This window comes from Solea solea, chromosome 12 (assembly GCF_958295425.1).
Source record: "Solea solea chromosome 12, fSolSol10.1, whole genome shotgun sequence".
Taxonomy (NCBI): Eukaryota; Metazoa; Chordata; class Actinopteri; order Pleuronectiformes; family Soleidae; genus Solea; species Solea solea.
The window spans coordinates 21,769,523-21,841,075 of NC_081145.1; the positions used below are offsets into that span (position 1 = coordinate 21,769,523).

At 39.7% G+C, this 71,553-nt stretch overlaps 3 protein-coding genes across 8 annotated transcripts in view; 2 read left to right on the forward strand and 1 right to left on the reverse strand.

The window, feature by feature from the left end:
* Window positions 1-17,054: 17,054 nt before the first annotated feature.
* dnajc24 (DnaJ (Hsp40) homolog, subfamily C, member 24) lies at window positions 17,055-19,446 on the forward strand. 2 transcript variants are annotated; one of them, XM_058645774.1, is made up of 5 exons: window positions 17,055-17,133; window positions 17,244-17,447; window positions 18,057-18,192; window positions 18,484-18,552; window positions 18,854-19,446. In XM_058645774.1, the coding sequence occupies exons 2-5, from the start codon at window positions 17,346-17,348 to the stop codon at window positions 19,063-19,065; spliced, it is 519 nt and encodes a 172-aa protein (XP_058501757.1). In that variant the 5' UTR covers window positions 17,055-17,133; window positions 17,244-17,345; the 3' UTR covers window positions 19,066-19,446. The 2 variants fall into 2 exon arrangements, with proteins under 2 accessions (XP_058501757.1, XP_058501756.1); XM_058645773.1 differs by having other exon boundaries at window positions 17,076-17,447.
* Window positions 19,447-36,332: 16,886 nt separating this feature from the next.
* On the reverse strand, window positions 36,333-53,846 carry LOC131470144 (paired box protein Pax-6-like). Of its 2 annotated transcripts, XM_058645757.1 has the most exons (12): window positions 53,682-53,846; window positions 48,656-48,709; window positions 47,611-47,634; window positions 43,371-43,501; window positions 41,694-41,909; window positions 41,167-41,329; window positions 39,714-39,866; window positions 39,501-39,583; window positions 39,130-39,280; window positions 38,355-38,464; window positions 37,436-37,577; window positions 36,333-37,345 (listed from the first exon to the last, which is right to left on the reverse strand). In XM_058645757.1, the coding sequence occupies exons 1-12, from the start codon at window positions 53,692-53,694 to the stop codon at window positions 37,263-37,265; spliced, it is 1,323 nt and encodes a 440-aa protein (XP_058501740.1). In that variant the 5' UTR covers window positions 53,695-53,846; the 3' UTR covers window positions 36,333-37,262. The 2 variants fall into 2 exon arrangements, with proteins under 2 accessions (XP_058501740.1, XP_058501741.1); XM_058645758.1 differs by lacking the exon at window positions 47,611-47,634.
* A 16,816-nt stretch (window positions 53,847-70,662) lies between these two features.
* The window catches only part of LOC131470118 (zinc finger protein 232-like), a 2,292-nt gene continuing 1,401 nt past the window's right edge, over window positions 70,663-71,553 (forward strand). For 2 of the 4 annotated variants that reach the window (XM_058645686.1, XM_058645687.1), the window contains exon 1: window positions 70,663-70,921. In XM_058645686.1, coding sequence (XP_058501669.1) covers window positions 70,759-70,921 — 163 coding nt within the window. In that variant the 5' untranslated portion in view covers window positions 70,663-70,758. The other 2 variants (XM_058645689.1, XM_058645688.1) reach the window with 2 other exon arrangements.

The window sequence follows — 71,553 nt, forward strand, 5'->3', positions numbered from 1 at the left end:
CTGGTTGTAGTTGCATGGGGACAGCAGGGGGCGCACACAGCTCAGGCAATACTCAAGTGTCAGGACCACTATCCCTTAATGACTAAAACATATCTATTTTCTACTTTGTTTGTTTTTACACATGTGTTTTGTATCAGTCTCCATCAGTTGTGTGATAAACGTCTGAAATAATCACGACAACTTTGTTGTTATAACAATGTGTCATCAATTAAAATAATATTGTATAATTTAATTAACAGAGACCTTGGTCTAGAGCACATTTAAAAGCAACCAAGGCTGACCAAAGTGCAAAGGCACATTAACTTAAAAGGTAAAAAACCCAAACATAAAATCAATAAAAATAGAAGTAAAACAGTAAAATAGTAAAAACTACATAGATGTGTAGTGAAGTGACTATTTTTATCCTGAAGTGAAGGCCATGGAGAAGAGGTAATATATTCATATAAACATATTTATGATGCAAAATTAATCTTTAAAACATAAAAAAACAGCCATTTAAGTGTCCAGGAGTTTGAATCCCCTGCTTTAAGCTGACCCTGTCTAAATTTTGGCCCAGTAATAGACTAATGGCCTGTCCAGGCCATATGTGGTCTTGGACTTGGACTCCTCTAGTCTAACTGCTGATGCAGTGATTAGACGAGACACTTACTTGTCCCCAAATTCGTCCCTGAGGTTGTGCCGACAGCAGAAGAATAGGTGTAAATGGTGGTGGTGTACGATATAAATAAGTGTGACATATAATGAATCTGTAGGGTGAAGCACTTGGAGTGGTGGCACTTTGAGGGGGGTGGAGGGGTAGGCAGGGTACACTCCGGACAGTTCGCCAGTTTTCATATGTCATATTGTACTTTATACACATATTAAAATATGCATTAAAGAACCACTTCACCCCAAAAACATAGAGTTTTATACAGGGATAAAATAACAGGCAGCTGCTCTGCGATACATGTCTCATTCCCAGGACAACGGAGGAAGTTGGGATTAAAAAGTCTAAGTAAAATAGTCACTACACCTTAAGTGCAAAAATAAAATGAGCGAGTGAAAGTGTAAAGAGTGCGAAAAATTAAACATTGCAGCACTATCATAAGGATTTTAGGACCTTTTTTTCTTGATTTGACCAACTGGAAAAATGGGTGAAACAGCCCTTTAAGTCACACATATATTTCTCACCGCTGTGAAGTTAAATCATCACCTCTGAAACAGTTCCAACGCAAAATGAACAGTGAGACTGTCTTACTTAAATATGTTATTAATAAACTGACAGTGTGTGTGTGTGTGTGTGTGTGAGAGCAGGAGGGAAGATATCACCTCAGTGTCACTGTATGTCAGTTGAGATTCTTGTGTGTAATTATACTGTATATCAGAATACAGACACCCACACTGTTCAGTTCTCACTCTATGTAATTAACAAAGACATTTCCTCACCTGGGGAATTTGTTTCAGGAAGAAAAAAATGTCATCGGTACATTTCAACTCACTCAAACACAGTGGAACGGACTGCTCGTATACAGACCAGTGACCAGGGTTTCATGACATGATGCATTTCCATGTGTGTGTCCTTCAGTAACATTACTGCAGTGCTGCCAGCAGGTGGCGCTATGCCATTGACTTAGTTTTTAATTCTGATGGCCACGACCTTTTGAATCTCTGAAACCTTTTAAAAACTATGTTTATATGATAATCACGCTTAAATGTTGATGGATGCCAAATTTCAAAATAGTCGACTTCCTGTTGAGTTGAGGCCATGGAATTTGGTGCAATTTAGTTTCACTTCTAGGGGGCGCTACTGAGCCATTTTAAACTTTGACATATTTCCCCTTATTTTATAAAGCATTTTCACCCCAATTTTCATCCGTTTTCACCAATGTTTAGTGCCTCAAAAAGGCGATCATTTGGGAAGAAAAAAGGTACATTTCAGGAAATCCAGTAGGTCTGAGATTAAAGTCATTCTGATTTAAATCCCAGAATTCTGACTTTAATTCTGACTTTAATCTCAGAATTCTGACTCTCTTCGCAGAATTCATGCTGTTTTTTTAACTTTCTTTTAGGGCTGACACAATTACTCGATTATGAATCAGTTACTAAATTAATCGTCAACTATTTGGAGTGTTTAGCTTCTTAATGTGAATATTTTCTGGTTTATTTGCACCATATGACAAAGAAATCATCAAAACTGAATAATTTTTGGTTTTTGGACAAAACAAGACATTTGAGAACATCATCCTGATCAATGTTTTCTGACATTTTATGCACCAAACGATTACTTGAATTAATCGAGAAAATAATCGACAGATGAATCGATTCCGAAAATGATCATTAGTTGCAGCCCTACTTTCTTTCAAACATTTTTTTTTTACACGTGGCCCTAATACGCTTTGGCCCTTTAATCAGATTATAGAAGCTTGTTGTGTTGACTGATGCTCTTCTGGGTTTTTTTAACGTGGTCATTCATGCTCCCTGCTTTATTAACTCAGTCGGAGGAAGTCAGTCAGAAGGAGAAATCTAAACCGAGAACCAGCCCATGTTTGCTGAGTGGACAACTGTGACGTCCTGAGAAAAAAAAGAAAAAAAAAAACACACTCAAGATTGCTGACAAGCCCTTCAAATAAAATGATATCTCTTTAAATCCATCTCCCACTGCAAGACAGCCTCTGTCACACAATGAAAAGCCGAGACATCTTCTGGGGCAATTACGGTCTAACATCCCATAAGGCATCTAATACAACAGCTATGGCAGCAACATCTTGACTGAAGAGTGATGAGCATCTTAAAGAGATAGTTCAGGTTCAAGTAAAGCTGTATGAGGTTAGTTCTGACTGCACCGTGTATGTTCCCTGTGAGTTCACTTCAAAAGTGGGAAAAAAAGAGCTAAATAAATAAATGTGTGTCCACTTTGGCAACTTACAGCACATTTGTGACATCAAACATGAAACTTCCAATTTACTTGGTGCACCTGTGAATATTGGTGGAATAGAAATGACACGTTACACACCGGTAGAATTCTGCCTCAAATACTATGACACAATTAACAAGGTTTGCAGAAAAGAAAAGTAGCAGCATTTTCTTTAAGGGAGACTTTTGCACTTGCACTCACACACTCACTGAAAGACTGTCCACTGAGAAAAAGGAGTGAAGTCTTTTTTTAAATCTGGCACAAGGCCTTCATCTCTCTCTGCGTCTGTCACAGTATTGATCGTGTGCTGAGGGCTTTTACCCTGTGATTTCTGCTCATTACTGTGACCACACATTGTTCTCCAGACAGCGATCTGATTATAGCGTTGGTCTGTGCGCCGCCTCGTCGCCGAGAGCTGCTTCAAAACACCTTTTCAACTTTATGAAAAGCTGCAATCTGCCCCTGGCAAATAAAAACATGTATTGACAGAGTAATCTGTCAGTGCTCTCGGAGTGACACACACCCGCACACACACACACACACAAAAACATCACTTTCCCCGAGCATAGAGAGAGAGGTCAGAGTTCAGTTGGGAGTCATAAGGTCTATGATTGGATGTTTTCAGAAAAGTGGGCGTCACCATTTGCCACCATACTAAATATCGACCCAAGGAGACACCTCCACTAATGGAGAGACATAGACAGATGGACAGATGGACACAGGTAGCTGAGAGACGAGGTGAACGAAATGAGACTTGTCCTCATCATTTAATAGCTGCTGTCATGTCTGGTGATCCACACACACACATTATGTATATAATGTGTACAATTACTGGCGTGTATGTGAGTTGAACAGCTGAACCGTCGCACAAAAACTTTTCTGTTTTTAGTAAAAAAAAAGAACAATGAAAACCCACCGCACTCTGACATGACTTAACTTAGATTTATTCTTAAGTGAAAGCTGCGTTTCACTCGTGGCTTCCTCACATTCCCTCAGATCACATCACAAACATAAACAACATGCATTAAGATCACGATCACACGCAATTTGTATGTTCTGTACAAAAACCTTTTGAATTTAAAGCTACAGTGTATAACTCTGAATTTCTGTTTTTGTTGACGTTGTTATTCTGCGCCTGGTCCCTGTTCTTCATCTAAAAACAGGCTCTGTCAAGCAATACTATCAGACCTGACTGAGGAAGCATTTGTGTATTTACCCCGGCAGTGCTGGGGTGGGTGGGGACAAGGGACATCAAACTGCTGAGTGACTGGATTTTGCCTCTGTTTGTCTGACATGAAACGATTCACTTCCTGTGTGCAGCATGGCAATGTGTCAGTGCCGTCACAGGAAGAGCCGTGAGCAAGAATCAAGCCGAATCAAGCCGAACTATAGGTAGTGGAAAACCAACCTAAACCGTGCCATGCTGAGGTGAGTCGAGGGGAACTGGAACCATAAGTGGAAAAGGGGCTATATAGTTACTAAGCCTTGAGAGTATCCGGTACAGATGCCTGGCGCCTTGGTATCTAGGGAAATAACCTTGAAAGGCACCTAGTTTGAGTCTTATCCTAAGTTAGGGCTGTTTATATTGAACACCAGGTCTGGTTATAAGAATATACGAGTCATTAAACTTAAAGATGGCTGAAGATTCGCATTTTCTCTCAAAACTACAGTTGTAACATTGTTGTAAAATGATGTAGTCTTGCTGCTATGAAATGGGGGGATGAAAAGGGTGAATCTGCAAAGACAACAGACCGCACAGTTCAAGACCAAATGCTGTGGCACAGAGGCTGTGTGATTATATTAGTCAGTGCAGTTGTCGCACACAACACATGCATCCAAACAAAAATGTAAAAGGCCTGGTTGGCTTCATTTAGACCACTAAAGATTCCTTGGCATGTCTTTTTTTAAAAAGTAAAAGAAATGTAACTTTAGTTTTAGATATTTTATGAAATATCTTTCCTCTGAGATAAAGTTCTCAGTGGCCGGACGATGACCGATCACGGCTGCCGTGATGCGCGTGTGATGGGTTGATGATGTGGAGACGGGGAATTAGTTTTCGATTAGCCACAGTATCAGGTCACGGTGTCACGTCCCACCTCTCTGCCTGTGTGACTGATCAATACCAACATCACACACACTATTAGCGGCTCCACCTCTCCCTTTTCCCTCCCTCTGTCAGAAACACAATTATCAGCTCCCCCCACCTCTAGCACTCTGTCCGGCGCTCTGTGTCACGTCTTGAGTCCTCACTTTTTTCTATCACTATATCATCTCATTTCAGACCATGTGACCTGTCCCAAAGTTTTGGACTTGTGCTAAATTCTGTCCAGCGGTAACGTGCACTCACAATATCAAAAGCAGCATATATAGGGCTGGAGGGAGTGGCAAATTAAGCTTTATTCAGTTATACTGATAATTAAAAAACAACAACCACAGGAGCGTCCTGTGTATAAAACATTTGGTGACTACAAAACTCTGATAAAGCAAGTCACATTTAGAGATAACTGTCCATATGCATGGTCTTTTTCCCGGTTTCAATAAGCCAGCGCCATTATTTCCGGTCATTTTTCAGCCGACGATGCAGAGATGCTCTACAGTTGCTGTCTGCAGAAGAGTGTTTTAGCGATGAATGATCAAATAAAGCATGAGGCTGTGCACAGAAAATTATATTTATATTATTTTGAACATAAAACAGAACATGCACAGTGCTATAACAAATGTATTATACAAATGTATTATAGACCACCATCCAAAGCCACAAGTATAATTATCACAATCACTTTTTATGTTTCTGTAATGGTTAATACACCTGTATGTAGAAGCTCTTCAACTGAAAATGATATCTTTAATGCCAAAATATAATTATTATTGTTATCCATTTTCTAATTTACTTTTTTAATTATTTCTTGATTGATCATTATTTTTTACAAGGCAATTTCATTTTATATATTATATATATACACCTCGATTAAACATATTAACATTGTCATTATTTAGACATATTAAAATGATCGATATCACAATATATACATTAATAACAATAGCAATACTAAATTATAATGTTCACTATAAATATTGGTAATATTATCATTATCATTATCATACATAAAAAATATAATACTCATGAAACAGTGTTCCACTTTTGTCCCCTGAGTGCTCATTCATTTTAAGCCATTTTAAAATCCGTCAGGGCTAGACACGAACAAACTACTAAAAGAGATTGTGAATATTGCTTATATCGGAAATTTTAATTGCTAACATTACCTTAAAAAGTCCTGCTCCCAGTTGGCTTCATGTAGATCCCCCTCATATTTTCTTAAAATGTCCCTGGTTGCATTGCCCTTTTGAGTTTTTATTTTCTGTGGTCCCTGAATGCATTTTGTGTGAAAGCAAAACAGAACTCTATGTGGACCTCAATGTGATTCACTTGTCATTGCCGAGTGTGTGAAGAGTTTTGACAGTGTGACTTCAGTTTTGACCAAATCTTGTTAGCACTGGAAATAAAAAAAATAAAAAGTTTGGCTTCCGCATTCTTCTTCGTCTTCCTCCCTGTCAGCTCCTGTGTGTTTGCTGTAGACGTGTCAGCTATGCTGCAGAGTGATATACAGTGATTGTTGTTGAGACGTTGTGCACATACTGTACCTGCTCAGGAGACAATGGGACAGAGAAATGTAAACAAAAGAAGAGTGACTGAGAAGAGATTAAATACACATCTGTAGAGAGAGTGAAAGAACACGAGGGATGATAAAAGCTCATTAGCTAAAAGGTTGCTCTCTCACCTCATGCTGCAATGTGTGTGTCTGTGTGTGTCTGTGTGTGCGTGTGTGTGTGTCCACTGGCTTTCATTCAAAAAGGACAAAGAGCCTTGTCAAGTCAACATGCAGCCAGTCAAGCAGACGATACAGGGCACACACACACACGCACGCACGCATGCACACACGTGCACACACACACAGTTATAGTATATGTTTGGACATGAGTATTGTTTGAGGACACCGATGCTGTTTCCAAGTCATTTAGCTTTAGATGGTATTTAAGCTGTCCAATGATTATCATTCTGTCTGAAACACAAACAAACATGGACAGACAGACATACAGGCAGGCAGACAGACAGGCAGACAGACAGACAGATGAGATTATGACACATTTAGCAAAAATAATCACTCATTCACTCTTTGCACCATCAGAAAGTAAACACAAACATAAAATGAAATTGCCAAATTACATAAGCTATGTTTTTTTTCCTCCGGTGTCATAATATGAGCCATAAACCAGAAGGATGAACTGTTGATCAACTACTTTGTCTTTTATTTATTATTTATTTATTTTTAATAATAATTGCTGCTTGAGCCTTTGACTTGAATTTATATTAATTATATATATTAAATGAATTAATTTTTTTAACTAAACTGAATGAACCGAGTCTCATTTCTGTTGCAATCACACACTCAATCACACACTCTCTCTCTCACACACACGTGCGCGCACACACACACACACACACACATGCGCGCGCACACACACACACACGTGCCTGCTGTTCCTTGTATGACCAGGAGGTGATAGTATGAGTCCAGCAATGATCTTTAATTTTCACTTAATCTATTGAGCACTGATCTGAAAGAAACGGAGTATAATTCTTTCTTTCTTTCTTTCTTTCTTTCTTTCTGACAATGGCTCATCCCTGTTTTCTGGGAGCTGTCAGTGTGAATATTCACCTTGGCTACTGAAGCGGACAAATGACACCTTTTAAAGCTGCGAGGTGTCTGTGTGTGTGTGTGTGTGTGACACACGTAGCGACAGTTTCATAAAGTGCAAATTCCATTCTTGTAGCAACAGTCTGTAGAGAATATTGTTTACACTTCATTAGCTTCATGTATGTGTGCGTGTGTGTGTGTGTGTGTGTGTGTGTACATCAGCCTGTGAGTGTGTCAGAGAGCATAAAGCAGTCAAAAAGTTTGCGTGTGTGATTGAAAACTCTGCTTTGGGAAGAAGCAGTCACATCGTTTGTCTTTGCCTGCAATTAAAATTGTAGAGGCAGGCACTGTTTCCATCATTTTATGAACATTTGAAGGTTTGTTTTGTGTCTGTTTCTGGGTCATAAGAGGATAAAATGTAGCATAGAGTGCAGATTATATTGATTGAGCCTTTTATTACGTGGTTAAAAGCTGTTCTTCTTGGTCGACTTGCAGTAAAAATATCCTTAAGATTCTCATCTTGGTGATTTTCCAGGCGAATTTCACCACAGTAATTATTAACACTTTCAGAGAGGGGTGAACAATGTAGTTAGGTTGAACTTGAGTTCATTACTCATACTAAAATAGAACTAACGAAGTCCTCACAGAAGCATTTCTGATCCACTTCACAGCACAAAGTGATTAAACATCACACTGACATTTTCCACAACCGCGTCTTTATGACATGCAGGTCTTTCGCTCAGAGCGACAACACCGAAGTCGCGTCAACAATTAGAAAGTTGGACACAAACTTTTATTTACTGCAATTCAGAGACACATTAGTAATTAGAGAGAGAAAGAGACTTTGACGTGAGCGAGGCAATGAGAAAAGTGAGCAGAAAATTGCCACTTTCAGGAGATAGACGCAATAATTTGCGATTTATTAGATGGTATGGAGTCCAACAGTCACTTTTAAAAAAAGCTAGTGTTGAGCTGAACCATCATGTTTTTATTTAATGTGAGACTGGGGAGTCGTGACATTTCTTAGATCATCTCTAAAGCTTGAGTCCATAATTAAGGCCAGAGCATCGACTATTGCATCCACTTTTTTCTCCTGACTCAGTTTCAGAGTGATCCTATACATTTTGCAGGAATTATAGTTAAAATCACAGTTTGTGTTCCCACTAGCCCAGACAGATGCCAACCTCACCTTCTTTTTAATCTGGTTAATGCAGCAAACCCTGGTAGTGGTCAAAAGTATGTTTTCTGGCAACAGGAAGAAGCCTTCAGTAACATATCATGCTTTTGTTATGGTCTACATTTACCAGTATTGTGGTGAAACAAATACTTTGTTACTGTACTTAAGTACACAATTCATGTATCTGTACTTTGTTATGTGTATTTGTAGCCACTTTTACTTTTACTCCACTACATTTCCTCTAACTATCTTTGTTACTAGTAGTTACTACCAAATAAAATCAGAAGAAGTAGAATTAGTGGTCTGTATTTATATAGAGCTTTTCTAGTCTTGAGCTGCTTTAAACTACAGTTTTGCCAATCACATGCTTCATCATGGGGTTAAGTGTCTTGCTCAAGGACACATATAGACTAGCAGAGCCAGGAATTTAACCCACAACCATCCAGTTGAAAGACAACTCGCCCTACCACTGAGCTACTATGGCACACTCCTTACTCCTCACTTTTTGAATACTTTTACTTTTACTTCTAAAACTTAAGTACATTTTATATCAGAAAATTACCTTTGATACAAGTAAGTACAGTAAATGTTAAGTAAAGTAATATTCTAAAACAAGTGACTTCAACTTCTACCAAAGTAATGTTCTGGTAAAATACTAGTACTTTTACTCAAGTATCCCTTTAAGGTACTTTATACAAGACTGCATTTGCTATATAACTTGATATAAGTATTGGTGGGGGCCCTGGTTTGTATTTAAAATACTTCTCATCTCATTACTTATTATTTTATCAGTGGACATCAAGCACTTAGTGATGTGACTGCACTATGACTGTTACTGTGACTATTTGTGATTACATGTCTGTGTCTGCAATTATTTACACTATGAGCACCTGGAGTCATGATTTCTTTATGATATCGAGGAAAGAAACTGGAAAATATTCACATTTAAGAAGCTGAAGAATCAGATAACCTAAATGGAAAAGCCCTCAAAATACTGTAATAAATGTGTAACGGTTCATTGTAATGATATGAAGTGTTTACTTACAGGTGATTTGGACACTGTCATCACCACTTGGCTTCTAGCTGATGTCAGGCAGAGCATGTTCATGTGTTTCAGGTTGTATGATGTGGTTCAGTGTAGCCACAGTGAACAACCTGTGGTTAGGTTTAAAAAAAACACAACAACACTTAGTTAGAGCAAGGAAAAGATCATGGTTTCCCCTGATATCATTAATAAAAGAGGAAGTCCTGTTTTCAGTTCATTTATAAAGACAATTAGACCTTTAGGAAACATTTCTCACCAAGAATTTCCATGACAAATAACATCCTCTCAAATGTTTACGCACTGCCGCCACCTCTCGCTCCTCCACATCTTTGATGAAAACTTTGCCTGAAACACAAAATAAATACATGACACATTTGGCAATTATGGTGAAATTCAAACGTTTTCCCCATGGTTATAGAAAAGTGAAATAGCAACATTCTGTCTGTCCAGTCGATATTTAAGTTTATTTTTTATAGGATTATTCATACACAGGGCAGGAAAATCACAGAATAAGAACAAGACTTTCAAATTACATTACATTAGATAAGCGTCAAAGGTGTGATTTGCCAATAAAAGTGCATTTAAAAGACTAAAAGAATGAATTGATACCTAAGATGGTTATTTGAGGATTTAGGGAAAAGCAACAGTAAACAGTAATGTTTTCAGGGCCTGATTTAAATGAGCTGACAGAGCTGAGATTTATTTAGGAAGATTGTTCCACAGGTGAGGAGCAGTTTGGTTCTGCTTCTGGGAAACACACAGTAATCCTGTCCCTGATGATCTGGGGGCTGTGGATGCTTCATAGGGAACTAATAAGTCTAGGATGGATTTTGGTCCAGGACCATTCAGTGCTTTGAAGACCAAGATTTTAAAAATCTCTAAACTTCTATAAAGACTCAATGACGTCGTCGGACTTGAGAACTTTTTTTTCTCCTTTTTGTTTGAGTTGGTATGAACTTGAGCTGCACCTGAATTCACACATACTTTAAATGAAAACAGTGCACGCTTCAACACACACACACTTGGAATTAATTCACTGTATGCATGAATACATACACATGCCCCACACTTATGCCTGAACACACACACTGACACGTTCATGACACCCGGTCTGTATGCACATGCTCACACACACACACACACACACACACACACACACACACTGGGTGATAGTGCAGGGTAAAATAAAAATACATTAAGGCTTCATTTGCAGAGATCACATCCTAATGTGTGGTGATGATCTGTGTTAGAGATCTATTTTTTGAAACAGGTCATATAGTTATTTTTTTGTGTCACCTGAAACACTGCAACAAAGGAAATGTTACCTCTACATCTAATGTCACAGATATTATATTTAAATCTGTAATTTCTTTTTAATTATTAAAGCGTGGTTTTATACCGTATTTATGCGTACATCTCCAGTGCCTAGAAAACATGGCTAAGAACAACACATTTTTGACAACATAACAAAAATGTTCAGACTTCTGCTGTGACCATTAAGTTCAATTCCGTTATTTTTCTGAACTTCTTTTTCTTTATGCCTCATCCTGAGCTCTGAGGCCTAACAACAGGTTGTTTGATGCCAAAATCCCGACTAAAAGCCCAGGCCCTTTCTGGAGCTGACCCTAAACTTTGAAACCATTTACCCATGGAAATTAAATCTGCCCCCACCATTGGTCATTTCAAATCACTTTTAAAGACCCTCTTCTTCTCGTTGGCCTTCACTTCAGGATAAGAATAGTCATCCCGGACACTAGTATTTTATTATTTTACTGTTTTATTTTTATGTTTTTATTGATTTTTATGTTTTATACCTTTTAAGTTGCTGCACCTTGGTCAAGCTTGTTTTTTTTAACCCTCAGAACACAGCACATTTCAGTTGTTTTTTTCTCATTACTATGTTACAACATTCAGTATATACAGAGGGTATAATAATGTGTTATATAGTGTCTTATATCCTCTTCTGAACAAAAAGTGTTTAAAATCGGATTGAATTTGTGAAATTTTGGAAATATGCCACAGTTCAAAGTACACTTGGCTCGTTTTTTATGAACTAAAAGAAGAGAAAAATTGTCTAATTTTGTGACTTCTGCAGAATTATTGCTACTTTATATCACTACTAAAAATGTGATATAAAATTAATCATAACTTTGACTCTTTAACAACAACACATAAGAACACAAAATCCCACATTTTTTAAAGCCTGAATATGTGCCCCCCCAGGATGTCCATATAAGGAGTTGTGTATTATTCCCACGGCAATTTGCCATGGGTGCACCTGAGGCGCAGATCTGTGCCATGGAGCTCTAAAGTGAGCAATTTACAAACTTTCATTCTGTTACTGTAATCTGGACCGGACTGTCTAATGGTAAGATTAAGTAGTAAACATTTTCCTCATCACATTTCAGTTGTCACTTAAGGCATTTCTTCAAGGTGAGCCTTTTGTTAAGTGGTTAAATGCTGGTTCTCTGCACACAGTGTACACATCACACCTCAAAAAGCCCTCCAAACTGTCCCTTTAAAGTTATATCAATTGTAAACGCCTTGCACGCAGGCTTGTTGCTTTTTGCTGAGCAGCAGAGCACTGCAAACTGGCACGTGAACAATGAGCTGAATAAGTGTAAAAACCTGCTAAAATAGTTGGCAGGCACTCTGTGGGTTTTTTTTTTTTTGAAGCGGGCTGACACTTTATTTAGGAAGCAGCTGCCTGGGAACTTCTGTTGACCAGCTGTGTTTCTCTGGCTCTGATTCACTGTGACACACACAAGCAAGCAAGCAAGCAAGCAGCCTCTTGCTGGTTCAGCAATTTAAAGCAGCGAAGTGTTTCAGAGCACAGCAAGATGCGACCCTTCATCAATCACACACACAGGGACACAGAGAGCGAGAGAAGCAGGTGGTGGACAGTGAGTGTGTGTCTGAGGTGAGGATGAGATGAGGTCTTGTTCCACTCGAGTGTGTTTCCACGCACTGGTACTTTGCAGTCACCTGCCGTCACAGTCAGTGTGTGGCTGACTTTGAGGAAATGCCAACATTCTGCTCACATATAAACTCACCGGGAACATCATAATCACTTTTACAAACAACACTAAGTAAAAGTGGTCGCAGCCAATACATTGATTTTCTCCTCCGCATGCGTACTCGGACTCTGCAAGTTGTCCAATTGCATCTCTTAGTCAGACTAAGGCCTTAACTCGATTAAACTGTGGTACTCAGGTGAGCCTGTGGGATACCTCCTTCACCTATAACCAAAATCAGATCTGTAAAGATAGATAGATAGATGGATGGATGGATAGATAGATAGATAGATAGATAGATAGATAGATAGATAGATAGATAGATAGATAGATAGATAGATAGATAGATGTGTGTAAAGATACTTTACAATTATAATAAACTTAACTTAAAATAACTGTCCACTCCAGGCTTCACAGTCATGTGTAATTATTTTGGTATAAGAATTGTGCATCTAAAAATAGAAAAGGAGTGACATTAAATCGTTTTTTTTTTTTACTGTGTGTTGACTTAAAGTTCTGTGCAAGTGAAAAAAAATCAAATCAAATCACTGAAGCGACAAAAGCTTGGTATTTATTTATTTGGATATGGGCGTTAAGTGTCTGGTTAGTGAGCGCTTGTCAATTAAAGACAATAACAGCAGAGGCAGATTAATAAACTAAGATAGTTGTTTTTTCTTAATGTCGATGATTATTATTTTAGTTAACACCTTTCTAATGAGCAGCTGTTCCCCATTTTCTGTGTGTGTGTGTGTGTGTGTGGAGTCAGACTGCAGGCTGCAGAGAAAGAATCGGATGTTTGGGTCAGTGGTTCTGTCTGACTGACATGTTGTAGCTGCCTGTATTATGCTGCTTGTTTTTCATGTTTTTTTATTGTCTTGTAATTAACAACAGCTCGATGTGTGATGATGATCACAAGCAGGGCCTCTGTGTGTGTGTGCGTGTGTGTGTGTGTGTGTTGACACTATCACATTATGGGGACTTGTCTTCCTTATGGGGACAACAAGCACCGCAATGATCATATTTTAAGGTGAAGACATTTTTTATGGCTAGGATGAGGTTAGGGTTAGATTAATGTAGGATTATGGTGACAGTGAGTCTACCAGGAAGTAATGCAAGTCAATGTCATGTCCCCTGAAATCATGGAAACCAGACTATGTGTGTGTGTGCGCGCACATGTATGTTGTCTCTTCCTGGTTGTTCTTTTCTGTCTTTAATGAGGCAGAGATTGCTGTTATTATCGTCTGTGTTGTTTCTTCAGCTCACACGTTTCTAATGAACAGCTGCTCTGTCTGAATGTGCTAGCCAGAGCGCGCGCACACACACACACATACACGTGTCGCACAATACAAGTTTGAAAAGGCTTTGTGTTGCCCCCCTGAGCACTGCTGAGATTCTTTTTGGACTATTACTTTATTATTACATTGTAGTTACGACAAAAACACATTCCGCATATGTGTGCACGCCACACAGTTCTTTTGATCTTTGAAAGTTACACATTTATTCAATCTAATTATTCATCATTTTAAGTGTCGGGGATTAAGGCGACAACTCAACGTCGTTGCTACCTGTGCACCCTCGAAGCAAACTTCATGCATCTCAGTTTAACTGTTTATCTCGCCTCCAAAACTCTTTCACACCAACACAACACATCATGTCTCAAAATCACCTCATTCATCCACAACACTGACAACACACATAAGATAAATATCAGTCTTTTATTATAAAATACAATATTTGTATTTGATTTGTCTTAAAACATGTTTTTCTTTGGATGTAATAGACTGTTGTATATTATTTGTAATAAACATAGTGATTTTCAGTTTACTGTACAAAAATAACTTACAAAATGAAAGGGTAGAATGGCAAGAAACTAAAAAAAACAACCATCTATAACATCTTTTTTATATGCACACTTATATGCACACTGCACTCAGATGTGTTTGGAATTATTATTATTATTTCATTATATTGTCAAACTTTTCATTAAATAATCATATTTCAATGTGGCTGCAGCAGAAATTATACTTTTGTGTGTTCGCATATGAAAAATGTGCTGTATAAAATCAAAGTGAATTTCATTTCTGAGGTAATAACCAGTAACCAACAGAACATGCAACATGCAGCCAGTTAACCCTTAGTGGGAATAATACACAACTCCTTACATGGGCGTACTGGGTGTGTGTGTGTGTTTATTTTATATATGTTTATATTACAAAATGCATTTTTCCATCTTTTTATGTGTTGCTGAGTCAAAGCTATGAGTAATTTTATATTGTATATTTAAAAAAAAAAACAAATAAAAAAATGTTCCTTCAAATTTCAGCAGAAGTCACAAAATAGCCATTTTTATATTTTATTTTTGTTCATAAAAACGAGCCAAACAAACTTTGAAGTGTGACATATTTCCAAATTTCACAAATTCAATCCGATTTTAAAAATTTTGAGTACTCAGTTGTGTCTATATAGTTGGTGAAGATTTAAAAAAAAAAAAAAAAAAAAAAGCTGAAAAAAAGGATACAAGACACTCTTTATAAATGCCTCTGTATATATGTTTTAACATAGCAATGGGGAAAAAAGCAGCCTAATTGCTGCGTTCTAAGTGAGTTTACACAGGCCCAATGTATCAATGGCTGCTAGTGTGGACACACGTGAAGACAGACTTATAGCCACTTAACAATAAGCTCACTTACTTAGATCCATGCCCACCAAAGTCTACAACATCTTCAGAACATGTTCTCTGCTTTAGTTTTGGTCTTTTTCAAATGGAAACAAAAGTTTGTAAACCTCTCACGCTCCTGCACCAAAGTCCAAAGAGGAATTCTGCATCTATTGTTGCATCATTTGTGTCATTTTGAAGTCACAAAACAATATATTTGGACTTCCTGATGGAGGCAGCAGCTTCTCCGTGCCATGATGCAAAATCACAGACTTCTCCATGTACTCAGGTGAGGGGAATGATCGGTTTAATGGCAAGACAAAGAGAATACTTCATACAACCTTGCTTAAAACTTAAACTCCTAATAGTCAAATATTAAAAGCATCTTAACACATTTTTATCATTGATACAAAAGTCTGGAATACTTTGTTCGATACAGGAAGGAAGGAGTGCGACACATCGCTTAATAAACCATCTTCTAATATAAATTCACCAATATCTACAGTCTGTAAATGAGCAAAGAACTAGATCAACACCTCTGACACAGTGTCAGTAAAAACCCTCACCAAGACGGGGTTTATATCATGTGCTGAAATTCATCAGATGATACAACTGTATAAAAGTGGCAACTTCACCCCTCCATTGTGACAGTGAATATTTTGTCACTTGACTAATTGAGCCTTAATTCACCCAAAATGAAGAAATAATTAACTGCACAACAATGTCATTCACCCAGGGTCTTTCTTCCACTCTCCCCTTCTTCTTCTTCTAGGGTCTCGTTAAAGAGCTGTGAGTGAGTGAGTGACAGACAGGAAGTCAGATCATAAAGGTGTCAATGTTTCACCTCAGGTCTTGTGTTCCCATTTCAATTAACAGATTGCTCCCGATCTGTATTGTCGGACCGATATCCCAGCGTGTGGTCCTGCACTGCTCTTTCCTGGCTGCCTGGTGGTTTTGGCAGTACATTTCAACACTATAGTCAAATCTTTAAAAGGTAATATCAAGGCCAAGATCATTGTGATAATGTATTTAGTTTTCCATCAAGTTATTTTTCAGTCTGGATTGAATATCCATGGCATATCGGTGGCACAGTTGTGTTTTTGCCATGGTTTGGTGTTGGACCACTTTGATACATGTGAACCTTTAATTTCTTAGATATGTTTATGTACATCAACAGTGTCCAGTCACAAAATATTTAAGCATATTTAGTTTATAGTCTGGTCAGGGCTGCAAAGAGCCACTATTTCAATAATGTTTCTGATTCATATACATTTTGTCTAGTCTAGTCTAGTCTACATAAAGAGGTTAAAAATAGCGTTATCAGTAAACTCTTAATTCTTTGTTTTCATTTATTGTAATTGGTCGAAGGCTAAATGACTCTCCTTTCATACAAAAAACAACAGTCCAGTTTGTTTTGTTTATTTTTACCGAGTAAAAGCACATTTTCACAAGGAATAGTGATTAGGAGAGTAGATTATTTTTTTTGATTTCGTTATTTGGTTAGTTACTTTAGTTAGTAGATAGATTAACTAGGAAGTCTCCATCGGCGGAACCATGATTTTACAGGCGGAACCAAGCAAGAAACACCGTTTGTTTTCAAGGGGACCGATAACATCGACGTACACTATGTCTGCCGCGTTACAGCTGTTTAGTAAGTCAAGTTCAGTTTAATGTAGAACGAACTGCCTTGTACGTCTCTATTTCTCCGTACATTAATAACGCTATCTCCTAATTCATTCATGTTTAATCGTACGTTCACAGCTCCTCTCTGTTCACTCGCGGTTTGTTCAACGTACAACATGAGCGCCCAGTGAACAGTTGTTAATCTTATCCAACTGCCGCAAAACTCACGTAAAAGCAGACATGTGTGAAGCAGAGAAGAAGGACCTGTATGTTGTTCTGGGAGCCACTTCCTCAGACTCAGTGCAGCAGCTCAGACGCAGATACCAGCAGCTGGCCCTGCAGGTAAACACACCACACTACCACCACCAAACACTCACCAGATAACAGGTCCTTCCATTTCCCCTGCCGTAAACCGGTGTGTGCCAGACTGATTGTGTGGTGTTTATATCTAGTTGTCTGTATTTCATAATAATTTACGTATTTATTTTTGATAATGTTCAAATTTGCTCAATGTACTTTACTGCAGATGCTTTTAAAAAAGTAGTTGGTATTAACTAACTCACTGGTTTTTATAAATTTAATATGATGTACTGTTTCAGTTTCAGAAAACTTTATTTATCCTGTAATGGGCGGTTTGGTTTAACGGTTCCCAGAGTTTGAGGAACGGTTTGTTTTCCTCAGGGGTGCGTGGTATTGTCAGCCTGAGGGCATTAAAGCTAATTCACTGGAAAGAACATGGTTAGGTTAGTTAATGATACTTTTTGCTTTCCGTACTGCCTGAGTGGTCTCAGGTTCCTGAGTGAACTCAGGTCCTTCAACTGGACTCCAATTTTAGAGCAGACCTTGACGATGCACATACATAAAATTATTGTAGAAACACTAAAAGAGTTCTGTTCAGATTAACATTGTGACAATGCTCGTCGAAACTTGCATTTGTGTGTTTGTGCTCAGTACCATCCAGACCGTCTCAGGGGAGAGTGTTCTTTAGAAGCAGAGTCTGGTGTGAAGAAGTTCCTGGAAATTGATGCAGCCTGGAAGATCCTGAGCGACCAGGAGAGCAGGAGACAGTACGACCTGCAGAGGAGAGGTAGAACAAAACCTTTCACCTTTCTTCCGTCTTACCCCCTTCATCATGTTGTATGTCTGTGATCATGCCACTACAAGTTATTATGCCCAGTGCAACACATGTCGACAACTGGTCGTGGTGCCAGAGAGTGGCGGGAGAGAAACAGGGCCTACCCCAAAAACTAAAAACCAAAAATATAAATGTGATACCAGGTGCTGATGGTTCTGCACCTTGTATCGTTAACATGTTGATAGTATATGTTATAATTGCATCATACTACTGCTGTAATAATGTCTTTTTATGTTTTTTCAGCACAGGAACTCAAACAGGATTGGCCTGTAGATTCTATGGTGAATCTGGAGGACATGATCTGGGACCAGGGTAACCTCTCGCACACACACACACACACACACACACAAAGCCCATAACTGTATTTGAACTGTGTTTGAAGATAAATGATATGCACACAACACATCTGAGAAAACAAAAGGATGGAATTGTAACTATTTCCATCTTTGACAAAAGCGAGATATTAGTATGTATAAGTGGGTTTTTTGACCAAATGAAACAGCGGTCAGCATTTACTGTCACACTGTATCAGTGTTAGCTTCAGTATATAGAGCTTTTTTACTCAGATTTTTGTGGCCATAATACTTACTAATTGTGTTTTTTTCTTTCTTAGATGACTGTGTGTACACATACTGCTGTCGCTGTGGAGGAGGATTCAGTGTCTCCGAGGAGGAGGTGGAGGAGGAGACGCAGAGGAGGCAGCAGGACGGTGAAGAGGATGGAGCAGTGGAAGGACAGCATGGAGGAGTGGTTGTGTGCTGCGACACATGTTCCCTCAGTGTGTACGTCACATGGTCGACGCATAGAAAGACTCCAAGGTTATAACGCGCTACATAACGACACCAACATTTCCTCTCTTAGAAGTGGACAGTAATCATGTGTCCACACCATCCACAAAGATGATCACAGGAAGATTTGTGTTTACAGGAACATGAGTAACACAGTGTCAAATGCCGGCGCAAACTATGTTTATAGTCAAAGGCGACAGCCAGGATCAAGTAGAAGACACATACTTGCAGAAGAGGCGGTCCAGTGTCCCAGATCACTGTTGCTCTCGCTCGCTCAGGGTGGACACATTCAGCTACAGTGATGTAACATCAGGATGTTGACAGGCTGTCAATGACGGGAGCTTTTGTGAGATCGTACCCCGTGGATATTTATCCTAGGAGTGTGAGAAGTAAAGTTTTAATAAAACAAATTACAATATGAATGGGAAAGTTTCATTCATTCATCTTCTACCACTTTAGCCTCCACATGAGGGTCGCGGGAGGCGCTGGTGCCAACGCCAGATAACATAGGGCGAAAGGTGGGGTACACTCACACCTATGGTCTTTAGATTGTCCAATTGGCCTTATCCTCAAATCTGCATGTGTTGGACTGTGGGAGGAAACCGGAGAACCCGGGGAACACCCACTCACACGTGGGGAGAACATGCAAACTTCACGCAGAAATGGGAAAGTTTCTTTTTATTTAATAAGAATGTGTGAGCATGTTGATGCGGGTCATATACAGTAGGTACTGGCACTATGGTTACTACGGCTACATAACACATTCATCCATGTTATAAAATGTTTCATAAAGCAGTGGTTTTGATTTTTGTTGTTCTGAATTTCAGATTACATAATAAAAATCAATTTACTATATAGCTATACAAATATAGGTGTATATACAATGTATATATATCATGATCAATTTAATAGGTGAATCTGGATTTGAATCGTCTCACAGACCCTGTGGCGCTGTGCCACGGACCCTCAGGAGGCTCTAAGTACCTTCTTATTCATCATTTGGCCTCACACCAACATGTTCCCACAGTGGTGGGCTTTGCAATTGACTTATCTGAGATGCTCCAGTCTCTCTGAGAAGTCCAGCACCTTGAGATGAAGTAGTACTGCAGTTTTTGTGCAGGGCTAATGGCGTGTGTAGGGGTGAATGAAACCTTGAAAGGTTTGATACCATGCTGACGTTTGTTGACCTGCTTGTTCAGATGTGGATTTATGTTGCAGGAGGAGGAACAGAGATACCTTTGTGGTGAATGTTGTTCTTTCTGAGGTAATGTGATGCCAAAGCTGTAGTGGGTGATGGTCTATCCTGTGAGGTTAGGCAGCATGAGGGGCATCTGGAGACTCTGGGGTCCTCACTGCATGTTGGAACCTGCCTGCAAGCTGCCACGATGCGACTTAATCGTACCTTTATTCCTACGTGAGCTCATCAAAAACACTTTTAAAATGCACACAAAATGCTTGTTCACAAAAAAGTCACGTCATTTTCGTTCAGAGAATTTGTTCCATATGAAACCTAACTGAGAATGTGGTTAAGTTTCGTGGGATTATAAATGTTTTTAACAGGATATTACAATATTTACATATTACATTGGAAAGTGCATTCTCTATCATGATGGTATATCACTGAAGTATCATTCATGGCGTTTAAGTGCAGACAATTCTGCTTTCAGGGGGAAAAACTATATTCATCTGAATAAATTGCACTTCATCAAATCTGGACCTTTTTTTTCCCCTCAAAGTGATTGAGAGTAATATTTACCGTGGACATCAGTTCAATCAAGGATGAGTCCCCCTTTTTTTTTTTTTCTTGAGGACTAATTATCACAGAGGGGGTAGAAGGAAAAGCAGCAAGAAACAAAAGCAAAAACATGAATATCCTATGACCCTGAAAAATTATCCTGTGACTGCCTGGGGTCCTGAACCTCGGGTTTAGCACCGGTGCCCTAAATGACAGCGCTATTCTCCTCTCAGCGGGGCTGCGACAGACACACAAAGGGATAAAAGCTGGTAATGACTCTGCTCTCTCTCTGGTCACTCAGCCTGCAAAGGTCACAGCTGACAGAAGCTCCGAGGGATGATCATCTCCATCTATTATCCATCCATCCATCCATCCATCCCATCCATCCCATCCAGCCACGTCTTCTTCACAGAGAGGTGATGAAGAAGAGTGGAGGACAGAGAAAGTTGAGATGTGATGGGAAAAGGAGAGGACGCAGGAGTGGGTGGGGGGGGGGGGGTCCCTCCACTAATTATCGACAGCATCAGCGACGGTGGTCAGCAGTGTAGACTTTCTTCTACTGACGCACTGCGAGACGAGTGGGGGTGGAGGAGGTGACAGCTGATGCTTAAATGAGGGGTTGGTAGAATATTGATGTGACAGTCACAAAGACGTGCGGGGATGTGCTGGGATACAAAATCACTTTCACCAACACACCACCTACAATTACAGCCCTTTAGATCACTTTCTACCAACCAACCCCTAATCACCCCATCCCCCAGAACTACCACCGCTACCCTGTTTACACACTGTAAAATCGCTTGATCTCACTAATAAAGCAACTCATCTTTTAGCAGCAATTGTAATTAACCGTTTTAGTTTTCTTTCTGGAAATAGAAGCGAATGCTCCATTCCCAACCCAAATTAATCCATCTTTTTTTTTTTAAATCTAAATCTATTTAACTATACCTTCTAGTGCAGGGGTGTCAAAGCACAATTTGATCTCACGTGTGCCGGACCAGTAAAATAGAGCATTTCTTGAGAAAAACAAGTGCAATTTCAACAATATTATGCCTAATTTTACCTTTTACACATGTGCATTACAATTTATAGATCACAGTGGATCTACAGTTATGGATTAGATTGTAATCATAATGTGAAATTTTCACAAATCCATCCTGCGGGCAGAATTGGACTCTCTGGAGAGCCGGTTATCCCCGCTGGCCATATGTTTGACACCCCTGTTCTAGTGGCTACACAGAGCGCCGCCCCCCCCCCCCCCCCCCCCCATGTGTAACTTCTCTTCATTTGTTTTTGTTTCATCCCAAAAACCTGAATGAAGTGAAGTGAATGCGGCCCTGACCTCTGGGGCAACGACGGTTCCATCCGTGTTTGTGCATACATGGAGCGCCCGACTTCTTTCATCTATTATGATGTAAACTTGCACATAAAAGTGACCCGAGAACCCGAGAACCTTTTCCTCTCCCTCTCCTATCTGCTCAGTCACCGTATGACGTGAATCCGTTAGGTGCCAGCTCCCTGAGGACATCAGAATGTATTAGACAGTCTGAAAAAACAGACTGTGTTTGAAGCACACAGAGGTTGTCATCAGCACATCTGTGTACAGGTAGAGGGAGAACAGATAGGCTTTAAAATAGTAGTACTACACTTCTTTGGTATTTAAATGACACATCATGTAACATAAAAATATTGAAAGTTTTGATATTTAAACTGTGGGAGGTTTACATGAGGAAAAAGTGGTTTAAGCAGCCTGGTCACAAATTTGTATTATCTTTTTTTTTTTTTACAGTGTATCCTGCCCTGTCTCTCAAAGCCCCAATTCTGCAATTAGAGCTCTTAGATCACTTTCTGTGTCTATCTATTCTTCCTCACTCTGAGTGCCTGCAAATAGATCCCCTCCCTCTCTCTCTCTCTCTCTCTCTCTCTCTCTCTCTCTGCTGCCACAGAGTCGATGTCTCTCCACCTCTGTCTGTGTTTCTGTTTGGGTGGCTGACGGTTGTGTTAGGTTGATAGAGTAGGTGGGGTGGAGGTGTTGATGGATGTGCTGAATAACTGGCAGGATAATAACTGCGAAATGGTGGCATTGCCCTTTAATAACTGTCCCCCTGAAGTAAATGGGGGATTATATTATACTGTGATGATACACATTCATCATAATACCTTGCAAAAAAAAGAAAAAAAAAAAGCTACTAAGATTTTTTTTTTTGTTTTAATTATTGAATAACTTTTTTGTGTTTTCAAGTCCTTTCAAAATTTAAATGTTGGCCCTGATGACATTAATGTAAAAAGCTGCTTGACATGAACGGGAAATGAAAGGATGAACGACACACAAGTTGCACACCAATATTTTAGGATGTCGTCTTGCCAATTTTTACATGTAAAACGTGACAAAATGACAAAAGAATATACACTGGAATTTATATATTTCCTTTTTAAACTTTACAAGTACATACTTTACAAAACACAAGTGCTTGACGATCTAGTTATGGAATGGAATGGTCAAAGTATTCATGATTTCTGTCGTGTCAACTCATGCAATGTGTGTAACAGATACACAAAAAAAACATTCCACCTTTAAAACCTGCTGTTTGCCACTGCTGCTGTTTAAGTGACGTGGTGATGTAAATTAACCAAATGAAAAGACAGAAAAACATCCTTCTATTTAGCGTTCTGAGAGAAAAGGACTTTAAAACAACCACAGCGAACCAAAGTGCTGTACAGAGTAATAAATAAAATACACAATAAATGAACAACTCAAATAAATTAAAAGACATAAAAATGTGGATACAAGTGTAGTGTACTTTCATTTCTTTAGCCCTTTACAACAAGCCACAGGTAAACAAAGTGCTTTACAAAATAAAAGCATTACAGGACACACAGCATTAAAAACACATTAGTATAAATACAAATTCATCAAAAAGATTTAAAAAAGGGTCACCGCATGATTGGGTGTTTAACATAACCAAATTTCCTTACACTGAAATTAATGGAACTGAAAATTGATTTATTCGAAAGTGCAATCTTAGTATAAGAATTGACACTTTTAATTATTTATCCCTCAACCTTTTAAACTTAAATTCCTCCAATACTTAATAGTCGCTATTAAAAAAAAAAAAACATGTTAATTAACAATTTAATGGCAATCAAGTGCCGAGAAACCAGATCTGTGAGTCCCTGTCATATTGTTCATATCGTGTAAATCTATTCAGAGGCACCTGACGGGGGGGAGAGTGGGGGGGGCTTTGACACTGTGCCGCCCAGCAGCCACCTTGTTAATAAGACGAGACGTCCCATTGGGCACGGACTAATTGGCTGTAGCAGACAAGGCCTCGGAGACACCTAGACCTTATCAACTCATTAGCATGTTGTTAGCTTGTTATTAGCTTAAAGCTTCTCTTTACCTCCTTAACTTGATGAATGACCGGGAAAACAATCAGTGGACCACTCAACCTCTGAGAGTCTCTCTCTCTCTCTCTCTCTCTCTCTGTGTGTGTGTGTGTGTTTTTGTGTCTGTCACAACTATTGTCAATGCCTTCAAATGGTCCGTACTGCTGTAAGACTCACTTGACCGAGGCGACACGGTGGTTAGCACTGTTTCCTCACAGCAAGAAGGTGCTGGGCTTGATTGCCGGGACCTTTCGGTGTGTAGAGTTTGCATGTTCTCTCTGTGTGTGCGTGGGTTTTCTCCGGCTTCTCCGGTTTCCTCCCACAGTCCAAAAACATGCAATATGGGGATTAGGCAAATTGGTTACTCTAAAGTGAGCGTAGGTGTGAATATGTCTCTATATGTCCCTATGATGGAGTGGTGAACTGTCCACGGTGTACCCCCACCTTTCGCCCTATGCTGGGATTGGCACCAGTGCCCCCCCGGTGACCCTCATGTGGAGGATAAAGTGGTATTATATTATTATATTGTATGGACATCCTAGGGGTGTGTGTTTATAGGTCACATTTTTTTGTCTTCTTATGTGTTGGTAAAATAAACAATTTTTCTTAAAAACGAGCCAAGTGATCTTTGAAATGTGATGTATATACAAATTTCACAAATTCAATCAGATTTTAAAAACAAATTGAGTACTTTATCTATAGGTTGTGCTGAAAAAAAGGATATAAACACACTCAAAGTGCTGTTTTCACTGGCAAGCATGTGTTCAGCTGCTCTCATGGCGACAGTGTATCCTGTCTGTGGAGAGAGATGTTGCTGTAACTGTGTGAGCGCCACAACGTTAAAGGCCCAGTATGTAAGCTTAGATGACATCGAAGGTTGAAGTTTGTACTGAAACCAACTGAATACAGTCTGCAAACAAACAACAAACAGTTGTACAAACAGTACAATGTGATGGACTCCATGGAAGAAAGAGGACACTAGTGACAAGACAACAGTTCTTTACCCTTAAACTCCTAGCCTTTTTTTTTTTTTTGCTTATTTTAACCATAAAAGGGTCAGAAAATGTGCTTTTGCCCATTTTTCCAGAATAACTTTCAATATCTAGCAGCTATTTATAATTTACTGCATGTTAAAATAGTGTATTCACAATTTAAAATAAAGAAAAACAAAACGTTTTATTTAGAGAAAACAGTAGTTGCACATGAACTCCAGATTTACCAGAAACATATTGAAAATAGCATTAGTTTATTGACTCAATGGCCATAAAACAGGCAAAAAAATGGAAACTTATGTATAGGCGTTTTCCCAACTTTCTCCTCTCTGGTGACAAATATGCTTCCAGCAACAGCGTGAGTGAAATTACCGTAATAACCACATATTGGCTTTGACGTGCAACTTCACATCTTTCAGAAACTGTTGAAAGTTTCCGATTCCGAGTGCAAACCATTGTGTATTTATGGTAATGCAAACTTCACTTGTGCAAACGTGTTGTTGTCTGTGCTCATTGATAAAAGGTTGATTTTCAGGTGATTATAATGAATGAAAACATCATTTATATAGATTAAGTTGTACTTACTGCACTTCATTCTGAGTTAAAAGTGACATTTTAGCACTAATTGAGAAATTGAGGAGGGAGAGAGAGAGAGGGGGACAGAGAGGAGAATTCCCAAGCTTTTAGATTCGGGGGTGTCCAGAAGAAGGGCTGCCCACTGAGTAGAGCAGAAAAGAATAGAGAGCAGTGTGTCCTGGTCAGAGCTAAGCTGCTTCAGTCCAGGTTAAGCGTGAGTAATCTGTGTTGGCTCACAGGCGCCCAATAGGCCGTGGACCCCCTACTCCCTGCCCCGTCCTCTCCGCTTAATCTGCCCCTCACTACCTGCCCTCCTGCCCTCCTGCCCTGACCACCGCTCTGTCCTAGCCTCCCGCCACACTATTGTCTCCGCACAGACGAGGCCTGCGGGCTCAGAGAGCGCTGGGATTCTCGTTCTGCGTCATCGTTTTTCAAAGGTCTCCATCTCTGCCTGTTCAGACTACGAACGCAAAATGGAATGAGTGGCTTTTTCAAACTTCTTTGGTGTGGACGGCAAACATATCCAAAGCAGAAAGAATAGAGATGGAGTGGATGTAGCAGCTGAAATAGTGACCTCCCTCAGGTCATGCACTCATTTCAGTTCATGCACTCACCTCAGGTCAAACATCCTCATCATAAAACCCAGCTTAATACATATATATATATTTTTTTTTACTATTATCACCTCCTTATTATAACATAAACCATTACTATTAAGTAAGATAATGATAATGATGATTATGTGTGTGTGTGTAGCCTGGTGACACCACTGGAGGGAACTGTTATGACATGCCTGTTGCTATGGAAACACAAGGGTGGGAGTGTCTGTCAGGAACCATTTGTGCTCCCCCTGAGGAATACACACGTACACACACGTTTGTTTTCCAGTGTGTGTGTGTGTGTGCGCGTGCGTGCATTTGTGTGTGTGTGCGTGTGTGTGTGTGTGTGTGTGTGTGTGTGTGTGTGTGTGTGTGTTTGGCAGCCTTAAACAGTCTCTCGGGCTCTCGCTCTCTGTCAGTTTGGTCCCCAGAGGCTCACAGGAAAACAACTGTACTCACCAGCTAAGTGATGACAAACACTGTCTGAGAGACTGATTGTGTGTGTGTGTGTGTGTGTGTGTGTGTGTGTGTGTGTGTAGGTGGGAAACAGATTTAAGCAGCTGAACTTCTGCCACTCTTTCCCATTATCACTTGTTCCTCTCGGGAGCCAATTTCCAAAAGTTCAGAGAAATCTTAACTGATTTTCTTCAGCTTCTGTATTAAAACACTATTGTATATAATATTATATAAACTGACATCAAAGACGAGTCATAAATGAATGAGTTGATGTTAGTGTGTGTGTTTGTGTGTGTGTTTAAACACTCCCCAACTCTTCATTCTTGAGTTTTACCACTTTCTTTGTTCACCGCTTCTTCCTCTTCTTTCTAAATATGTTTCAAAGGAATCACAGTGGCAGCGTGTGTGTGTGTCAGTTTGATTAACAACCCTCGGTGGACTCAAGTGAAGTCGTCGTACATTAACGATCTGTGAGATGTGACCCAGGCGAACCAATCAGAAGCAGGTGCTTCACGTCTCTTGTGTGAACTCCTCCACCTCCCGACCTCCTCCTCCTCCTCCTCCTCCTCCTCCTCATCAAGACTTTGTCACTCTTTCTACTTTGTACCGTTGCTCTCGGACATTTTGCTCCTGGATGGACGAGCGTTTCATTTCAATCAGTAGAGATTTATTGAGGAAAGACGACAGCGGGACAGTTGAGAGTTGTGACATTTGACGAAGACGACCAAGCAGAGACAGAGGGAGATTATTTCAATTTGTCCTAAAACACTTCATTCACATATTTGTTAAATAAAGTGCTAATGCAAATAAAATAACGAAATAGAAACACATTCAGTTGAAAGAGACACCAGCACCAGGTCGTGTTTATATATTAGTTTAGAGCGAGAGAGAGAGAGAGAGAGCATGAGGAGAATGTGTCGGGTTGTGATTGGATGAGACAGAATGAGCTGGTGAAGCTTGGGGAGATTGGACTTGCACAGAGAGAACCAGAGACACCAGAGTGACAAATTGTCTCGCCACACAAAATGACTAGTTTTCACAAAATAGATAAGTAAAGTACAAATGTGTATATTCTTATTTATTTTAAGTGACTTTTATTTTACCAGATTAAATGTTTGAGAACCAGTTCTCATTTACAAACCTGACTTGAGGCCAAACCAAGTGGAGGTGTTGGGGATGATGAGCTGGATGTAATCACTTAATACAATATATAAAAAGTACGCATCAGCGTCAGTGATTGACTCTTCATCTTCCAGCATCTTACAGTTCAATTTCCACTTGAAAAGCAATTTTTATTTTGGGGGGGGGGACCAAATCTTCCTCCTCAGACGTGTCAGAGTGCCAGGGCACTGAGCCCACTAATTATCACCAATCACACGAGGGCCTCGGGTCATACTGGTCCTGTGTGAAGAGGCTTTATAGAGACACTTGATCAGCTGAGACCCTGCCACAGCCTTTTGTCTGTGGTCGAGTCTTTCGAGTATCCAGGGTGGGCTTGGATGTCTTCATCACCTCTGTGCAGCTATAGCTGTCCATTGTCCTGAGGTCTTGTATTCAGTGAAAGCCTCTTACTGGACCTCCCTCCCTCACTTTAGCCAGTTAAGGTAAGCCACAGTCAGCACAACAGTTGCGTCGCACCGATCCATGCGCTCTACAGTCTCTTATTGTCGGGCTCCCATACAGCCAGCGAGCAGCCAAAGCCTCTTATGCCGCCAAAGGAGCCAGTGAGTACAAGTACATAATAGGTGACTTGCCCTCTCCTTCAGCCTCTTATTACGGCCCCTCTTCAGCCTCCACTCCAAAAAAAAAAGACACTTCAGCACTCGAAAAGTTGCTCATTTATTGATGGCGATGCTATTTTTATTTTTTTTTTAAACATCTATCGTGACTCACTTGTTTATTTAATGGATTCATCTCCAAAAGAAGGCGTTTTTTCATTGCGTAATGCAACGTATTACTTTTGCCACCAAATAATAAGTGACCTAGCCTAATATTATTACTTTTTAGAGGAGTGATATTGAATAGGTAACTTATTATTAATAAATACAGATCGTTTGAGCCCCACTGGTGTCAGCACTCTACTGTACATAAAACACTATACATAACACACAGATCATTTTTTGTGTGTGGTGAATATAAGTCTCCCTGTTTGCATTCTGACATTCTTTAAACTAAGAGAAGGAGATTATAATTCATGAGGATTGAAACTATCAAAGTGAGAACAAATATTTAATATAGATGTGGGTCAGTTTTGGGATTAAAGTTATAGAACAAACTCAATGATAAAAAACAATTACAGCTTACAATGCGAATTGAAAGTCTAGTACTATTGTAACTGCAGTGTTTGATGTATTTTCTCTACATTTCTGATTTTCTTGGCAAAAATAAGCCACATGCCTCAGCCTATTCCTTTTCCGGTTATTGGCATAATTGTGTTAAACGATCTCGCTCTATGTACTGGAATAAAGATATTCATTCATGCAAAAATTCATTAATTAATTCATTCATTCATTCCACTGTTACATAATGTAGAAGTACATTAATAAAGGCCTGACACGACTGTTTCATGAAAGTCTGACCCTGTGAAACAATCCTGCAAAATACTGCATATAAAGTTCTCTTTTGCAGTCACATTACACTGCCTTCCAAATCATTTATTTCATGAGCTTGAAAATGTTTTTAACAGTCATTTTTTCATATTCATACAGGTCGGCGATTAATACTCTACGAGTGACCTTGGCCCAGTTTTCCACCTATCCTCACTGTTGCACCCGTCTGCATTTTTGTTAATCTGACCGACAACTTCACCTGCTGCATGTGTGTGTGTGTGTGTGTGTTATGGATTTCCTGCAGTTCCCAAAATTTCCAAGGATTTGGTGATTTTTTAATCTTTATTGCGCTTCTCCTCTTGGATAAATCCTCTCCATTTTGTTAATGAAGACTCCATCACTATAATGAAGCTTTAAGTGTAATTGTGACATCTGTGTGTGTGTGTGTGTAATTTGATGGGATGCTGCATGTGTGGCTATCCTATTGAGAGTTAATGTGAATTAACATGAATGAGTGAATAAGCCACCGTTAAATAAATACCTGTTTTATTTCCGGTTTGGGAATAAATAACACATTTTCATACAAGGCAAGGCAGTTATACTTATACAGGCAAATTTGAGGTGCTGAAGAGAAACATTTGTAAAAAGGCAGAGAAGAGAAGAGCTTAAAAATGGGTGGATTAAGGTGGATAAAAAAAGTATAAACTCTTAAAACTAAGCAAATAAAGTCTTTTCTATTCACCGATCGATTGCTGTTATATATAGTGATACAATTCCTTAGTTTAAAACTTACAGTATGCAAGTTTTTTTTCTGCCTTTTATTGATCAATAATTCCATAATAACCTTTCAGCACAATGGAAGTCTCATATTTTTGAGTGAGAACGATACTTTCTCTGTGCTTCCACCACACGTGCACACATGGTTTTGACCAATCACAGGGCAGCGGGAGGGTTCTCCTATGATCACTGTTCCACAACACCTACAGTATACTCTTGGTCTATTTGGTGGAATTCTCCTCCAGCACCTGCATCAAATTCCTACTTTGCAAAGAGAAAAGAAAAATAACATAAAAGAGAGTTAGACAGTACACGCAATAAAGCGCACGCTCCCTCGGGTCGTCCATCGCGTTCGAAACGAGCGGTGACGAGAGAGCAAAATGCTCCCAAAATAAAAAGGCCAACTTGCAGATGAAACTCGACAGTCAACAAACGCGGCTTAGAAGAGTTGTGCTTTTTTTCGGTTCGTCAAAGAGTGTGCGCATTCTCCCATTAAGAGCTCAGGAGAGGACAGTAAACACTGGCACACGTTATTTGAGGTAAATGTTGATCCGAGACAAAGTGAGCCACTCTTAGAACATCCAGAGCCGGTCAACATACTTCAGTTAGCAGCGCTGACAAGCATTCAGTTTGTTAAGTCAGCGTTAAGCTCCTGCCGTTATGAGTCAAGCTGAACTCTTGACTGAACGTCCCAACAGGAATTCTCCCCTTTCTGTCACTCATTCATCGGCAGCAGCAACAAGCTGAGCGCCGAACGCCGAGGGCTTCAGGTGGTGAATCCGAGCTGCTGAATGGTCTCATAGACCTGCTCTGTGCTCGTATTTAGATCTGCTGCTGCTGTATTGAGATGTACTGAGCCGTATTAAGACGCAGCCACAGAGTATTGAGGCTGCATTGAGAAGCACTGAGGTTGAAGTGAGATGTTTTGAGCCATATTTAAATTGTACCGAGGCCGTATTGAAGCTGTATTGAGATGTATCAGAGCACAGCTAATTGAAGCTGAGCAGCAGAGAATGTCGTGCTTTGTCGCGGGACGGGATTGTCCATGCTGCAGCAGCATGGCATTGTGGTCTAAAGGGATCCTCCATGCTATTGTGGCGTAAGGAGATTGTCCCCAGTCGAAGGTAAGAAAAGGAGAAAAGCCATGAAGAGAAGGAGCACTCGAGCTGCCAGAGGTGATGTAAGTCTGCTCGCCTGTGTGTGTTGTCTGTCTGAGCTCTGTGTCCCAATAGGAGGGTCGGGTTCAGATTAAATGTGTCCAGTGTGTGGCCCAGTGCGGCCTCGCTGTGTGATGTGTGGCCCGGGCCAGCCTCTCTATTTGATACGTGGATCAGTTTGACCCCGACATTTGATGTGCAGAGCAGCCTGACCCCCTTTTTTGTCCCCGAAGAAAAGCTTCTAATACTGAGAGCAAAGACTTTTACAAGGCTCCGCTCGGGAGCTACTGTAGCTAAATTCCCCCCCTTAAAAAAACAACAAACAAAGAAGAATATTCCTGTGTGTGTGTGTGTGTGTGTATTGACTTTGTGTGCTACATCACATCATCAGTTATCATCCTCTTTATATATGAGAATACTGTGAGAGCTAACTGACACGGTATCATTTATTTCACTGTGAGCAGCTAAGTGTTGGGGGGGGGCACACACTGAATGAGTGAATAATTGCTTTGATAGGATTCCATCATTGATTCAATAATTCTCTACTGACAGTTGACAAGCTTTCATTGTGGTCCCAACCTCCAGGTCCTTTATTTAGTTGTTATCTGAGGCTGCAGGACAGCAGCTCTCACCACAACAAGAGTTTATTTATGAAGGCCCGCGTGTCCAGGAGTCTCTGAGGGGGAGACAAGTCAGCCACCGGTTGAAATGAAGACGTCAAAGTGAATCAGACACTGAGCTGATTCCCATCTGCTCCCGGTGTTTTCATTCCAGTTTGTCTTTATCTTTCAGTCTGTCCACTCGCTCCGTCCGTCTCTTTATTTGTCTCCGAAGAGGGAGAATGCCTCCCTGTCACAATACACTTCTGATGTGATTACCATGCAAATGTATTTCATTAGGATGTAAATGATCAACATAATGATGATTTTTAATTAGAATGTAAATGATGATTATTTCTATGAAGATATCAGCAGCTGTGGGAGAGGACTGTGACAGCGAGCTGTTGTCTCTCTGACTGACTGTCTGACTGAATGGATGGATGGCTGCTCTTTCATTCATCTACTAACGATATTCTGTCCCCCCCCCCCCCCTCTTTTATTCCTGCCGTGTTTATGTTTCTGTTTTTCTTGCCCGGGGACTTTGAGATGACACCCGTTCGCACACTTTACGGGACGTCTGCCTGCAGCCCTCGAGGTTCCAGTGAGGTTTACCAGGATATAACCTCTTGTGTAGAGCGGTGGCGTTTGCTGGTCTTTGAAACAGGGGACGCTCATTTCAGGCCCAGTTATTGATGCATAAATTCTTACATAAAACGAACAACTAGTACAAGGAAATGTGATAATTATGTTAAACTGAAATGCTATAATAGTGTTTTTTATTTACAGTGTTTATGTACAAATGAAAATGGTCTATATTGCCGAGCAAATAACACACAATGACCAGATATTTTTCTACAGACTTCCCTCGCAAAATCCACACAGGACTGAGGCAGGAAAAGGCTCTGCTTTCTGTATGTTTCTGCAACGCTGTCAATCAAAAACTGGTTCCGCCTTTCAGACATTTCCTCCAATCATCATGCAGAAGCCCAGCGTCCGCCCACTGCTCCATTGACTCCCATAGAAGCTGAGCTTCCCTGAAAGTAACGTTTTTGCCGCATTTGTCCAATCACCATCGAGCTATTCTGTGCTGTCCCAAGTGGTTTTAATGCGGAGGCTGCTACGGGAATACGAATATCAAGACAAGCTGATTCTGAATGAACTAGTGACAATCGCGTTCAAGGGCATGTTTAGAAAAGAAATGTGGATATAACAAAGTACATATTTGAAGACATTTTAAAGGAAGCTGAGCTTTCCTTGCTGTCTTACAGAAAGTGTCACTGGTACAGAGTGATGTGACAAAAATGATGAGTTCTTCCTACTGTGGTGGAATGTCCCAGGTATGTTAGACTTCTGTGTATGGCTTCAGAAGCCGACCTCGAGTGCGACTCAGCTGTTAAGGTGCAGGTAGAGTTCTGCAGGTGAAATTCCCATAATGACATTGTCTAAACAAAGGTTAAGTGACTGGTTTCAACCACATGGAAGGCAGAGTAATCTGCCAGTGAGTGGAGGAGTGAACCCGGCTTAAGTACTGTGGCTGAGTGGGAATGAAGATCAGGTGTGTAGCCCTGATAGCAGCCTGGGAAACCCCACTTCATGTCTCTGCAAGGGAGTAAAAACAGTGGGAGCAAACAAAGCAGGAATGAAGGATATAACAAGAAAGAATAAGAAGGAAGTCACAGGGAAAAGTCAGGAAGTAAAATTACACAAATGAACAAATGCTACACAATAAAATTTGATTGAAGTTGATTAGACAAGATACAAGAGGCAATATACTGTAAATACTCCTCCAGTTTCCCAATGTCAGGAGCCTAAAGTCTCTCAAAAGGACATTTAAGATGAATTATTGAATCCATATCACCACAAAAATCTTAATCTTTCCTTGTTTGGGCCATAAACTACAGCCCATCCATAAGTTTTTTTGCTGCTCACAGATAAACAGACTGGAATACAATGTCTCTGGCAGAGGTAATGAAACCGGAACCAAGAACAACTTAAATGTCCAACAAAGAAAAAAAACGAAATCGGGGGGTTTCACAGGGACCTTGACAATGACATCATGTAGACATCCTGTAGATAGGTATAGAATAGGCTACCAGTATAATTGTATTGTATTTCAGCATCATCTCTCTTTATCTGCAGGATGACCAAAGTACAAAAGATCCAACGCCGTTTTAAAGCAGCCATGTGAATTCATTCTTTACCTGTATAAATGCAAAGCCACTGTGGGCAGTGTGGGGTGGTGAACTTCATTTTGAAAGCAGTCAATCATTGCGACATTAACCATCAAAACGTGTTTTGTCAGTGCACGCGAGTGCAATTTATCAGGCGGGAGGTTGCTTTGAAAGTTAAATGGCCTCTTTAAGTCTGATTTAAATTCAGACGAAGTCCCACTTTCGGTGGGTGTGGCCAAAATGTAATCTGAATCAAATTTTCATCTCATAAATGAAAAACAGCCCCAAGTCGAGCTGAAAGAGGAGAGGTGTGGACGCTGCATTAAAAAAATAAAAAGCAATGGAAACACTGGAGGATTTGGTACATCACCTTGCACGGGGGTACACACACACACACACACACACACACGACGAGAATAACCTAATGATCTTGTCATCACACTTGTTTCAGAGATGGAAGGTAGCAGGCCATCATTGATCACTCTGCAAATGCTCTTTGATGATTAGAGTTCATATAATGCTCTTTGATGCAGACAGTAATTGATAGGTGCTGACATGATGTGGATTGTGCGAGATGTAATGGAATGAAACTTTTCAGAGCAAAGCTGCAGGTCATCTGTCTTGGATCGCGTCTCTTTTTCTCTCCATGACAGCCATCAGCTCTTCTTTCTCTCTCTCTTTTTTCCAGTCTTTTGTTAGGTAAATGAGGAGAGGTTGACCCCATTCTCATTTTGCAGCCACCCGCTGGCCGATGGAAGGCAGAGAGAAATGATGGGCTGAATGAACGAATGAATGAATGAATGAAACAGAGGGATAGAGCCAATGAATAGTCTTTTTTTCAACAAAGCCCCATTTCTGAATTTGCAGTGTATGAAATTTGTGTGAACCATTGAGGGAAGTGTGTATGTCGTCGTTTTGTGTGCGTGCGTGTGTGCGTGTGCTAATATAACAATATTCTCTGCGTTCTTAACGCCAGTTGCTCGTACAGAACTGCACAGATTTTATTTTTTTGTCCGAATCCCAACCTGACACAGTAATTTGAACTGTGCTAAGTTTGTGTTTGCATAACTTTACCTGTTTGTTTACCTTATTTCCAGATATGTGCAGTGTACGTGACAGTCGTTGAATATGCATTGATACGAAATGAAGAGATTATACACAGTATACAGTGTGTAACACCTGGGCTCAGGCTGGGCCAACCTATGTGACCAAACCCAACTCAAACTGAATTTTAGAATGAATCAGTCAGATTTCAAGAATGTCAGTTAAAATGGAAAATTAGAAATGAGTCCTCACTTTTGGAAGCTGTTGTATCACCCATCTCCGTATACATTCTATAGGGAGGTACAGTAGGTCTGATTCATTCATTGGTGCCCAATGGCACAGTAGAGATGGTGGAGATTTACAGCTGTAATAGAACAGTGTTTCCCAACCCTGGACCTGATCATCAGGTGTGTTGGAGCAGGGCAACATCTAAAACATGTAGGACAGTGTTCCCGCAGGACCAGGGTTGGGAAACACTGCAACAGAACATGGCCAGAACTATAAGACATGAGTGTTTTACCCAACTCATTTTACATTTTACACAAACCTGACACCTCTCCCAACACCCCTGAAGACATCTGGGAGACAAGAACAGCTTCAGTGGTCCTTGTCATTGATTAGATGTGAACATTAAGTGAATATTTTGACTGCCCTTACTGGCGATTGGACAACTACATGGATTAGCAGGTGTTCTGTGTTGAGCTCACAGCTTGGATACAAAGGAATATTGTCTGTGTAAAAAGTCATGCTAACATACCCAAAGTACTGCATTTTGTTTCCACATGGAAATTACAATAAAGAATCTTGAATCTTGAAAAATAAACGTGTATAATGTCTTTGCAGACAGTGGCCTGGAAGGAAAGTTAGCGGGCCCATCACTGAAGCTTGTAGCACTCCAGGTAGAGCTGACATGGTACCAACATACCAGCATGACTTATTTACATGTTTACAGATTTGCATATCCACATAATGGTACTTAAACTGCTTAGGTTTAGGGACAGTGGGTAACTGTGATTAGGTTTGGGGCCAAAAAAAGCACCTGGTTAGTCCCAAGAAAACAGCAAAATCAGCAACAGATCTTCCAGCGTTTGGTGATACTAATAATGTCAAACATTATCTGGGACAAACAAAGTATTATTTGTTTTTTCTTTCCGGACCAGATTAGAATTTCTCGAAAACATTGTGTTCTTCAAATCTGAGGAAAATCACACTTCATGAATACATCCAACATTGATATTGAAAATAACAAGGACTATAATAAATAATAATCGAATAATTTTATTATGGGAACCCTTCCATAACCACTGGAGAAGACACTTTACACTTTGAAATTAAGAACAGATTTACACCCCAGACACAATCAAATGCATGTTTTAGAAGCTAGCAAAGTGTTTGTTCTGTTTCCAGTCCTTCAATGGTGGGTTTAATGTTTTATCTTTGGACTCCCCACCCTTCACCCCCACAAGAAAAAGAAAATGAGAAGAGTTCATGCCTGTTAGCAGATCTAATCCATGTCAGAGTTTATACAATACCAATACACAAACAACCAAACTCCACATTCTGAAATTCTATACACATCCCAGTCCAGGGCGTCCACTGTGTGTTAGTAAAGATTCACTGCAGACAGTTTATTTCAAGTTTCATTAAATTCTTCCCTTTGCGTTTCAGTCAACATATTTTTCTTTTTTTTTCTGCTACAAATTCACCAACATGATATAAATTAGGGAGTGAAAGTAGAGGTAATATGTCCTCCTGTAGAATGTCCAAACAGAGACTGACCAGCTTATTCCTGTGAGGCGGAGGACAGTCCTACTTCCTGAGCTTCCTGAGTACTGCTCAGGCTAAAGCTTTTTCATTCTGGGCCTGTGCCGTGCAGGTTCCCCACCAGCTAGACTGAGCGGCGGCAGGTAGATGACATGGAACGGTGGACTCAGTTGTAGCTGAACTTGTAAAGTTTAAAGTAGTCATAACATCTCTCAACTGCTCGTCTCCAGAATTTGAAATTGTCTCGTAAACATCAACAAGATTCTTTACAATTCATTTGCTGTGGTGCAACGTTGGTCTATTCCATGATGGGTCTCTTTTTTTTCCTTTTTTGACTCTGAAGCTGTGAACTGGATAGTGAGCGCACATTAACTGCCCGCGCAGTCGATCACTGCAGGCCAAAGCGATTGTTGATGGAAATGCCACCACTACAGGCGTGGCCAGTACTGTGACATGTCCGCTTCATTTCCTGGAACTTGGACTGGAACTGAGACACCAGGGGAAATCAGACCTGTTTAACAAGAGAAAACATTACATTTCTGCCGTATCTTATCGTATAGTATGTATTTAGTGTATATAGAGTACCAAACCGGCTTCCTACCTGTTGACGATGTTGCGGACGATGTCATTGACTGACTGTTGAGGTGTGGCTGCATGTGCGGAGGAGTATATGTGTCATAGCTTCTTCCATTTACAGCCGAACTGGTGGGCAGCATGCAGGAATAGGAGGTCTGGCTTGATGCCTGGAAAGATCAATTAATGTAACACATGAAAAGATCTGAATATTACACAGTGATGATTCAATAATAACCGTCATGGTCCACAGATATGGAAATTTGTGTTTCGCTTCACATGCAAATTTGAAAAACACCTAATCACATAAATCACAATTCAATAAAATACACAGATGAAATACTATATTTGTGGTTGCTTGTCTTGGGAGCAGGACAATAAATTCTAGGTGACCACAATTGTTATGGCCTCCTAAATGTTGAGATTCTACCTTCAAATTTGCAGTCAATGCACTTTAATTACTAATTTTGCACAGTAAAGGTTGTGGTCGTTGAGCCATATAAGGGTATATGAAGTACGTTAAGGCTGATTTCACTGCCACGGCTGAGTGAAAATGGGTGCACAGGAGCTTTAAAGGGCAATTTCTCTGTCACAGCCCAAAGACGTATGTTGGATGAGTCCAAATATCATAGCGCATTATCTCTGAGACATTATACGTTACTGTCTGGTGGACAAAATACTGTATAATGTCTGAAAAGGGGAATAAAATCTATAAATAATTCGTTAAAACCCAGCAAAATGGTCCTATAACACTGTAAAGACACTTCAACACAACTTGCTTTGCCCCAACTTCTCTTAAACCATGTTACTATGGATGATACGTCTAAACAAATTTAATCTGGAAGAAAATATGTGATTGCGAATGCAATTAAGTTGTGCGCGAATGTAATATTTCAGAGACAGGGTTGCGTTCGTTGTGTGTTGTTCTGTTTTGTACAATGACTTACTTGCATTGGCAGACTAGCAGCCATACTGAAGCTGGGCATGGCTGGGATGCTGTAGCCGTTGGACAGAACTGCATCTGGACGTCCCAACACAGATCCGGATGAGAATGAGACTGGAGAGACACAAAGTATGACACGGAGTGAACAAAGGCAGTTTGTGAAGTCACCCTGGCATATAATCTAGCAGAGGAACTCACTTCCCAAATTGTGATACTTAGACGTGTAAGACGAGAGCTCAACATAATCTTATATCCCTGTGGTTTGATCACCAGGTCTTTTACACCAATGATTCAAGCTATTATTTAAAGGTGCAGTGGGCAGAATGCGTTTGCTACTACTAATCAGTAATTCTATAATAACATGGCAGCATAACATAAATGAAGCAATCAGACAGAGAGAACTAGGGTTCTTCAATTAGCTGTCTGCATGCAGGTCACTTTCAACCAGAAGACTTGGGACAATAAAAGCAATTTCTTTTTTCATTGATGAGGAGACTGAGATTATTTTGGGTCATCAGTCACAAATGGAGACAGTATCTGTCTGTGCTAATCTGATGAGAGAGACGAGACATGCACCTCAAAAACTTTGGTCAACATGTTGCTAAAACACAACAATCACCTACAATCAAAACATAGCTCTCACCCCAACCCTAACCCTAATTGAAATACCAGAGTTTACAAATTTATAATGGGAAAATATCATAATTTTTGCAAGATAATTACTGATTTTTGGTGGATGAACCAATGCAGCTTTGTCAAATGTGTGTTCTCATCCCTACCTGGTGCTGTAGGCTGTGGAAGCGGCTGGTAAACACTGGTGTTGAAGCTGCTGCTGATGGGGATGTGGCTGGAGGAGCTGGACACCTGACGACGTTGGTTTCTCAGCTTCTCCTCTCTTCTCCACTTAGCTCGTCTGTTGGAAAACCAAACCTAGACACACGCCAGGACAGAAAAGGAACACACACACACACACACACACACCAGTGGTTATTAAGGTAAAGTTCTTATTCTCTTCAGTCTACCGATACTTCCCCTACCCCCCCAAAGGGCCCTCTTGTCAAATCTCTGCAATAACTACCAGAAGCAAAGAGGAGGAGAGAGTGGTGGGAGGACAACCTTTTATATTTGAAACCCAAATACGAGGACATACCTGTATTCTTGCCTCTGGGAGGTCTATTTTGTTGGCAAGGCGTTCTCGGGCAAACACATCTGGATAGTGGGTCCGTTCAAATTCTGGGGAAAAAGCAATAAATGATTGTAACAGTTGGTTTACATCAGGGCAATGAGTATTTCCAGTACTTGTACTGAATGAGTTTGAGTGCAGCTGCGCGGTGTCCTGACGGACGGTAGAAGCAAAAGTTACCTTTCTCCAGGGCGTCTATCTGGTCCTGCGTGAAAGACGTTCTGTTTCTTTGTAGTTTCCTCTTCAGCTGGAGTCTCATCTGAGTCTCCTCTGAGTCTTCGCCATTGGAACCAACTGATATGGTGCTCTCCCCTCCCTCCGCCTGTGGACACTCTGGAGGGACAAAAAGAGGTGCGAACGATTAACAGGGGTTTTCAGATATTTGCTTGATTCAGAGAGCCTATCACAGTGAGCAAAAGGACACATTATATTACTTTTATTCTTTACTCACACCTTGTATTTTTCTATCTATAGATAGAGATAGAAATCGTTTCTCTATTTCTTTTTGTGTAGGATACATCTGGGGTTGAAGATGCATGCTGCATTCACCTGAATACTAAATACTTTCTGTCTCCCGCTGATGTGAACGTTGAGAAGCTTTTGGTTAAGTGAGACGTAATGTCTCGTAGTGTCGCTGCAAGAACCGTGAAGTCGGGCAGGCGCAGTAACCGCGACAACAACAACTTAAGTGATGGTTGTAGTACCTTCACTTCACTTTAGCGAGCTGCGATCAGACAGTGCCGTATGTAATATTTAAATCCGTGCAATTAAAACAAGAGTTAATGAAGAGGGAAGATACAGGGCATTTCACAGTGGAGCTCTCCAACATGTGATCTCTGAACAGACGAGAGCTTGACTCCCGCTCCCTGTGGAACTTATGTTATTTGTGGTGCTAGCCTAATTATTCATTATCCCCAGCAGACAGAGCCTGCAAAACAGAATGAAGCCATTGCTCAGTGTCACAGTCAGTCAGGCAGAAAGAGACACAAATGAGAGCAGACGCCCCCCTCCTCCTCCTCCTCCTCCTCCTCCTCCTCCTCGATACACACACACACACACACACACGCGGGCACAAACATGCTGTGGACTGATGGGGAGACAGCAGCCGTGGTAGTATGGCATGACTTCGTTTCACTGTTGTTAATCCCAGGGTGGTGGAGGAGGAGTAGCAGCATATGAGCTCGCCACAGAGCAAATGGGGCCCTCGGCCGCAAACGCAGGAAGGAAAAGGAAAGGGAGCTCCGGATGCTCAATATTCACTACTTCATTTTAGCAGTTTACAGGAGCCCTGCGGTCAATCCCAGTGTTGTTGTAGTAGGATCATCAGAGCAGGTCGTCAGTACATTTTTAAATTATCATTACCAATCAAATTAAAACTGGACTTTTAAAATACATGTTAAACTGGCCAAGATGCTCTGCACATGCTCCACAGCAGGGACAAAACTATGGAAAAATCCAGAGCGGTGCATTTTTGGACCGATGAGGAGACTGATAATATAATCCTCTGTCAGCAAGTTAATGGACGGTAGAATGTAGAGTAAAACATTCTCACAACTATCAACATTTATTCAGTAAACTGATTTCACACTAAATGGCATAGTCACAGTGCATGGAAACACGCTGAGTGTCTTACCAGTGGCAGTGAGTGTTGTCCCAGCATACCACCCCGAGCGTCCCCCCCACGTGGTTTGTCCATTCAGCATTTTGAGTTTGTCAAACATCCCTTCGGCTCCTACTGTGCCCATTTGCTGCTTGTCGTTGGCCAGGTTCCTGAGCACACGGTTTATTGAGGAAACCTGGTGAAACAAAACAAAACAAAACAAAACAAAACAAAACAGCACGTCAGCCCACTGTCCACCTTCATCACGTCCATTAACAGACACACTGAACACAGTGAATTAACACTGTGAGATAATCGACCGGCTGCCACCACTACATGTTCAACCTCATGACGGCACAGTGTTGAAGGACAGACTGCAGCTTCCTAACAGCACAACTGGAGCGGCTGTGACTCAGGAGGTGAAGCAGGTCGTTCACTTAGTTAAGGTTCAGTGGCTTGTGTGCCAAAGTCTCAGGAAAGGGTTATCCTCACACATAATAATGCTGATCACAGATAATGCTGCTCCTGCTGTTGGTAAAGCGTATAAAAAAGGGTCTTACGCTAGGTATATTGTCGTTGGTGCAGACTCCTTCTGCCAGCAGTCGATCTCTGATCTCCCAAGCAAAAATGGACGGACACTCTCTTTTGTACTGAGCGATCTTTCCCACCACCTCTGGGGTGGCCACTCTGGGTTTACTCCCTCCAATGGCTCGAGGGCGAATTGAGCCGGTCTCGTAATACCGGCCCAAGATCTTACTCACGCAGCCGTTTGACACCTGGACGCAAAAACAGTCCACATTATACACATGTTAGATCAGGGATTCCCTAAAGACTCGCTCACAGATTTCTCCAACCTTTTATATGTATATGTTTTAACTAACATGCACAAAATGAAGTTGTAATTAAATGACTGAACATCTTAAAGAAATTATTCACTTCCTAATTCAAAGTGACATTATGTACTATAGATGAATTAGTCCTTACTTTAAGGACAAATTTGCTCTTTTTTTGGGCCGCCATGATAAAAAAGTGTCGTTCCCATAAAGAACGTTTTGGTAATTACTGTTTTAGATTGGTCTGAATAATTATCATGGCAATTATCAAAGTCTGTTTTCATGTTTTGGCGCAAGGCCAATTCATAGTGTTACACCAGTTGTCATTCACCCGTCTCCAATATATGTGTGGACCTTATGTGGACAGAAGTGGGCAGCCTATTATTTTGTTCCAGGTATAGAAAAACATATTGTAAAGGAAGAGAATGTGGGATCAGATACGCCTCCATGAGACACCCAGACAGATGCAGACCCTCATGTTATTATTATTGTTATTGTGATTATAAATGGAACTGCAGACATGTGTGTGTGTGCATGAGTGAAAGGCATACACAACTCTCTGCGGCTACCTGACGAATAAAGACGCCTTAATACTTAATAATACTTTCACTTTTGCCATGTGTTTTTTTTTTAAGATTTAATGACAAATCATGACCGGGGGTTGGATGTAATATGAAATATGTGTTAATGTTAAAAGAACCATAAAATAATTACTAAATTCAAGTTAGATGCCTTGTCAAATCAAATATTGTCATATTCCTGGTCAGTTTAGTTTTCCTGCCATTTACCTGACCACACCAACTTCCTGTCCCTGCTGTTTTCACCTAGTCAACTTGTGCATAGTCCAACATTCAGCATAATTCCTCAATGATGGATCGCTCTCTGAGGTGTGTCCAAGTGTTTGTCCATTAATGTTTCGACCCGGTTTGTATTTTTGTTTTTGGGATTTTTGCCTTGCCTGATTTGTTTGTGTGGTTTGGACTGTCCACTGAAATTAAACTGACTTTTGACTATTTTGTCTCTGGAGTAGATATAAATGTAGACCATAAGTAAGCACGTAAGTAAGTTATCCTTTGGTCTGTTTTCGTATTGATTTTAATCTTCTGTTAATTGTTTTCTGACCAACTGCTGCTGGAAGTTCCTCAAAGCAGACTTAAGGCTAGAGGTGACAGGGCCTTTGACCCTGGACCCCAGACCCCGACCCCAGAGACTTTTAAATCCTCCCTTAAAACCCACTTCTTCTCTCTGGCTAACAATTGTATCATTTTTATTCTCATCTATTTATGCATTTATGTATTTTTGTATGTAAACTATGCCGCCTTCTGTACAGATGCAAATACCGTTTGTATTTTGTGTTTCTCTGATCTAAAACCACACCATTCTGCAAACAAGAGGCGAGTTTACCTGCAGGATTCTGGATATGTCACAGGGTCGAGCTCCACTGTGGGCGAGCTCGACGATCTTCTGCCTGGTAGAGTCAGGTAATGGTCTCCCGTTCACAAACACACCGCCCAGCTGGTTTACGCCACTGTGACCTAGAACCAAAAAAAAAGTGAATCAAAGAAGCTGAGTGGTGATGACGAGGGACACGCATCAGTACAGATGAACGCTCACACTGATCAGGCACATGCATGAGAGGAGGAGGGAGTAAAGGACATCTGAAGCCTCTCAAATCAAAGGTTTCCTTCATGTGTGTCTTTACAGTGTTGCTGCTATATGAGAATTATGGAATTTTTTTATTATGTGAATTCCTTAAAGTTTCTGTCAAAAAAAATCTATTCACTGCAATAAAAATTAGTTGAGAATCATAATTTACCATGGTACATCTGTGCACAACCACAGAAATCACACTTCATAGCGTTTCAGGACATAAGGATAATAAACATTTCTTATTTATGAATATGGAATGGAATGCATTGAGTAGTCTGTATTTTGGTTTAAATTAAATAAAAACACAATATGTAACACGCCACCACAATATTTGAGAACTTTAAAAATGTTAATATGAAACATATGATCCAAAATGTGATATCAAACTTTTTTAATATGTACAAATGGTATTGTTTACACAAACGTTGGTCTTTATAACATCCTATACAACTAAAGTTTTATATTTATATACTTTTGTAAAAAACAACAACAAAAAAAGCCTAATTCAGTTATTGCGTTCTTTATATAATTATTAAAGTGATTATTATTATTATTTTTTGATTCAATGACATCATTTATATATATGTCATATGCTCTGACAGCCACAGAGAGGACATGTGACCTAAGAGCAGCGATTTAAATGATTGACTCTGGGTGTTCAGTCATCTAAGCTCCTGACAGCCAGACACTGGAAGAGCAAAGTGTTCTGGTTTTTTATTATTTATTATTATTATTTTTTTTACACATGTTGGAACCACATTTCGAAATAATCAAACTGCGGCTGCTGACGGACTGATTTAAAAAATAAATGAATAAATAAATAAAAAATATGCTCTGATCAAACCGCTGTGGAGCTCTGACACTTTTCTGTCATTGGCAGCAGACTGTGTTCTGACACTGTGCAGGTTAAGTAGGGATTTACACTGAATCAATTGTCTATTGTCTCTTAATGGCTCTGTGGGGGGAAAGCATATTGCACATTTATAAACCTCTCCACGGGACATTAATAAATCATACAAATGCATGTACACACACACACACACAGGGAGTGAGGGAGAGAGAGACAGAGAGAGAGAGGGCCACAGCAAGTATGAAAAACGACAATGTGTCCATGTTTTGGTTTTCCTCACAAATATGAAATATAATATTTAGCATGTACATTTTGAATTAAATACTCTTTTATGATTGTGTTTCCTCATATTAACGATATGACATAAATCAAAACATGAGAGCTCACTAAAAACAAAGATTTTATGTTTAATGTTTAAGTTTAATGTGTTTATGTATTTTTTTTAAAAGGGGTAACAGAATTTTTGGTTGGTGACTTTTCCTGAGAACTAGTGTTGTGTTGAGTCAAAATCAGCACCCATTGTGTTTCGAATACTGTCTATTCTCTCTATCTATTATGGTGAGCAAGAGAATGTTAAAAATGTAAATGTTTGTCCCCCTAATGTGATAATGAAGCTTATTTTATTTAATGTCCTGTCGCCCCCCCCTCTAAGTTGAAGAAATGATGGCGTACACATCATTATTGTTCATTACTATGCAGATGATACACTGCACTTTACAATAAACCTACCGTTCATTCAGAATTGAGCGACTGAAGTCAATTTCATATCACAGTATATACACAGTGCTTATTAGACCACCCACCACCCAATGTAAGGTTTATGTCACAGCATGGGTAATGATCTAAATCATTTTTTTATTTTTCTGTAATGGTTAATACACCAGTATGTAGAAACTCTTTATTTGAAAGTATATTTTTTTAATGATAAAATATAATGATTGTTGTTATCCGTGGATTTTCAGATGTACTGTTTTACAAAAACAAAAAAAAAACAACTGGAAAAATAATAACTCTCATTGTTATTTCTGGATTAAAATGTCAAATTATAGTTATTTACTTGCATTCCTGAACAGAAAAAAATAGTTTTAGTGAATGTTGAATGTTATAATTTCTGAAGGCCAGTGAGTCAACTCAAATTTGGGTATAATATTTTCAGTTTTTTTGTCATTTTTATTACAGGTAGTCTAATAAATGTGTTTATCACCATATATATATATATCGTAATCATGTCACAGAAAGACAGAATATTATTTTATTCCACTTTGTGTGACCCTAATTTGGTCTGCACTGAAGGGAAGGCGTCTGCTATTTCCTCTGTATGTCTTTTATAATTGTTAATCAGTTCTTTAATTAGCGATTAGGGAAATTATTTCTAGGTTAATTAAAACCTTCATTCATTGAGATGCATATACTGTATAGAGGACAGAGGTGAGAAGCAAAGGGAGATTCTTTGTGACACCATTACCACCATCATCCTTTTTAGATATATAAAAACAAAACAAGGATTTACCCTACAATACTCTGGACACTAGGATTAATTTAATTACAGGACGAGTCAGGGCCTCTCGTGCAGAAGGTGCTGCTAACTTTGAGAGGAACGCCTGAATACTTTACTCTCTCCCTCACACTCTGTCTCACATCATGTTCACTTTGTGTTTTGGGCTCAATTGTTTTGCGGTAGAAATTGTTAATCACAGTGTCATTTCCCAGAGGAACACACCCAGGCTGTCCTCTGCTGACACACAATTAATAGACAGACATATGGAGTCAATTTGGCTGAGGTCCCTCTGTGACACACACACACACACACACACACACACACACAGCAGGCAGGCCCCTGGGAGCAGATCAGCAGCTTTCACTTTAAATCAGCTCATTCACACTGAGGCGTACTTCAATTAATTTTCACTTTTACCATGTACTGTTACTATCAGCAGTCTTCCGACTCAAACAACATGAAACGCCGTTAAGTCCAAGCGCTGCAAACAAAGTCGCCTGCGGTCGGACGCCTGTGTCAGCGGAATCACATCCCCACTCAAACTTCCCCACAGCACAGAGAACAAGCCTGAGACGCAGGATTTTGCTATGGGTTTTATGTACACTGCTCACTCTCCTGAACCAAAGTCCATATAGAAAATCTGATTATTTTTTTTGTATATTTCTCCATTAAAGGGCCACTTCACTTCACCCAAATATTTTTTTTTTTACTAATTTCCTGAGACAGTGGAAGTCGGGATTAAAAAAACAAAAGAAAACAAACATAAAATTGACAACAAGTCGACTTCAAAGTCACTTCCTGCTAAGAAAATAAAAGCCCTACACTGCTCTTTAAGGTGTTTCTGTCAAATTAGTAAAAGATCTGAAAAATAAACTAAAAAACTGGTCAAATTTAACTTTAATTTATCTAACCTGACTGCAGCATCATAATGATTTTGAGTTTATTCTTCATTTGACCAAGTGGGGGGAAAAAAATGTGTGAAACTGCCATTTAAGTGCATCTGAAAGAAGGACCTCAAACACTAAACTCATTAAATAACACATTTCAAGTGTTATTTAATAGAAGCAAAGGTGCATCAACAACTCCTGTTTGGTGAAATCGTTTCATCATGTTTCTCAGTGGACTGTGGTGTGGTTCCAAAGCAACACATACTTCAGTTTCCACTGTGAAAAGACCGTATAACGAGATTAATGAGCAAAACACAACGCTTAACGTATTCTACATTTAAGCAGGACTCTGAGGTCTGAAATCCTCTAATTCACATTTACTTAAAAGACAAAAAACTATTCCTAAACATGCTAAGAGTGGACAAGCAGGCCTTAAAACACTCATTTTCCTTTTTGGACTTTGATCTGGGAGAGTGAGCAGTTTAAACACACACAGTTTTAAGTGTGAAAAGGTTGTATAATGGTGATTAAAATATATATTATAGCTATTATAGAGTGTCCGTGTCTCAAGGAGGTTCTTGGTGCAGGGGTTGTTGCACAACACAGTCAACAACTTTACTCAAGTGAGTAAAAATATAAAAATAAAAGAGTGGAGCAATCTGACAAAGTCTGGCGTAAGGCGGACAGGGACGTAGCAGAGGGAGTTGCAGGACAACGAGACAAGCAGAGGCACACAAAGAGGAAGTATAGTACACACACCTTCACTGCAGACGGCATGGACCTCTTGTCCCGCATTAAGAAAGAAGAAGTGAGGTGGAGTTCTTTGTCAGTTACACCCAAAAAGGTACATTATTACACACACACACACACACACGCACATATTATTCTCATGCTCACATACATTTAAGGGGCAGTCGTGATTCTTAAAAGTGTGGTTGTAAAAGGTCCTGACTGAGACATAGTATCTGACCCTAGCAGGTAAACGCTCGCTGAAAACATCCGCCAGAAAATCAGCAATTTTATTTTACATCATGGTAGATGTAAAGGAGGAGTTGTTGAAGAACCGCTGCCTCCATCCACGAGTTCCAATGTTTTATTTTGTCGCTTCCTTGTTTGAAATCTCTTCTTCAGGTTTAACTAAGACAACTTCACTGAAAATCTTTGGACCTTGGTGCAGGAGAGTGAGCAATCTTTTCCCACTTGGTCAAATGAAGGATAAACTTAAAATCATTATGATGCCGCTGATTTTTTTTTGTGTTAAATTTAATTTTTTTCTGTTTTTTTTTTACTGATAAAACTTGAAAGAAACACAGACTTCCTCCGTTGCTGTGGGAACGAGACATGTGTCTCAGATCCACTGTCTGATGATCAAAAATATTTTTCTTTTTTGGGTGAAGTGGCCCTTTAACTTATTAGATGAAGCTTTTGTGAAGTGGCTTGAATCTGTGTCATGTCCCTGATGGCAGCGACTGTATGTTGTCACTGAGTGTGTGTGCCTGCCTCCTGCCTTCTGTCTCCTGTGGGTTCAGGGTGAAGGAGGCAGTCAGCTTCAGTGTCAAAACCACATACAACCACACTTCAAGAAACAGAACTATCCCTTTAAACACAAAACAATTGCACATTTGGTGCTAATTCCCTTCCTGGTGTGCAAATGAGAGGATGGTGAATTTGACTCACAGAAGAAAATGACATCTCAAAGGAAAACTTGATGACAGTGACATCATTTGCACATATAAACAGTTATAGCTCCTACAGCTCAGATGCATACATGACAATAATACACAGGTTTGAGGTTGTAACTCACTGTTTTGCATCATGGATGCCACACCAGTCTCCCAGCTCGTCTGACTTCTGTAATCTGCACAGAGGAGAACATGTTGTGACTGTGAACGCTACAAACTCAGCATTTTTTCTGCACATACATGTTTGTAGGAATTTTGTGGCAATAGGGAAAGGAAAGTTGTGGTTTTTTTGTCATCAAAGAAAATCATGTCACGATGAAGAAGAAAAAAAACCACCCTTGACAATGGGAGTGGACACAGTGTCTGAATGCCATGCCACCCTGTGATTGGTTCATATGCTAATGTATGCTAATGTACATTAAGTTTAGAGCACAGACTCTCACACTCACACCAGTGTATAAAGTTTTCATGACCAATAGGTGAAAATAACTGAATTTACTCTGTGCTTACCTGAGCTGTATGTATGTATCTATACACTGCAACAACAAGATTAAAAACAACATAACTGGCCCTATAAGATAATGATTATATTGTATGATTATGAATGTAAACTATGTTATGTTAAGAGTTACATATTAAAACAAACACTTTCTATAGACATTTTTACATTTTCTTCTATGTATTAAGAGTAAAATACATAAACTCAAAGTTCTCTATAGTGCCATTTGGAGAGAATCAATCAGGACAGAGCCAAAATACATGTAGTCACATGATAATAACACTAAATAATCATACAAATACACATTTACACTGAGAATTCCTATTCTGTGTTTATTCTAAAATTTCAGGCTTTGAAGAACATTTAAAAAAACAAAACAATATACTGTATAATATAAAATACTTCTGTATGTCACACATTCATGGAGAATAAAAGAAGCACAGGTGTACAAAACTAATTGTGATCAAAAATTTAAAAACATGTACTATGTATGTTAAAGGCCATAAAATGAGCTGCTGGTCGTGTGAAAGTCTCTTTTGTTAAATGTAGTTACTGTGTATTTGGACGCGAGTGTGAAGGAGAACATTTTAAACGCTTAAAGCTGAATTACGTAGCGTTGCGAGGCTTAACTTCAACTGTAAACAATACTAGACAAAGAGGGTGGGTGTAGAAAATATATGTAAACCATATAATGTTTGTGAATTCTGAATAATCTGAGTGTATATCAATAAATAAATAACTAAATAGAGGTTAGAGGAATGCTGAAAATTTGAGAATAGACATCATCATTTTGACTTATCTATGGCCGTGGGTTCTCAAACTGTGGCGTGTGCACCACCAGTGGTATGCGAGAAATATTGTTCTATACTGTACATACCAGGGTATGTGATCAGAGTGGAGCTGAGGCATTTTTACCTGGAGCGCGTCAAAAATAACAAAAAATAATAAAACCCTACACCAGTGTGTGAAGTATATGTGAGGATGAGGAGGATGCTAAGAGAATAAATCTGCCTCCTGTGAACAGTCCGTAGCTGACTTTGTATTTGAACGTTGGTTTGAGAAGTTTGAGAACCACTGCTCTGTTTTGGTGGAGCAGTGGTGTCAGCCTGAGTTCATGCGTAATCTTCTATATAAGACATACATTGCCACTGACTGTGGACAGCATAACTCAAAAAGTAAAGGTCAGATCAGGATGACCTTTTCAGGGGATGTAGGTTACGACCCAAGGTAGTAAAATGATAGGAGTTTGATGGCGATCCACACAAAAACCACTGTTAACTCTGTGGGAAACTGAGATTTGCTCTCTCTCTCTTTAATATCACTATATGCTATATGACAGGGGGGGGGAGATGGCCACTTTAACTATGTGTTGACATTAATGCACATGACATTCATTATAGACTTCAGAGCTGTTTTCAAATCCAGGGTCTTTTCAGGTGAAAGGAAAGCGATATAAAGACTTCAAAGCAGCTCCTTCTCTGAAGCTCTTGTTATTAACGACCTGCATTAATGAACATGGAACACACACACACACACACACGGGGCCGGCCTACAGGCAGCCCTGTGCCCGCTGTAACTCGGCGCCCTCGCGCCTGTGAAAGGAGACAAAGAGCCGGAGAAGCGGAGCCGCGGCTCTGCTCGGTAAATACCCGCCTGGCTCTTTGTGTGTCCGCGGGATTTTCGTGTCGCTGCCTCGTTAGCTGCGGCTCGTTAAAAAAAAACGAAAAAGGAAAAAAAAAAAAAAGCCCGTGACAACAAAACCGCGACGGGGAGCCCAATTTGACCAGTGCGACGGACATAAAGGAGTTGTGTTGAACAGGCCGACGACGAAATAAAAGTTTCATTCAGCCTCATTCAGCGCGCGCTGAGAGCGCGAGAGAAGAGCGAGAGGCGAGGCTGCTGGAGACACATGCTGCTGCTTTACACTGCTGCTCTCACTGCATCAGTCTACTGTCATAATAATAACAATAATGATGATGACAATAATAAAATATATTACCAAAAAACAACAGTTTCATAGTATAATTACATAATTACACAAACTACAGGCGTCCACGTTAAACGTCTGAGGGTGTAAAAGCAGAATAAATATTATGTATTTTTTGCCAAATTCAAATGTATACATTTGCTTAGGTGTTTTTGGTACTGACAAGAAGTTAAGATTAAAAATGGGGTTGGGTCATGCAATAAAATAAAAGATTTAAGATTAAAAATTTAGCAGATTAAATTAAGATAAGGACCTGCACAGCAAACTAAATAAATTACTAATAAATAAATATTAGAAAATACAACAAAATAATAATAAAAAAAACATAGAAATAAATATAGAATGATATATCTATAGTTTCAGCAGAATATGAATGTGTGTGTGTGTGTGTGTGTGTGTGTGTGTCATGGTTTCAGCGCAGAGCAGATTGCACATATTCCACTTTATATGAACGCGTGATGTTGACTGTGATAAAAAAAAAGTTAATACACATAATAAAATCTAAGCAAACAAAAGTTGTATTTAGATAAAGTTTGGACTCTATGGTTTCACGAAAAACAGTTATACAGTTTTTTTGCAGACGTTAACTGAATTAACTCTGCTCGTGAAAACCTGCTGCTTTTAAGTAACAGTCGGACATTTATTTATTTATTTTATTTTATTATTTTAATATCGTGATACTTTTATTATCATCTTCTGTAATAAACATTAGAGTTATGATGCTGCTTTTATGATCCGCTTTCTGTTCTTCTGTGAGTTCAGTATCCGGCAAAACAGACATTTTACTATTATTATGATTATTGTTATTATTATTATTATGAAAAATATTATTATTATTATTATTATTATTCTTGTTTATAACTGTGCTTTTAATCTAAACCTGGATTTGATTATATAACAGATGTCACGTAAGAAAATAAAAAAAGGTAGGTTTAAAACAGACAGTCAACAGATGTGATTTTTGTAATAATAATAATATTAATAACAATAATAATGCTTTAACACTGAAACATCTCCAAATGTGGCTCAGGTGCTGTATGTGTGTGTGTGCGCGTGCTCCTGTCGTGCACGTGCAGCAGAACCACACACACACACACACACACACAACCAAATAGTGCGCACCACTCGCGCCGGATGATTCATCATGCGGATAATTGGCCCCGATTTAATTAAGATGTTAATTAACAGCCGATTTAGATAATCGGTTAAGACGATCTTGTATCGCGCACACACACACACACACGTTTTTTCATTTTTCCCTATATAAACATATATATACATTTTTTATATAAATTCACTGCGGCCTGTTTCGTGAGGCCTCCACCATGAATTCACAGACACACGTTAAACGGCCTTCACCATGAAAACAGTTTTTTAAAAAGGTTTACAATAAATCCTCAGCTCTATCATTGTCTTTTAATTGCCAGTAAACAAAAACGTATTTTATATAACAATAATAATAATCATGATAATAATGAACACAACAGCAATAATAATGATCATAATAATGGCTTTAATCTTGTTGTAGTTTGGTCCTTTCAGTGTGAAAAGAAAAAAAATTCTTTGCTGGCTATATAGGTGTGTTTTAGATATTTATATAATAACACACTTATTTATTAGTAATTTAGAGTCACACAGAGTCAGAGTAAGCTGTCTGATTCAGAATTAGTAGAAAACAAACAATGATAGAGAAAAGTGAAATGACTGTGTGACTGAGGAACATGTTTCAGGCTGATGGACGTTTAATATACTGAGGGTAAAAATGTGAATTTCCAGGAAAATAATTGATAAAGTGAGTTGAACAGTGTGAAACAGACAGTCCATCACTACATCTGTCCTCGCGACATTATACACTGAACTGTGTGTCCCTCTCTTGTCTAATCTGTCCTTCACCCTCACACTTCATCCAAATCAGTCTCTGCTGCATCACCATGCGCCCTCAGTGGGTTGTTGTTTGTTTGTTTGTTTGTTTGTTTGTTTGTTGTTTGTTGCTGACCCATGTCCTGCTCACACTGTCAGCGACTCTGACTGAAAGCATTCACATGCATTGTTTTTGTACATATATAAAGGTAATGCAGTGTCATTAAGAACACACACACACACACACACACACACACGTATGCAGTGTTGACTAATTTCACAAAGCAGTCTGAAAGTAAAGCTGTGTTTTTTCCACAAAATGCAGCTGTCTCACACAATTACTTTCAAATAGTTTGAAAACAAATCCAGATTTTTGAACGGTCACTTGACGAAACACCTCTGACATCAGGAAGGTGATGAGAAAACTGTCTCTCTCCTTCCCTCCTCCTCCTGTTTTTTTGTCACTTATCACCTTGTTTTTCCGCTCGTTCTTCTGTTTTGAAGCTGCTAAACTGAACACCTGCTTCTATTCCTCTTTCCTTTGCTTCTCTTTTCTCAAGTCTGTCCTTTTTTCCCCTCTTCTTTCCACTTTCACATCACACCGTGAAACACTCTCGTCATCCTATCTGCTAAACAAAATTAAACTTTTTTTCCAAACTGCATGCCTGACTGATGGAGGTAGAGAAGTGCAGATGAGGGAGAGAGGGAGAGAGAAACAGAAAGAGAGAGAGTGAGTGAGACTAGGGGAGGGGGGAGGGGAGAGAGAGAGAGAAAGAGAGAGAGAAGGAGTGAGCAAGCTTACCTTTCTGTGGCATGCTGTAGAGAAGTAAAGTTTTGGTGCGTTTAGTTTTCCAACAGCTCCTTTCTTCTATTCTTTCCTCCAATTAGTTTCTCCTTGACTGAAGAGACAAGTGCAGGGAGAGACGGAGCTGGTTCTCTGAGGAGGAGGGAGGAGAGTGAGGGAGGGAGGAGGGAGGGAGGAGTGGGAGGGCCTAGAGAAAGAGGGAAAGGATGGAGAGAGGGAGAGGGGGGGTGGAGAGGGGAAGGTTAAAATGAGAGCTGAGAGTTTGTGTTTATGAGTGAGAAAAAGAGAGTGCCTATCTATCTATCTATCTATCTATCTATCTATCTATAGATAGATAGATAGATAGATAGATACAACACAAAACTTTTGAGTCTTTTCTTCATGGTGGGGAATTTTTAGCCACACTCCAACCTGTTGCAACCACCTCGCTTTACTCAATGTGCAATGTTGCTGTTGTGCTTCTACCACTTTGCTTTATCACTTTCTGTGTGCACAGTGTGGGGATTTTGCCGGGTAACATAAGAATAAAAAAACAAACAAACCCTGCTTTGAGAGTCTCATAGAGCGTATTTCTGTAATCCTGTAACCAGCCTTGTGTGAACTCACTCGGCAGTGGCTTAAATGTAAGGAAGGAATATAGAAAGTTATGCAAGACGGCTTTGAATATAGTTCTATATTCTGATCCAGAGTATTTGGAGTCACAATTAGCCCCAAAATGCTCGTCTTCCTCCAGAGGCAATCGCTCCACGTGACGTGTGATCAGGTAACCAGGGAAAGAGGCTGAAACACATTTAGTTAAATTACTGTAAAAAAAATCATCATTTGTAGAATTTATTTATAACTGGTCATTTTTCGTGTCGAGAGTTTTATTTTTTCTCTCCCCTTATAGTTAACTCATCTGCTTTATTCTTTTTTAAATAGGTTATCCTCTCTGTCTCTGCGTCTGACAGAATAATAGTAACCTGTTCCGCCGCCTGTACATGTTCATACTAATCACACATTTCGTCTTGACATTTGGTGACAACACAGTTAGTCCCGTGAATAATGATAATATAAAGGAAAACGTCACATTTACATTCTTTATTGGGGGGGAGAAAAAAAAAACTGTCTGAATGTTATGTTTTGGCAAATTGTCCCGCACACGTGTCATATCAACATTTCAAAAGTTTTTCATCCAGATTCGAACAGACAGTATGATAAATGTGCAAAGTAACTAAAGAAAGCATTAGAAGAGTGCAAACCTCCACCATTGTCCAGATCCCAACTGAAATCTAATCATTTCTTTCTTGGGTCCACAACCTCTATCCCTATAAAATATTATTCATATATGTCCCTTCATTTTTGAGGTGCTAAACAGACAAGCATACAGTAATCTCCTTTATGGAGGCGTCGACAACGCTTCTCTTTGATTTAAATGGAGGTTGACAAATAACCTCACTGCTCCACCACCACCTACTGGAATGAAGAAGAAATGGAATGAGGGACGAGGGATTCATGCAACACCTTACATCACTGTACAATAACAGCATGATAGGTGTGTAATTGTGGTGTAAAATTACAATAATACCTCCTTATTTCCAAAGTTATATCTGGGTAATAGCTTGGTAATACAACTATCAGTGTAATACCTAAATAGGAAAAGGAAATCTATCCATATATATATATATATATGGAATACACAACATTTGACATCATACTTAGTATAGGTATACAGTATATTAGCAAGCTATTACATTTACACCTGCTCACTTACCCGCATCATAAATACTGCTGTCACTAGAGGGCGCTGCCACTTGAACATATGTCACGTTGAAGCACTTGTTAAAATGACTGAGTGTCATTTTCCCTGGGAGTACAGTCTTATTGCCCCCCCCACACACACACTGGCATTTGCATATGCCAGGGGTCGGTCGGTCGGTCGTTGCCGTGCTTAATTTAATTCGGAGCCGCCGTGTCAGATGCATTACTGTAATTGGCAGCGGTGAGAGTGTGTGCTCATATTTTAGCCAGTTCACATTCCGTCCCCTGTACCCGCCGCGTCTCCCAGCAGTGAATAAGAATGAAGTGATGGAGGCTAATGTATGATCAGATGCTGCTGACCTGAACATTAAACTCATGTCCTGTGTTCTCTATTAGTCTTATTAATGTCTTTAAATTCACGTCTGTAACAGGCTGATATCTCTCCACGGCCCCCCTTCCACCTCCCTCTCTCCCTCCATCTCCGCACCCCCTTCTGTCCATTCATCTTTGCTTTGTACTCTCCTCACATCAGGATCTGTAATGCTGTGATATCACACGGTGTCTCCCCCATCCGTGTTATATGGCTGTCCCACAGGGACATCATTGTACGCTCGCAACATAGCGCTGAAAGGTAAAACAATAACAGAAAATATATAAAGTTAATTGTTTGTTAAGCGTAGAGCAGGTCGTCTTCTGTCTAAAAGGTTGGTCGTCAAACAGAACTTGCTTCTGGTGGGTGTAAATGGGTGTGAATGACGTGGAATAGAGAAAGCGTATATGCATATATGTGCACTGTGTGAATGGGTGAATGGTAATCTGTAGTGTAAGTGTAAATCATCAAGACAAGAAAATACAGATTATTTAATCATTTACTCTGGAACACACGGAAAGTCTTAGGTTTGTGATATGGTCCACAGATGTAGACAGTGAAACTATGGTCAAAGGTCAATATCACGGGCCATTTTGTTGTGAATCATGCAGGATTATACCTTTATAATCCAGGCGTAACTGTCTTCATTGCTGAGATAACATAAAATATTAACAGTGTGCATGTATCTTCAAGTACATTGTTTGTTTTAATATACAGTGAGTTGGGATTAGTTGATGATTTGAAGTGTTAATCATTAAAACATAAAATAAGGCCACATTTGTGTTTTATGTCGTACACCTGTCAGGTGGATTTAATGTCTCCAGTTCAGCTGTTTCCAGTGTACTTTAGTGTTGCTGAGTCCATTTACACATTGCAAAGTTAATTTTCAAACTGTTAATTGATATTTATGGGATTATAAGTGGCGGCGCCGGGGTTGTTGATTATTTATTTCAGCTGCTTGTGTTAATCTCCATCATCACACAATATTATCTGAAGACACTGCAACAATTATCAGTTCCTTGTTGTAATTAACAGTCACACAGCAACAACAATTAGCAGTTTAAACCAATAGATTATTTTCAGTTGTGGGAAATGACAATGGACAGTTTGTGGCGCATCAAATTGAGATACACGGCATCATGTGGGGAGCTGAAGGGAATTGAAGCCAAAGGTTTCTGATAGTAGCCTAATGTATTCATAAGTTAGACAGTTAAGTTTCGTTTACAGCCCTGTAATTCAGGGGTTCTCAAACTCTTACAAGGGAGTGCATTTTCCTTTATAGGACCTTCATCAAATGGATGTTGGCAACAGAACGTGAAGCCAAGCCAGAAGAGCATGAAACCTGCAACATCACTTATATGCGTGCAAGGTTTGTGAGAAAATTAGTCTATTTCTCCCTTGGTGTATGATGTGAAACTCAAGCTGTTTCTGGTCTCAGTCACTAGTTTCAAGATGTTGGTGTCAAATAGGCCATAAAGGACAGGGACACTGTGTGATTGACAGCTAATAGTGTCCAAAAGGAAGTTGCATTGCCGGCAATTCTGCTCTTCCAAATATGCTTACCTCTGGTTTTTAAACCCCCCCCAAAACATGCTAAAATCAAGGCCTCAAAATGGCAGTTCACATACAAATGGATAACATCACAATGGGATGACACCTTCCCTTTGTGGATTAAAACAAAACAAACAAAAAAAAACTATTAAACTAAGATAAGTTGGCATTTCATGCAACCCTGAGAGGTTCAATTGGAATTGGAGTTGTAAGAAACATCTATAACTAATTTATTTTGTTAATCTCCGCTAAATTTCTTTGAATCTTTTATAGAGATTACTACCTCCCTCAAGCCTTTACATTACGGGTAAAAGTCTGAATTTCCTGTTCCTTCCCCTTCCTCTGATCGTCCTGTGTGTTCTCGAGTTAGCGGCAAAATAGCATTTAAAAGAACAGGACTGCGAGAATGAGCTGCTTAATCATGTTTTATCTTGATTGTCACATGACATGCACCAAAAAAAAGCAGCTTCGCTGTCATCAGAGAGCGACTCAGTAGCCCTACAATTACCGCTGCTGTCAGAGGTCTGCATCATCTCTGCAAATGAAGGGGAGATTAATTCACCGGCACACTCTGATGGACGTCAGCTGAAAGAAGAGACAACATCCGCTTGACCCTGACTGACAGGAACACATGTCAACACACTGCTCTCTGTCCTCAACTCCTCCTCCACCTCCTCTGTCTCCTTCTACACCCCCCCCTCCCCACACACACTGCTCTTTTTCCATCAAATCCTCTCTATTCTCTATCCTCCTCCTCCTTCTATCATCTTCACTCCTACCACCTCTGCCCCGTCCAACTTTACCTCTGAATCCACCTTCCTCCACCTCCATGTCTTCTCCCTAATGTCTCAGGAGCAGTATTTCTGCCTGATGCTGACAGCTAACAAGTAATTACAGGTAATCATCTAAACAGACAGTAATTACTTTGGAGGTGGGAGGGGGTGAGGGGATGTGGGGGGGACTGGGTTGTCTTTATAATATTGCAATTTGCTGCTTAGCCCTTGACTTGGTTTTGTAAGTCTTCAACTCAGCAGCACACACACACACACGCAAACGCGTGTGTCTTTCTGGACACTTTTTCTTTTTTTTTCATTCATTCCCTGAATGTTGGGGACAAATCCTCTTGGACACATGTCAGCCTTCAGAGTAAAACGTACAGTATATACAGAGGCTATAAGAATATGCAACATAGACTGTCTTATATTCTTTATTTTCAGCACAACCTAGGTAATCTGATGAAAAAATATATATTTTCACCAACCAAAAAGTACTTAAAATGTGTAAAACCGGATTGAATTTGTTAAATATGTCATGTTTCAAAGTTCAATTGGCTCGTTTTTATGAACAAAACCAAAAGAAAAATGGTCTATTATGTGACTTCTGGACAATTATTGCTACTTTATAATCACTACTACTTTGACTCAACAACACATAAGACAATCCCCCCCTACATTTTTTGAAGCCTGAATATGTGACCTATAAACACACACACCCCCAGGTGCACTAAGGGTTAAACATAAGCACAAGTGTCTGCTGGCAGTCCAGCTGTGAGTGGCCCAAGAGAGTCCACTGCAGCTGGGATGATCAGGCCTCTTATACTGGAACCTCCTGTGCAGGACCAATCATCTCTCAGGATCCACTTACACTCTCACACACGTCATTCACTCAAACACGCGCACCTGCAACCCATCTCACACACACACGGAAACAGCAGTCACAACCCTTAAATACTTAAGTACATTAAATAGTCTTATTGTTAATATCTTTATTGTGTACTACAGTGTAATTTCTTGTAAATGCATGTTTATTATTTATTATCTTTACTGTATTGCTGCTGTGACAATGTAAATTTCCCCACTGCGGGACTAATAAAGGACTATCTTATCTTATCTTAAATAGCAAAATAGGTCACATATTCAGGCTTTAAAAAAAAAGCAGGTTTTTTTTTTCTCGACTTATGTGTTGAGTCAAAGTTATGATTAATTTTTAGTAGTGATATAAAGTATCAATAATTGTGCAGAGGTCACAAAATAGATAGTTTTTCTTTTTTTTTTTGTTCATAAAAACCAAATGAACTTTGAACTGTATTTCCAAAGTTCACAAATTCAATACCATTTCAAACATTTTGAGTACTTTTGGCTCAGGTATGTTTACAGTATACAGTTGGTGACAATTATTTTCTTTTCTTTCAGAATAAAAAGGATATATGACACTATGTTGCACATTCTTAAAGCCTCTGTATGTACTGTATATTTAAACCAGCCAAAATGCTCTGTGTTCTAAGCGTTAAAAAGGGTGGTTATACATGACTCAGTACATGGCACATAATAAAAGAGCTGTTTCATTGCATTGTATAATGCTTGTATGTGTCCTTCCAGAATGGAAATAGTTAAGTTTGTTTTAAAAAATGTCTCAGAAACAAATTTAGGACTAAAGCTATTTTCAGAGAGTTCATCCCCGCTTAAATACAACTAAATTGTTCTCTCTGCAGTAATTTCGATCAGCGCAGCTAATCTCCATGAGCCATCAGCGCTGCATCAAACTCTCATCGTCTCGCCATAATAACTAGTGACAAATTACACGTGTCTGCAAGAAAAAGCTACTTATTTCTTACTGCACCAAAAACCTCGACATTCCAATCACTGTTTAAATCACCCGGAATGTAAATCTAATTATTAATGTCACAGACTCAGTAAAGCTAACATTTCACAGCCAGATCAGACTTGGTACATTGAATTAGACTGGTGAAATGATTAGATATAATTTTTTTTTTTTTTTAAATCAGTCTTCTCCACAAAAGCATCATCACACAACCAAAATGTCGGTCATCTCCATCGAATTCATGATGCACTGGATGCTGAGACTGGAAGAATCGTCTCCTCGCCCCTCTCTCCATCTGGCTGCTCATATTGCTGCTGGTGTCAATGGTACTGCAACACTGTTCAAATAACTATTTCAATAGCACTTTTAAAAACAACTCTACAAAGTGCTTTCCATAGTAGAAAAATAAACCCTTTAAGCATAAAATGGTAAAGACAGAATTAAAAAGATAAAATGAAAAGCCAGATGAAATAAAATATTAAAAATACATCTGTAGTTAAAAGAAGGCATTTTAAAGCAAAGTAGTCTAATGTTCAGTGGCATATTTTCAGGGCCGGCTCTACCTAATTTTGTGCCCTAGGCGAGATTGCTCTCCGGTACATGCATATCATGACAGGCGGAGTCACAAAATCAGATGGATCCTTGTCTGATTTTGGAAACTGCACAGCCATGGTATGCCACTCAGGATCCGTGGCCAGATTTCATCACACACAGAGAAGAAGGGGAAGGACGAAATGCCTTACCAAGTTACGAGTCGACTCAATTTACCTTGTTCTCTGTTGTGTGAAGAAGACCCAGCTCATAAAATCTTGACGATTTAAAAACTGAGCAATTAAATAACTCAAACATCGACGCTGTTGGGTCATGCAGAGAGCTTGTGATCTTTTGCATGGTTTCCCAAACATTTAGAGGTCAGGTTTACTGACCCCTAGAATGTCACATTTTTGTCCTAAGCTGATGAACCATTTGGGTAAATTAGATCAAGCATTTAAAAGGTGTTTACATTGTCAGTAGTCTAGTGACACTTCTCACCCAACACATGAAGATGCAGTGAATCAGGATACGGCTACCTTTAGCAGATGCAACAGCAGCAGTGGGTGGTGGAAGGCTGCAGGGAGAAAAAAATTGATATGGAGACAAGTTGGAGGAATCATTTAATGCATAGCTCAACAAGAGTTAAAGCAGAGAGAAACTTTAGGGCAAGTCTACAAAAATCAGAGGAGGAACTTCGCCAACACATCTAAGCGATAGCAGTTTCTCATGCAACCAACCAAGACATTGGGATTAAGCATATTCCTAATGAATCTACAAGCTGCCTAAATTGTGAAACTGGAAAGAAAGCCATGGGTAACAACGGACTACAGACACTTGTTCGCTGAAATAGCTTGTGTATGGTGAGGTGTTAACCCTATGCTCTATCAAAAATCCCACTTTAGGCAAGGCATAAAGTCCTATCATTTCAACCAGCTGCCAGCTTCGCAAATAATAGGTAAAAGACCACTTGAGTTTACACGTTTACATGATCACTGTTAACCACAAAGCTCCAGACACTAAGTCAATCCAAGAAACAAATCAAATAACGAAAAATAAATTAAACAGCTGCAGCTGCTCACTCCTGCTACAAGAGGGTACTTGCACAACAGTCTTTAACATGAAGCCAAATTCTGTCTGAATTCAGCCCACAATAAAAGTTTTATTTCAAGTCGTCGTATCGAAAGATAAAAAGTTGGAACAACTTTCACTTAAATAATCCGAGTTGTCTCTCTGCCAGGTTTGTGTCCTCCTAAAGAAAAGAAACGCGCTCTAATCCTGCAACCTACAATCTCATTTATGAAAGAAACTATGGAGGATAGCCCTGCATCCCTAAGGCGAGTAACATATAGTTTTGCAGGGGAAGATAAAAATCCACTGCTGGGAGGCCTCCCAACATGACGCGCAAAAAGACTATGAACACAAAAAGGTTCAACTCCTTTAGAGGGAAATAAACTTGGCAGAGTGAGACAAGTCAGCGTTAATATTGAATTTGATTTCAGTTAGCGACTACAAAGGCTGATGGCAGTGTGTTTAAGTTTAAGACTGAAATGGATATCAAAAGTGTGCCAACAAATGCCAGATTTAAAGTATATCATAACATTATCTATGGGCTGAATAACACCTACAATATAATGTGACTACACTTGCATATAAATCAAAAGTTCAGCTTCATAATCAAATCAGGACCCAGTTATCTTATCAAAGCAATTAAGTTGAGAATAAAGGAAGACCTGGTCTAGCTCATCATAATCAATTACTACATTCTTACAGCACTTTAGAACTTCAGACAAGCTACAGTAAACTTTGATGCATTTACTACATGATTCATCAGCTTCCACGTTTGTCAACAGTCCAAGTTGCAACTATGATAACAGATTCAAGACCAAAATTACATTTTTAAATTAAAGCCATTTCAAAATACCAGAATTTACCTCAACTAAAACGCAATCTAATTAGGATGGACATGCAGTGATGTCGGTGCTCCTCTTGACTGATGCTCGAAGAAAAGTACAGGTTAGTTCACTTACTGTGCATGGACGCGGAAGGCACCCATGTTTGTCTATGTAAAATTACTATACGCGCAAGGCCAGGCGTACAATAACACAAGTAGGCCATGAAGGCACGGGCACAGTTAGCGATCATTGCCTACTTGCATTAAGGGACGTATGGCAATACAAAGGCAATGGCACAGCTGCCATCCAAAGCCAGGTACTGTGTTTGTAGAAAAATTTAAATTTCCCTCCTTTTTTGAGGTTTAAGGGCGGCTGGTGCATTACCGCCATACGTTCCCTCCTCCCGGTCCCGGAACAGTTTCAGTAGTTAAGCAGCGACACTTTTTCCGCGTCTTTTTTTTTCGTTCCACGGCTCGTGCAGCTTCTCTTCAAAGTAACATCACGGAACTGTTGGGTGGAGTAAGATTAAATAAGAAGAGGAGGAGGAGGAAGCAATCAGCGGTCATCAGCTGACTGAAAAACACCTGCGTGAAGACGAGCAGGTGTGTTGAGTCGCCAATCAATCAGTCCCCTGTTTAACGCTTCTTCTTCTTTTCTGAGGTTTTATGGCGGTTTGGTGCATTACCGCCACCATCTGGTATGGAGTGTGGATCGAAATGCTGATCGAACTGAACTATTACTTAAAAGTAAGAATAATAAAATAACTAATAATTATATATGTATATGTATATGTATATGTATGTAATACTCACTCCGGTTCTTCCACAATACATCTACCAACTCCAATTCCTCATCAACGTTTTAATCATTACTTCTCTCTCCCTTTGGTATTTCTGACATTGTGTCAGATGATGAATGGATTCCTCCTGCCCACAGTGATCACATCTGTCTGTATTGTGTTTATTGATGAGAAATAATGTGTTGTTCAATCCTGTATGGCCAAATCTGATCCTCGATATTATATTTTCCTCTTTCCTGCTTCTTTTTGTGTGCCTCGCCACTCCCACTTTTCTTTGGATACTGTAAAACCATCTTCCTTTCCTCTCCTCCTCCCATTGTTTTTGCCATCTCTCCTTTTGTTTTTGTTTAATAAAGCTGCTCATTTCTGTTTTGCTTAATTGTATTGCTAAATCTATATGTCCAGTTGCTGCTTTTGCCACCTCTATTTCGTTCCCATCTGAATTCTATATTATGTTTGTTGAATTTCTATTATGAGGTCTTGTCTGCTTTCAGAATGGCTGGATTGTAGGCTTGTGAGCAGTGTTGGGTAGTAACGCGTTATTAGTAAGTGTATTTCAATTCTGCAGGAAATAGATGTTTCTATTATGACAAACGTTTTTTTTTATTAATTAATTACCCGAAAATACCACAGACATTGGAAATCACTTCTTTGGGTTATTTCAGATGAGAAGGGGGCAAACAAGTGGATATACTGACACCTGTTGGTTAATTATTGTACTCATGTTACAAATGATTCATTTTACTTCTAGGACAAGTAAACAAAAAGTACAACAAAATACATACTGTATATTTTTGCACTGCGGTTTTTGGTTCCATTCTGGGTCAAACACCTGGTCGTATTAAGATGTGTGACATATGAGCCTAAATCAAACCAAAATGACCCAGAGAGCTACTTTCATTATTGGCATCTATAGTCTTTGAGACTGGTCTATTACTATCATTCATGTGATAGTGTTGCTCGAGAGCACTTCCCGAGTGACAACGGAATAACTGTATAACTGCGAAAAGGAGACATTTGGGGTCAAATTGGACCATTAGTGTAAATTGACTGTGTGGTGTCGTTGGATGAAGGCTGCACAGTTTTGGATTTATGTTCCGTCATTTAGAAAATTAATGTCATTCATGAAAATAACTCAAATTTTTATGACAGACCGGGTTTTTATAATTGAATCAGCCCTCTTCGACGGATTTTAGTGTCGCCGTGGTTAGTCTGACACTCAATCATGTTTTATCCCTAACATGGACAATGTGGCTGTCTGGTTAAAATCAGGTGGAATATGTGGCACTGTTTAATGAGACACTCAGAGAGAGAGAGAGAGAGACAGACCACAGCCATGATAAGACAATGATAATATTATTTTAACTTTTATTATTTATTTAATGTTTGCTTCTAATCTGTTCATTTATTGTATGCAAATACCTTTGTGAAAGGTGCTATATCAACTTTACTTGTGATTATTGATCCTCGTCTCCAGATTGTTTAATACTAAAGCCCCTTTTCCACTAGCGCGGCACGCCTCGCCATAGCACGTTTTTGTGCTAAAATTTCATCATTTAACATAATTTAATCATGACCGGTGAGCTGCATCACACGCTCTGCCGCTGTATTTCAGTCTGTGCTCCCGTCATGCAGGAAGTACTGAACAAATCTTTGTAATTAACTGATTCTAATTCTAAATTCAGTTACACTGTAAACAACTGTAAACAACGTCACTAGTCACTTGTTTGTGTGTGTTCTGTTGAGGTGGTACTATATTGTAATAGAAACCAACCAAACCGTGAAGAGGCGAGGCGAGCTTAGACCCGGTAGTAGAAACACAGCACATGGTTCTAAAAGGGAGGATCTCTCTCTTAAACTCCTCCCACCAGATGAGCAAGGGCAGATGCATTATGTTTCTATGTTTTTTGTTGTTGTTACAAATGCTGGAACAGCGACATTTCCAAAACCAGCTGCTTGATAGAACAGCTAAAGCAGGTGCCATCTCTATCTGAACTGCCCTGTGATTGGTCAAATAACAATCCAGAAATCTAGTCCTTACTCGGATCACTTTGTTTACATAAAAATATAGCCAAGCTTTGAGGGTATTCCAGTGTGTCTTTTATACATCTTCACTAACATTTCTTTTATTAATTTGGCTCATTCATGGTCTGTATCTTCTTTCACAGAAGCACCTGTAACGCTGTGCCCGCCGCTCACATCTATTTCCCCTCGTGTGCTTTCAAGCGCCTGACTCCATCCTTCATGTTTAGAGCGGTGACATTTCCTGTCTCCGTGTGAATGGAGATCTCTCCTCCGGCTCTAACGACTATTATCTTTAATTCACAGAGTCTCAATTAGCAGCTTACTGCAGGTCATTGATTAACAATTAGATGAGAGAGACCCTGACACACGAACAGGACCAGGGAAGCGCAGGAAGTCACATCGCTTTTTTCCCCCTGTTTGGTTTTAAAGGCAGGATGTTTACATGGAGAAGGCTCAGGAGTATTTCTATTCTTCTCATTATTTAAATGCAGAATGTATGACATGAGGAAAGTGCCAAACATCCCCATGATATTCACATTTTCTTTGGGCTTATTATCATGTATAGCACCATAATAATATAATAATATATTATAATACAGAGCACATTTTTCCATTATGATATTAAAAGGTATATAGAGAGGCTAAGAATGTGTAATATAGATTCTCTTATATCCTTGTTTTCCATGATTTTTGTTTCTATTTTCACCAACTATATAAACCCCTCCTGATCAAAAAGTAATCAAATTTTTAATTGAATTTGTGAAATTTAGAAATACATCAGGTTCGCTTGTCTCATTTTTAAGAGAAAAAACGTGTATATTTTGTGACTTCTGCACAGACTTTGGAGGCATACTTTTCTATAAATCTGTCTGATAGCACTTGTTGTGATGATGTACAATACTGTCATGCAGTGACAGAAAGAAAATCAGATTTTAATCACTCCACAAAGGGCCCACCTACCTAATAAACTCTGTGCCTGTTTTAAGCACATTTCCTGCTTTTTTTGCCCTTTCACTGCCTCATCTGGCTGGGAAATGATGTTTTTCAACTACTTTGGTAAATCACAACAAAGATATGTATGTGTGTTGTACAGTATGTATGGATGGTGCTTGTGTACATTCTTCTGACCTATAGGGTCATCACAATAAAACTATGGAACAGTAGTAGAGGGCTCCACTCAATCCAACTTTATTTCTATATTGTATTTGTGATCATGTTTTGCATGTGTTACTTTAAAGGCATTGGAAATGTGCAGTAGCTACAAATGCTGTGATACGGTGCATCTGATAATTGCTGTACAGTTTACAGTGTTACCGTAACTGTCGTCCTTTATTTTAGTGTTAAATAAACATCTCAAACACAGAAGTTACAGAACAACATACAGTATTTGAACTTACTGATGGAGGCAGCAGGGGAACAACAACGTCTGTGTGCTGTGATGTAAATTCAAATTGTGGATTTTTTGCAAGTTTCCAGCTTGAAAAGGGTGTCAAGCAATGAGATAGAGTGGTGTAAATATTAGATATCATAGACTTCTTCATGTCAGGCCACTTCCCACAGAGCATAGTCAGCACTGACACTGTGTCAGTACCAAAACCTTAACTAACCCTTTAACAGCAATCTGCATATTACACAATAGTAAATAGGGGCTGGTAAACTTGGTAGCATTTGCAGAGTTGAGACACCCGCACACACATACACACACACACACACACGCTCCACAGCACAATAAAGACCCCTCCCCCCCTCTGTCACTTCACCCACACGCACAGTTAATAGCTGCTAAGAAATCACATTTGGTAAATTGCGTCGTGGCACTAACCTTTTCTCTAGTAATTAAATGAGTGAGGAGAGGAGGCCTGTTTTAATGAAGTCAGCAATTTAGTGTTACATTCATGTGCACATGCAGACACACAATCAACAACAGAACCAGTCGTCGAGGATCAGCGTGTTACGATTGTGTTATAGGTATATTTTATTGGCTGTTTCACATCTTAAAGGTTTTCTGCACTTGGGTTAAAATCAATGAATAAATTAATAAAAGCCACAGCATTGACTGAATACACAAAATATTAAAAATTAAAAAAAACGTGGTGAGAAAGCAGAGGAAATTGGAGGACGTAATGATGTCGCTGGTGGTGTATGGTCATGGGTTGGTACAATTACAGGGAGGTTAATGTTGTAATACAGTACCGGACTATTATGGTGAGCACGGAACTCACTCGTGGCTTTTAAAACGACCCAGATTCCCACCTTTCATCCCTGGTTTGTCTCAGTCACAGCTCTGCATACTGTATTTAATACACTGATTATGTAGGTCTGGTGAGGAAGAGCATTTATACACAGACAAACAGTCTAACCTCGTGAGCAGAGAGGGCTGCCTCTTGAATAGTCTTGTTGGTTAAGATGTTGGAAAAGTCCGATCCCTGAGACTGAGAGACGAACATATTATAGTCACTTCAAAAGTGTAGATAGCGACTGGGCTTGCAGCTGCTCTCTTCACTCTTAACTGATATTATTCTAAGTGACTGAGTGGGGACTCCTGGATGCAGAGAAAGAGATAGTAAAAGGAGGTTAGGACTTTTAATCATGTCCCTTTCTAATGATGTCTCTTTGCAGGTGACTGATTGCTGTAACTTTTTCGAGCCTGTTGTGCTGAAGCTATTTAAGCCTGCTATTTTCTCCCTGACTCTCTGCACAGGCATTACAGACAGTACAACCTAGTTTGATTTTGTTGATTTTGTTTTCCCTTTACAACAGTGAAACACACATTCTTCACTCATGCACATCCTACACCACTGTCTCCACTGATTTACACATACTTTGAATATTCATTTTAATCATTTAATTAGGTTAAAAATGCCTCCCTTTTCTGTCGCGGCCTCTTGAGTCTGGTCGTGGCTATATAGCTACAGTGTCAAACTGCTGTTTAAGTGATTTTGGCCGAATGACAGCTTGAGTTTGGATGTTGGCACACGCTCCTGTTCTCCAGTGACTCAGTGTTGTCCTGTCCTCTCTCTGGGTCAGTAGGCCCCCAGCTGCTTCAACCGTCCCTCTGCTGGTGTAGTGCACATGATCACAATATCTGTGTGTGTGGGTAGATGGCACACATGAGTTGATGTGGAACAGCTCAGCAGTTTGTCTCAGTCTGTTGTCAGCAGTAACAACACACACACACACACACTCCTTCCTCACAGGTCTGGAACTTTCAGCCCCAAAAATGTGCTTTTAACATTATGTGTTTGATTATAGACAATTCTAAATAATGACCACTTCACTGCACAATATGCAACTTATTACATATCTACTGCCTAACATACAAACACTTTGACAAAATACATAGATGCAAAATGTGCCTTTTAAACCAGTTTGCTTCTTCTTGTCCTCAGTTTCTTCTTGCTGCTGCATTCATTCTCACTTTTCAACTCTTTCCTTTTTTAAGGTTTCTTTGCAGCGTAGGCAGTTGTCGCTAGTTTTTGAGTGGCAAAGGGACCTACTGTATATGCAGTGTAGTAGAACAGCCCACTAGGAGTGCCTGCTCTTTCTGAAATACAATATGATTAGTCAACAATCTCTCATATTTTCTGGCGAATCTAGAGGAGGTGAAGACGTGTCACCTCTCTCAGGTCTCTTGATCTATTGTGTTGAAAAGAAGGTTCAAATTGGAGGTTTCATTATCCCCAAATACATAAAGAGCAGTCTTAAGTGGTCTGAATTTACATTACTTTATCAACTTTTCTAATAAGGATGGCCACTGGGGCAATTTGGGGTTAAGTTTCTTGCTGAAATACATATGGCTTGGAGACTAGAGGAGTGGCAAATATGAACACTGCCTCTACCTGCTTAATCACGTTAGGTTTCTTTTACACATTCATTTAGGACGAAAAACCCCAAGTACATTTCATTCTGTCACTAATAACTAGTATGTTTTAATCTCCCCAAGGCACCAAAAACATTTATTTACGATTGCTTCTTTGTCTCGAAAAGGCTGCAGATACAGCATCATCTGGTGTTCAGTAATATTCTCAGTCCCAGTTTGCAGTCATTTTGTTGTGATCACTCAATTTTCTGGCCAATCTTCAATATTAGCTCTTTAATCTGTTGTACTTATTAAATTTATTGCATTTTTGGTTCAGTCTGAATGATTTCCTCTCTGTAAATTTATCACCCTATCTCGCACTGAAAATCAGTCTGTTTCTCAAAGACCATTTCATTAACTTCATCCATTTAGTTCAAAATTGAAAATCTAATTGGGAAATCGCTGTGATATCTGTGAGAGTGTGCACATGCATATGTGTGTGCGAGGACGTGTGTGTATGTCCAGTGAATAAAATAAAGCTTTTAATTGCATTGTTCTTTGATCAATGCATGTTTATTAGTGGGTGAAAGTCACATTAACCTTTCCATCGGCCCTGACATTTCCTCTCCTCCTAAATGGAGAATTAAAGACCATTGAAAAGTCATTAGTGAAATTTACTGCTTCTGTTGGCGGGTCACCCATTAGAGAGGCTGCGGGACCACAGAACACTGTTCACAATCTTCTGCCAAGTCACTTTTTATTGTTTAAAGGAGAAGTACATATTGACTAAAAGCGTTTACATCTTCAATCATGCTTTTTCCTGTTATATGAGCACAGGTAAGAATATCACCTTGTGTATTAGTTTATTCAACTGTAAATGCGGCAAGTGTCTGTCCATCCCACTTTTCAGTAAATGAAAGACAACATGTCCATGAGAACCTGAGTGTGTGGTTCAGTAGTAGGGCAAGCTGTCTTTCGACTGAAAACCAAGTCACCACATGGAAACTATCCTTTTACAATACAAAAAAACTATGCTTATTTACTTACATCTGATTCTGTGTGGCTGTAAATGACTTTTATGGCTTGCAATGTGGTCTGGCCTCATGCTACATCACAGAGTCAGTCATTCTCTTTGTTTCAGGGTTAGTAACCTAAGATCCTCTAACCAACACTTGCAAGTCGATTACATGTTAAGGCTGGTAACAAAGGTGATAAAGCTTTTGCCATCAGTGCTTGAAGCTGATTACGTGTGTATTACGTTGTGTGATTACGTTCGACATGCCATACTTCACTTTCTACTTTTTTAAATGACTATACCTCTTTTTTATTATTGTATTAGTGCGTATGAGGACTCCTCCACTCACACTTTCTTTTTCAAAGTGTGTCACAGGATATTGTTCTCTGTTTACATCGTAAACTTCGCCTTAAGAAACATAATTGTATTTAGTAAGAAAAAAAAGAAAAGAAAATGGCAGAAGATAACAGCTACTGCTACACCATTAGCATTTTCTGGTAAATCTTTAATTTATCAACACGGTTGTTGTTGTTTTTTGACAATTCAAGTACTTTATCATTTTTTTTATGTTTGATTGTTAAGTTTACTTATATACACTCTATGTAAACTTTCCCTCCGCGCAGAAATATGACGTCACAGTCTCGAGCGACCCAGTCTGCAGTCGGAACTGTAGAACAGCGCAGCAGCAGCACTACGAGCTTGTTGGTTGGCTGGTTAACTAAAAGTTGTCGTGATTACTTTTGGAATAATGTGCAAAATTGGGACTCTGAGGACTCTGCTGAACGAGCGGCTGAGTGCAGCGGTGGAGGAGATATTTAAGGTGTTGGAAACAACACTCTCCGAGTACGAGGACGAGATAGAACGTCAGCGTAAGCTGCTGGAGGACGGGAAGAGGCCTGTAAACAATGCTGGTACGTGGACTTGTTCACAGCAGTCGTTCGTTCCGACACTGTTGTTGACACCTACACGGCGTGCATATGTATGTATGTGTGTGTGCGCTTGCGTGAACTACGGATCCCGTTTGTTGACATTTGGGGGTAAATATTATGACGCTGCTATATGTGAAACAACAACCAATCGCACGTGGGAACGAAGCAGGGAGTTTGGACCTGTTTTGGGGGGACGGGGTGGAGCGTTGCTCTGTGAGGATTCAGTGCCAAACATGTAATATATCGCCCATAGGGTTGCGTCAAAATACTCACTTTTAAACAGCTGTATGTAACTTTTGAACATAAACAAACAAGAAACAAGAAAACATTGAGCGTCCTTACCATAGTTCCATAATACATTAGGGAATGGTGAGTGAGTGGAAAGGCCTCCCTTTGTTGCAGTTAACAGTAGATAACTATATCCATGCATGTCAAATGTCCGATTTTAGTCGGACTAAGATAATAATTCAGTTTTCTTAATGTCACGTAAACAGGTTGGTCCAACTAAAAATGAGCCAGTCTTAGTTGGACTAACATACCTGGATAATGTGATTCATAGTCCGATTACTCCTGCATGTTTACACTTAGTCGGACTGGAGTCGGACTTGGCGTAG

Bases quoted from the DNA above. Each gene is read 5' to 3' on its own strand.
- LOC131470144 (XM_058645757.1), bottom strand. The intron at 41,330-41,693 runs GTAAGACCCTTT...TTGTTTCACCAG, and splicing joins CCAACGACAATATACCTAGC to GTTTCCTCAATAAACCGTGT. The intron at 39,867-41,166 runs GTAAGACACTCA...TTGTCCCTCCAG, and splicing joins GACAACACTCACTGCCACTG to AGTGTCCACAGGCGGAGGGA.
- dnajc24 (XM_058645774.1), top strand. From the start codon at position 17,346: ATGTGTGAAGCAGAGAAGAAGGACCTGTATGTTGTTCTGGGAGCCACT. The intron at 18,193-18,483 runs GTAGAACAAAAC...ATGTTTTTTCAG, and splicing joins GTACGACCTGCAGAGGAGAG to CACAGGAACTCAAACAGGAT. The intron at 18,553-18,853 runs GTAACCTCTCGC...TTTCTTTCTTAG, and splicing joins GGACATGATCTGGGACCAGG to ATGACTGTGTGTACACATAC.